Here is a 62269-nt window from a genome sequence, read left to right on the forward strand (position 1 = left end):
GACTTTGTAGATCTCACCAGCGTTTGAAGGCCTATCGGTGAGGGTACTGCCTCGACAAAACAGTAGCTGGGAGATGGGGGAAGGGTGAAGGGTGGTTGTGGTTGAAGGGGAGGTCACCGCCTAGCCTTCATCACCTCTGGAGGCGGCGATCGGTGGTGATGCGGAGGCAAAAATGCAGGGAGAGAGGAACTGGCAGCTGCTATGTCAAAATGAGAGAGGAGATGGTAAAGAAGGTTTCTTTAAATGTATTTTTTTTTTGTTAATTATATGTATCAAATTTGTATGGCAAAATTACACGTGTCATTTTTTGATTAGTCCATTTGACATGCCATTGACAAGTGCAACTCACGCATATAGTCTGTTGTACTCGGTTGTTTACTTGACCTACTTAATAACTACTTGAAATGTTAAAATGAAAAATGGATCAGTTGAAGTTTTCAATGCTTTATTTCAAACCTTTTCGTTCCATATTGTTGATCATTGGAATCATCGCAGAGTTTTTAATTAAACATGATTTTGTTTTACTCTCTTTTTTAAAAAAGTTTGATTCATATCCACATTGAGCGACAAGAACAGAGACAATTTAGGATATTTATAATATGGGTGCACCACATATTAGTGGGGATGCAAACACAATGTGGTCGACGATGGCGGACTGTATAAGAAAGGCGGTGAGAGAGGTGTTAGGGATATCTACGGGCCACAATGGTGGCCACAAAGGAGATTGGTGGTGGAATGCAGTTGTCCAAGGTAAAGTGGAAGCAAAGAAGGCGGCTTACCTGCGGTTAGTAGGGAGCACTGACGAGGAGGAGAAGAGAGAGAACAGTCAAAGGTATAAGGTAGCTAGGAAGGAGGCGAAGATGGCAGTGACGGAGGCTAAGACGACAGCTTTTGCTCGTCTGTATGAGGAACTAAGGAACAAAGGTGGGGAGAAGAAGTTATTCCGACTCGCTAAGGCGAGAGAGAGGACAACTCGGGATCTGGACCAAGTGAGGTGCATAAAAGATGATGACGGCAAAGTTTTGATGGGAGATGACCAGATTAAGAGGAGGTGGCAGACCTACTTTCATAAACTTCTAAGTGAAGAAGGGGATCAGGATATTATACTTGGGGAATCGAGGAATGCCGACAGTCACCATGAATTAAGTAATTGTAGGGACATTGAGATCGATGAAGTCATGGAGGCAATGCGTAAGATGAGAAGGGGCAGAGCTATCGGGCCAGACGAAATTCCGGTTGAACTGTAGAGGTGTGTGGGTAGAGCAGGCTTGGAATGGCTTACTGCATTGTTTAGTGTTATATTCAAGACTAATAGGATGCCTGAAGAGTGGAGGTAGAGTACAATGGTCCCGTTGTATAAGAACAAAGGTGATGTCCAGAGTTGTAACAACTATAGGGGCATCAAATTACTAAGTCATACCATGAAAGTTTGGGAGAGAGTGGTAGAAATGAGAGTGCGAAGGACGGTGTCTATTTCAGACAACCAGTTCGGGTTCATGCCGGGGTGATCTACCACAGAAGCTATCCACCTTATTAGGAGGATGGTGGAATAGTACAGGGATAGGAAGAAGGATCTCAACATGGTGTTTATTGATCTGGAGAAAGCGTACGATAGGGTTCCTAGGGAGGTCTTATGGAGCTGCTTAGAGGATAAAGGGGTCCCGGTTGACTATATTAGGGTGATTAAAGACATGTATGCTGGAGCTAAGACTCGGGTTAGGACAGTAGGAGGCGACTCTGAACACTTTCCAGTTATTACGGGGTTGCACCAAGGGTCTGCGCTCAGCCCATTCCTATTTGCCCTGGTGATGGATGCACTGACTCATCATATTCAAGGGGAGGTGCCATGGTGCATGCTATTTGCTGATGACATTATTCTAATTGACGAGACACGAGGCGGCGTCAACGAGAGGCTAGAGATTTGGAGACATGCTCTTGAGTCTAAAGGTTTCAAGTTGAGCAGGACGAAGACGGAATACCTCGAGTGCAAATTTGGAGTTGAGCCGACGGAAGCGGGAGTTGAAGTGAGGCTTGACTCTCAAGTCATTCCCAAGAGGGGTAGTTTCAAGTACCTTGGATCGGTTATTCAGGGGATCGGGGAGATTGACGAGGATGTCACACACCGTATAGGGGTGGGGTGGATGAAGTGGAGGTTAGCGTCGGGAGTCTTGTGTGACAAGAAAGTGCCACCGTTACTAAAAGGTAAGTTTTATAGAGCAGTGGTTAGGCCTGCCATGTTATATGGAACTGAATGTTGGCCGGTAAAGAACTCACACATCCAGAAGATGAAAGTAGCAGAGATGAGGATGTTGAGGTGGATGTGCGGGCATACAAGGATGGATAAGATTAGGAATGAAGATATTCGAGAGAAGGTGGGCGTGGCCCCCATGGAGGACAAGATGCGGGAAGTAAGACTCAGATGGTTCGGGCACATTCAGAGGAGGAGCACTGATGCACCGGTGAGGAGGTGTGAGCGACTGGCTGTAGTGGACACGCGGAGAGGTAGAGGGTGACCTAAGAAGTATTGGGGAGAGGTGATCAGACAAGACATGGCGCGACTTAGGATTACTGAGGACATGGCCCTTGACAGAGAATTATGGAGGTCGAGCATTAAGGTTGTAGGTTAGGGGAAACTTGTGAATATTTCTACAGCACAATAGAGTGAGACTAGCCAGTTAGGAGCTAGACTAAGAATGTCATTGGTCGTCTATTGATGCAGGGCTTTATCTGCTAGTTTTACTATACCAGCCATCTATTTCGTATTTCGTATTCTGTATTTCGTATCTCTTATATTGCTGTTATTTTATTATGCATTTTTATGGTACTAATATATCGGCTCTTGTTGCTTTTTTTTTTTAGCCGAGGGTCTCCTATAAATAGCCTCTCTACCCTTCGAGGTAGGGGTAAGGTCTGCGTACATATTACCCTCCCCAGACCCCACTTGTGGGATTATACTGGGTCGTTATTGTTGTTGTTGTTGTTGTATAATATGGGTGCACCATTAAAGAAAGGAGAAAAAAAAGTATTAAGTGGGATTTGATCCATGCTCCTCTAAGTAAATGACTTACCATTCAACCAACTGCATCATTTAGCCTCTTTGGGGCATGAGTGATAGCAGATAATATTAGACCAACACTAAAAAATATGCACATAAAATACCTGGTTTAGCGGAAAGATCATAAGTTTACATGCTCTATATATTTACCTATAAATCCGCCCCGGACATGAAGAACACGTCTTACAAGCTTGTGAAAACCGAAACACGTTGGAAGAAAAAACAAATAAGAAAAAAAAGAAATTGCTGGCATTGCGTGTAGTCTCTGAAAAATTGATCAGTTCTTCGTTCCCTTGTGAAAATAATATTAGATAAATACAGCACTTTCCACGTTAACTAGTGTTTAATAAAGAATATTAATCATGTCTAATGTTGACCTGGTAGCATATTATAAGTATTAATTAACAAAATTCCTATTGACATCTTGTTTTCCAATACAATCAGTCTATATCTATCTATTTTTTATATTGTACTAAAAGTACGAAACCTCTTAGAAAAACTGTCGTTCGACTTTTTTACCCTTTAAAAATAAATTTCACATTAGATAAAATAGTAATTAAGTTATCTTCCTAATATTTAGGACTTTAAATCAACTAAAATCCTACTAATTGAATATTTCCTTACTGATTTCTCCCTATGGTCCACTTTAAATGATTTTTTAATTGTTTTCACAAATATTATGTAACGACACGGGCCGGTCATTTCGAGAGTATTAACCCCGATCCTATTTTTATTGCTCCCTCTATTTTATTTTGTGGTTACTTGACTTGTCGGGGTGCTTGGTGTCGGGTTCGGGAGAGTTTCAGAGTGAAATAGAACACATAGTCCCTAAGTGTGAAGTTTAAATTGTAAGAGTTTACCGTAGGTTGACTTGTATGAAGACGACTCCGAAATGGAGTTTCATCGGTTCCAATAGATCCGTATGGTGATTTTGGTCTTAGGGGCATGTCTAGATGTTGATTTGGAAGTCCGTAGGTCATTTCGGCGTTGATTGGTGAAAGTTGGTAGATTTTTGGAAAGTTTCACCGGGAATGGACTTTTTGATATCGGGGTTAGATTCCGATTTCGGAAGTTGGAGTAGGTCCGTAATATCATTTAGGAGTTGTGTGCAAAATTTGAGATCAATCGGACTTGATTTGATATGTTTCGGAATCGGATGTGGAAGTTAGAAGTTTATAAGTTCATTAAGCTTAAATTAGGGTGTGATTCATAGTTTTAGTATTGTTTGATGTGATTTAAAGGTTCGACTAAGTTTGTATGATGTTGGTATAATTGATTGAGGTCCTGGGGGCCTCGGGTGTGATTCGGACCATGTTCGGCGCATTTCGGAACATTTAGATTGCTGAAAACTACTGCTTCTGGTTTCCTTCTATGCGTTCGCGAAGGTGTTCCCGCATTCGCGTAGAGGCGTCTGAGTCTTGCTGGAAGATTGCCCTCCGCGTTCGCGAATGAGGTCCCGCGTTCGCGAATCTTTGTGAGTCTCAGGTATCACGGACGCGAGAGGGTCTATGATCGTGTAGTTGCGCACGCGTTTGCGAAGTGCCAGGTCGGGTAAGCATCGCGTTCGCATCAGTTACTTCGCTTTCGCGTAGACCATTTTTGGAGGCTTTGATTATTTGTACTTTGCGATTATGATGTAGGTCTCGGGATCGCGATGCATAACGTCTGGGTAGCAATATTAATTTTCAAAAACGAGAGTTTAAACCCATTTTTCATATTTTGAGCTAAAGACCTCGGATTTGGGCGATTCATGAAGGAATTTTCAAGGAGTTGATTGGGGTAAGTGATTCTAACTCAGTTTTAATTGTATTACATGAATCCATCATTACTTTTATCATTTAATCAGTGATTGGAGTTGGAAATTTTGGGGGGAAATGGTGAAAGTTCTTAGACCAAATTCTTGGATTTTGAAAGGCCAAATATGGCCGGATTTGGTTGATTCTTGTATGGTTGAACTCGATATCGAATGGGTCTTCGAATTTTATAATTTTGGTTGGGTTCTGAAGTGCGGACTCGGGTTGACCTTTTGGGGCGATTTTCCAATTCTTGTTAAAGTCATAATTTCATTATTTAGATTAGTGTCCTATAGTTATATTTATAGTATGTAATTGTCTTTGGCTAGATTTGAGTCGTCCGGAGTCGAAAAATTGAGGGAAAGGCCTTCTTATTGACTGATTGAACGTGGTTTGAGGTAAGTGACTTGTGTAACCTTGTATGGGGAGATTTCCCTTAGGATTTGGTATTGTTACGGTAATTTGCAATACGTGAGGCCGTGTACGCGAGGTGACGAGTGCGTACTCGGGCTAAATGTTGAAAATTTGGTTGTTGCTAAGTAGTTGCCTTTTATTTCCTTGATTGAGTTACTCTAGTATGTGTAGTGATCATATTTAGCCTAATTTCACATGTCTACATGTCTTACCTCTTATTTGCAATTTGTACAACATTCTTTGTTGAATTACCTGCTTCCTTTATTTTGTGTTCATTCTTTAACTATAGGATCCTTTGCTTGTAATATTACTGTTTTATTTATTATGTGTTGGTTTTCGTGATTATTGTTGAGATAGATGTTTGGTTGTGGCACGAGGTTTCTGTTGTGCGGATTGTTATTGTGGCATGAGGTTTCTGTCGTGCGGATTATTATTGTGGCGCGAGGTTTCTGCCATGCAGATTGTTATCATGGAACGAGGTTTCTGCCGTGTGGTTGTTATTGTTTGGACGAGGTTTTTGTCGTGCCGTTGTGAGATATTTACTTTTGGGACTACGAGGCGGTACCTCGGGAGTGCCCCTGTTGATTTCATTTATTTGTCGTATTGTTATTGTTGTTCCTTAACTTGTAAAATTCTTGCTTCCTTATGTATTGTAATTGTCTTCTCTGATTCCGTGTTGTTACCTTCTGTGAATCTCTATTGTTACACTTCTCTGTCATTTCATTATATCATTATAACTCCTGCCCTGTTTCTTATTATTTTCAGTAGGGCCCCGACCTGACCTCGTCACTGCTCTTCCAAGGTTAGGCTTGGCACTTACTGGGTACCGTTGTGGTGTACTCATGCTATGCTTCTGCACATCTTTTTGTGCGGATCCGGGTAACTCCTACCAGTCGAGGCACCAGTAAGGCGAGCTCAATTTGGAGACTTCAAGGTATACCTGCTAGCGTCCGCAGGTCTCAGAGTCCCTTTCTATCTTGTTCCTTTTCTTATTTATTTTTATCTTATAGACAGTGATGTATAGGAGCGTTCCACATTGTATATATAGCTTGTGACTTGTATTTCACCGGGTTTTGGGATTTGTACATGTTGAGCGGCAGTTTTCACTTATATAGTTATTGATTTTTGCTATTTATGTTCTTATTTTAGTTATTCTGCATATTTGTTAGGCTTACTTAGTTTTAGAGAGTAAGTTGTGTCACGACACCTTACAAAGGAAATTCAGGTCGTAATAAGTTGGTATCAGAGCTCTAGGTTCATAGATGTTACGAGTCATAAGCAGATTTAGTAGAGTCTTGTGGATCGGTACGGAAACCTCTGTACATATTTTCGGGAGGCTATGGAACTTTTAGGAAAGCTTCAATTCTTTGATTCCTTATCGTGCAAAATTGTTGACTTCAGGATTCTAAACTTATGTCTTGCTATTCTCTCACAGATGGTTAGGACACGTACGGCTAGATCAGATGACCAGACACTCGCGCCCCCTCCTAAAGCCGCGAGAGGAAGGGGACGGGGTAGAGGACGTCGACGTGGTGCAGCTAGAGCACCCACATGAGCTGCTACAGAAGAGCCACCAGTAGCTCTAGTTAGAGTGTAGGCGCATGAGACGCCTGTTACTGCACGAGCTATTCAGGAGACCCTCGCCCAGTTTCTGAGCATGTTCAGTACTTAGGCTCAGGCAGGGTTGATACCACTTGCTCCTGCCATATCTCAGGCTGGGGGGAGCACAGACTCCCGTTGCCCGTACCCCAGAGCAGCAGGTCTAGGTCGACCAGATTCCAAAGGCCATACCAGTGCAGTCGGTAGCTCTAGTTCAGCCCGAGGTTAGGGCAACAATTTCTAGAGAGGAGCAGCTCAGGCTCGAGAGGTACAAGAAGTACCACCCTACTTTCAGTAGCTTGGCGTTAGAGGATGCCGAGGGGTTTTTGAGGAGTGCCACCATATCCTCCGTACTATGGGTGTTGCGGAGTCTAGTGGGGTTGCTTTCACTATGTTCCAGCTTAGTGGAGAGGCTTATCAATGGTGGCGAGCACATGAGTTGGGTAGTCTGTCCGAGGCAGCTTCACTCACTTGGACTCGGTTCTCAAATATGTTCATGAGGGAGTATGTCCCCAGAGTCTCAGATATACATGGCGCGTAGAGTTTTAGCAATTGCGCTAGGGTTCTATGACAGTGTCATAGTATGTGGTCTGGTTCAGTGATTTGTCTAGGCATGCATCAGCCTTGGTTACTACCTTTTAAGAGCGGGTTCATCGATTTATCGAGGGGCTCAACCCCAATATCAGATATAACATGGCCCGAGAGTTGGAGATGGACATTGCATACCAGTAGGTAGTAGGGATTACTAAGAGATTGGAGGGTATGCTGACTCGGGAGAGAGAGGCCAAGAGATCTTGAGAGTTCAGCGCTTATAGTGGTACTCGTGCGCAAGCTATAGCTCGTCAAGGTAGGGGCTATGTGAGTCTCCCTGTTCATTCAGCACTTCCAGCTTCCAGCAATATTCCGGCCACTCCTAGGCCTCAAGCTCCTTATTATGCATCGTTATTGTCTAGTGCACCTCCTGCACAGGGTGCTTTTAGCGGTCAGTCTAGCCGATTAGGCCCAAGTCATCCACGTGCTCCGAGAGCTTGTTTTGAGTGTGGTGACACTTGTCATATGGTGAGGGATTGCCCCAGATTTAGGAGGGGTGTACCTCCATAGATTACTCAAGCTCCACGTGCTCCACCGGGCCCTCAGGCTATGGCTACAGCACCAGCTACCATTCCACCTGCACAGCCAGCTCGAGGTGGAGGTCGGTCAGGTAGAGGTCGCCCTAGAAAAAGAGGCCAGGCAGATACTATGCTCTTCCTACTAGGACAGAGGCAGTTGCATCCGACTCTGTCATCATATGTATTGTTCTGCCCTGTCATAGAGATGCATCAGTCTTATTTGATCCAGGCTCCACTTATTCCTATGTGTCATCTTATTTTGCTCCGTATTTGGGTGTATCCCATGATTCTTTGAGTTCTCTTGTCTATGTGTCTACACATGTGGGAGATTCTATTGTTGTTGACCATGTGTATCGGTCATGTTTGGTTGTTCTTAGTGTTTTTGAGACCAAAGCCGATCTATTATTGCTCAGCATGGTAGACTTTAATGTTATTTTGGGCATGGATTAGTGGTTGCCCTATCATGCTATTCTTGATTGTTATGCCAAGACCATGACGCTTGCTATGCCAGGATTACCACGGTTAGAATGAAGAGGTATCTTAGATTATACTTCTAGCAGAGTTATTTTATTTCTAAAGGCTTCGCGAATGGCCGAGAAGGGGTGTAATGCTATCTAGAATATATGAGAGATGTCAGTGTTGATACTCATACCATTGAGTCAGTTCCGATAGTGAGGGATTATCCAGCTGTATTTCTGACAAATTTTTCGGGCATGCCGCCCGATAGGGATATCGACTTTGGTATTGATTTGTTACCGGGTACTCAGCCCATATCTATTCCTCCATATCGTATGGCTCTACCAAAGTTGAAAGGGTTAAAGGAGAAGATGCAGGAGTTGCTTGATAAGGGCTTTATTTGGCCCAGTGTGTCGCCTTGGGGTGCTCCAGTCTTGTTTGTGAAGAAGAAGAAGGATGGTTCTATGTGCATGTGTATTGATTATCGCTAGTTGAACAAGGTTACAGTGAAGAACAGGTATCCATTGCCACGTATTGATGACCTATTTGATTAGTTACAGGGTGCTAGGGTGTTCTCCAAGATTGACTTGCGTTCCTTCTATCATCAGTTGAAGATCCGGGAGCCAGATATCCCAAAGACTGCCTTCAAGACTCGGTATGGTCACTACGAGTTCCTTGTGATATCATTTGGGCTGACCAACACCCCAGCAGCATTCACACACTTGATGAATAGTGCATTCCGTCCCTATCTTGACTCATTTGTCATTGTGTTTATTGATGATATTCTGGTATACTCCCGGAGTCAGGAGGATCATGAGCAGCACCTGAGGAATGTGCTTTAGACCTTGGGATAAAAGAAGATATATGTAAAATTATCAAAGTGTGAATTCTGGATAGATTCAGTGGCATTTTTAGGTCACGTCGTATCAAGTGAGGGGATCAAGGTAGATCTAAAGAAGATTGAAGCAGTGTAGAGTTGGCCCAAACCATCCTCAGCTACAGAGATCTGGAGTTTTCTTGGTTTGGCGGGGTATTACCGTCGATTTGTGGAGGGTTTCTCATCTATTGCAGCACATATGACTAGATTGACCTAGAAGGGTGCTCCGTTCAGGTGGACAGAGGAATTTGAGGAGATCTTTCAAAAGCTCAAGACTGCTTTAAATACAGCCCCAGTATTGGTATTTCCTACAGGTTTTGGGTCTTATACTGTGTATTGTGATGCGTCGCGTATTGGTCTCAGTGCTATGTTGATGCAGGACGGTAGGGTGATTGCCTATGCGTCTAGACAGCTGAAGGTGTTTGAGAAGAACTACCTTGTCCACCATCTTGAGTTAGCAGTTATTGTTCATCCCTTCAAGATTTGGAGACACTATTTGTACGGTTTTCCTTGTGATATCTACACTGATCACCGGAGTCCGCAACATCTGTTCAAATAGAAGGATCTTAACTTGCGTCAACGGAGGTGGTTAGAGTTGCTTAAGGACTATGATATCACTATTCTATATCATCCCAGAAAGGCTAATGTGGTGGCCGATGCCTTGATTCATAAGGTAGAGAGTTTGGGCAGCTTAGCATATCTACCAACAGCGGAGAGACCATTAGCCTTCGATGTTCAGGCCTTGGCCAACCAGTTTGTTAGATTGGATATTTTTGAGTCGAGTCAAGTTTTGGCTTGTGTGGTTTCTCAGTATTTTTTTATGATCATATTAGAGAGCGTCAGTATGATGATCCCCATCTTCTTGTCTTTAAGGACACGGTTCAGCACGATGATGCCAAAGAGGTCACTATTTAGGATGACGGTGCATTGAGGATGCAGGGCAGACTTTGTGTGCCTAATGTAGATGGCTTGCGTGAGTTGATTCTCCAAGAAGCTCGTTGTTCGTGGTACTCCATTCATCAGGTGCTGCGAAGATGTATCGGGACTTAAGGCAGAATTATTGGTGGAGGAGAATGAAGAAAGACATAGTGGAGTATATAGTTCGGTGCCTAAATTGTCAGCATGTGAAGTATGAGCAAGAGCGGCCAGGTGGATTTCTTCAGAAGCTAGAGATTCCAAAATAGAAATGGGAGCGGATCACTATGGATTTTTTTGTTGGGCTCCCATGGACTCAGAGGAAGTTTGATGCAGTTTGGGTGATTGCAAATAGGTTGACCAAGTCGGCTCATTTCATTCCAATGGTTACTACTTATTCTTCTGAGCAACTGGCTTGAGTTTATATCCGCGAGATTGTCATGCTTCATGGCGTGCCGGTATCCATCATCTCTGACCGGGGTACACAGTTTACATTGCGGTTCTAGAGAGCCGTACAACATGATTTAGGTACTGGGGTTGAGTTGAGCACAATATTTCACCCTCAGACGGACAAACAGTCCGAGCGCACTATTCAGATATTGGAGGATATGCTCTGTGCATATGTGATGGAGTTTGGAGGTTCTTGGGATCAGTTCTAGCCACTTGCAGAGTTTGCCTACAACAAGAGCTACCAGTCGAGCATTCATATGGCCCCGTAAGAGGCTTTGTATGGTAGACGGTATCGGTCTCCAGTGGGTTGGTAGTAGCCGGGCGAGGCTACGCTATTAGGTACAGACTTGGTTAAGGTTGCCTTTGAAAAAGTTAATGTGATTCAGGATCAACTTCGTACAACCCAGTCTAGACAGAAGAGTTATGCGTATCGGAAGGTTCGCGACATCACATTTATGGTTGGGGAGTGGGTCTTACTCCGAATATAGCCCATGAAGGGTGTTATGAGTTTCGGGAAGAAGAGAAAGCTAAGCCCAAGGTTTATAGGCTCATTCGAGGTGTTGTAACGAGTTGGGGAAGTTGCCTATGAGCTTGCCTTACCTCCTAGTCTATCGAGAGTTCATCCAGTATTCCACGTTTCTATGCTTCAGAAGTATCACGGCAATTTGTCTCATGTGCTAGATTTCATCTCAGTCGAGTTGGACAAGGATTTGTCTTATGTTGAGGAGCCGGTGGCCATTTTGGAGAGGTAGGTTCGAAAGTTGAGGTTGAAGAACATTGCTTTAGTGAAGGTTCAGTGGAGCGGTCAGCCAGTCAAGGAGGTGACTTGAGAGACCGAGCATGATATGCGTAGCCGTTATCCTCATCATTTCACCACTTCAGGTATGTCTTTATGCTCTTTTGAGGATGAATATTTACTTTAAGAGGGTGAGGATGTAACGAACTGGCCGACCGTTTTGAGAGTATTAGCCCCGGTCCCCGATTTATTGCCCCCTCTATTTCATTTTGTGGTTACTTGACTTGTCGGGGTGCTTGGTGTCGGGTTCGGGAGAGTTTCAGAGTGAAATGGGACACATAGTCCCTAAGTGTGAAGTTTAAGCTGTAAGAGTTGACCGTAGGTTGACTTGTGTGAAGACAACTCCGAAATGGAGTTCCGTTGATTCCAATAGCTCCATATGGTGATTTTGGTCTTAGGGGCGTGTCCGGGTGTTTATTTGGAGGTCCGTAGGTCATTTCGGCGTTGATAGGCAAAAGTTAGAAAATGTTGGTAGATTTTTGGAAAGTTTGATCGGAAGTGAACTTTTTGATATCGGGGTCGGATTCCGATTTCGGAAGTTAGAGTAGGTTTGTAATGTCATTTAGGACTTGTGTGCAGAATTTGAGGTTAACCGAAGTTGATTTGATAGGTTTCAGCATTGGATGTGGAAGTTAGAAGTTTATCAGTTCATTAAGCTTGAATTGGAGTGTGATTCATGGTATTAGCATTGTTTGATGTGATTCCAAGGCTCGACTAAGTTCGTATAATGTATTAGGACTTGTTGGTATAACTGGTTGAGGTCCTAGAGTCATCGGGTGTGATTCGGACCATGTTCGGCGCATTTCGGGACATTTAGATTGGTGAAAACTGGTGCTTCTGGTTTCCTTCTACGCGTTCGTAAAGGTGTTCCCGCGTTCGCGTAGAGAAGTCTGAGTCTTGCTAGAAGATTGCCCTTCACATTTGCGAAGCTTTGTGAGTCTCCTGTCATCACGGACGCGAGAGGGTCCACGCATTTGTGTAGAGGAATGGTCAGTTGGGGCATCGGGCTTTAAGCCTACGCGATCACGTAGTTGTGCACGTGTTTGGGAAGTGCCAGGTCGCGTAAGCATCGCGTTTGCATCAGTTGCTTCACGTTCGCGTAGACCATTTTTGGAGGTTGTAATTATTTGTTCTTCGCTATTGTAACGTAGGTCCCTCGATCGCAATGCATAACGTCTGGGCAGCAGTATTAATTTTCAAAACTGAGGGTTTGAACCTATTTTTCATATTTTGTGCTAGAGACCTCGGAAATGAGGGTTTGAACCCATTTTTCATATTCTGAAAATTCGATTTTTGCTAAGTAGTTTCCTTTTGTTTCTTTCATTGAGTTACTCTAGTATGTGTAGTCATCATCTTTAGCCTAATTTAACATGTCTACATCCTCTTATTTGCAATTTGTACAACATGCTTAGTTGAATTACCCGCTTCCTTGATTCCATATTCATTCTTTAACTATAGGATCATTTGCTTGTAATATCACTGTTTCATTTTTTCTGTGTTGGTTTTTGTGATTATTTTTGAGATAGTTGTTTGGTTGTGGCACGAGGTTTCTGCCGTGCAGATTGTTATTGTGACACGAGGTTTCTGTCGTGCGGATTGCTATCATGGCACGAGGTTTCTGCCGTGCGGATTGTTGTCATGGTGTGAGATTTTTGCCGTGCGGTTGTTATTGTTTGCACGAGGTTTCTGTCGTGCTGTTGTGAGATATTTACTTTTGGGACTACGAAGCAGTACCTTGGGAGTGCCCCTGTTGATTTTCTCTATTTGTTGTATTGTTATTGTTGTTGTTGTTGTTCCTTAACTTGTAAGATTCTTGCTTTCTTATGTGTTGTAATTGTCTTCTTTGATTCTGTGTTGTTACCTTCTGTAAATTTCTACTGTTACACTTCTCTGTCATTTTATTATATCATTATAACTCCTGCCATGTTTCTTATTATTTCTAGTAGGGCCCTGACCTAACCTCGTCACTACTCTACCGAGGTTAGGCTTGGAACTTACTGGTACCGTTGTGGTGTACTCATGCTACACTTTTACACATCTTTTTATGCATAACCGGGTACCTCCTACCAGTCCAGGCACCAGCGAGGAGAGATCAGTTCGGAGACTTCAAGGTATACTTGTCGGCGTCCGTAGGCCTCAGAATCCCCTTCTATCCTGCTCCTTTTCTTATTTCTTTTTATCTTACAGACAGTGATGCGTAGGAGCGTTCCACACTGTAGCTATAGCTTGTGACTTGTATTTCATCGGGTTTTGGGATTTGTACTTATTGAGCGGTAATTTTCATTTATATAGAAGTTGATGTTTGCTATTTAAGTTATTATTTTAGTTATTCCGCATATTTGTTAGGCTTACCTAGTTTTAGAGACTAGGTTCCGTCACGACATCTTACGGAGGGAAATTTGGGTCGTGACATATTAAGAAATCCACCTTTTAGTATTAATTAACAATGAAAGTGATAGTATTAACCTTAATTTGTTTATTGAAAATATAGTTAATACTCATAAGTTATTTACTCTAAGGGCAACTTTGGAAAAAAGAAGTTAATTCCTTCTTGATATCTGAAAAATTAAATATTGTGGACCATAAATATTGTTGTTGAATATACCTTCCCTAGGATTTGACAACTATCTAAAAAAGAAGTAGCCATCAATTGATAATTATGTGGATACAGGAGTTGCTGTCATCAGGAAATTCTCTTAGAAGTTTAAGCTAGATACCCTTCAAAAGATGTACAAGACTTACATGAGACTCTTTCACAAACTGTTATTTCACTTTGTGAACTCATGTATTCTTCAAAGGTCTAAGAGGAGGCATGAGGCCACTCTACCTAACATGGTTGTGATGGAACTGTTGGATATTGAGAAGCAATAAACCTACCTAGCTTGATGATTCAACACATGCCAAGGATTGCTGACACTTGAAAACCCAAGCATGCTATACTTTATGAATTCATGTTAATTGAGTTGTTTGACAAGCTCAACATCACCTTTCATGACCTAAAGTTTGGTAATCAAAAAAATACTGTATATAGTCACACTCAGAAGTGGTTATGATGAGATAAAGGCTAAGGGTCCAATTGGTGCTACCATTTTGCCTAGGAGTAGCAAGGCTGCTAAACTCTCTAAGAGATTGGAGTTAGCTTTGGAAGAGAATCCCTAAGCTTAGGGAAGACAATAATGAGCTGAGGAAGGAATCTAAGCAGCTCAGGGAGGAGTTAAGAAAGGATAGAGAAGCTCATGTTCAGCAAATTGCAACTCTTGTGAAGGCCTTGACCTCGTCTAGTTCTCACCCCTGAACTTAGTCCTTAACTTGTCCCCTGTTAGTCATTTAAGTCTATTGTTTCTTAGTTGTGCCAGTCATCTAAGTCCAGTCCAGTCTTTTATTTTGTGTCTGCTTTCTAATTGTTATGCAAGAATATCTGAACTATCTTTGTTTTAATATTATTCTGATCAAGGACTTTTGGCTTAAATTGGCACTATCTAAAGCATCCTATGTTTTCTCCTTGTTTCTGGCTAATATCATCAGATTAATTCATTTATGTTATGATTTTCTTGTGCCTGCTATGTAGCCTTAGTGGCCATGAACCTTATATTGTGTTTGGTTGATCAGTTTATCTCACAACTTTATACATTTTTGGTGATGCCAAAAGGAAAAAGATATAGTAGGGTGGGAGGTTCATTTACCTATTCTTACCGTTTGTTAAGTGATAATAAAGGTTCCAACCTTCAGGTTCATAAGCACAGTGATTGTCATTATCAAAAGGGAAAAATTTATTGAGTTATGTGTTTTAATGATTAACAAGTGTTTGTAATGACATGTATTAATAATCAGATTCTCATAGTGGCTGCAGAAGGCTCCTTACAAAGCAGTAACTTTCTCTGCAGCCTGATATTTGTGGAAACTATCTCTGCTGCGATAAGGATGCTTGACTAAGTTCTTTGTGGATAAGAGTCACGAAACTTGAGGAGTCTTTATAGCCTCAGGACTTGTATGTTGATCAGAATTTGATTGTGTCTAGGACTCCTAAGTATCTAGGCTTTATAGTGACTTAAATACTCTGCTCAAGGACCATTCAAGATCATCCTTTTACGCACATACTTATTACAAATGAACATTGCTTTTCAACTTACAACGCAACTTGAAGTCGACTGATCCAGTCTGTTCAACTTTGAAGAGAAAACTGGTGGAGTTAGTTCATGTGCTACTTGAGTCAGTCTAGTTCATGTGTATTAGGCAATTTAGTTGTAATTATATTTTATTCAAAACAATGTTAGTTGACATACTGTCTGAGTGCACAAGTTATAGTTACTTGTTGTTTTTAGTGAAGGCAATTTGAAGCTACATGGATTTTCCCATTGGCAGAAAATTTCTGAAGTCCTTCTTCAGCAGTGACACCTCAAAATCAACCTTCTTATGTTTAATCTCATTTACCGTAGTAGCGATATGCGCTCTGGTTCCATATGATTGGTTGAAAAGCTTGTTTGATTCGGAAAGTTTGGATAAAGTGTAACATACCCTCTTAAGTACATCATGTCTATCAAAAGCTTCTTCTAAGATGCTTGCCAACCATTTGATTTAGTTTGATTTAGAGCCCGTTTGGATTAGCTTAAAAAAGTGACTTTTCAGCAAAAATAGTTTTTAAGCCAAAAAGCAATAAGTTAGGGTTGTCCAGCTTATTACATTTGGCTTGTTTTAAGCAGTTTTTAACTTATTTTAAGCAATTTATAGCTTTGTCAAACACCGAAAAAAGCTAAAAAGAGCTTAAAGCTCATTTTTAGGCTCCCGAAGTTTAGGATTATTTTCTCCTAGGATAGAATGGATTACCCTCACTGGTATAGCGATACTTCAAACCCCAGTGACAATGAACGCAAAGAACAGTAGTAAATCACACTTATTGCTTTCTTTTATGTTAAAACAATACAGAAAGAAGAAGGAGAAATTAGAATTTTCGTAAGGAAAATCTGAGGGAGAGTTCATGTATTTATAGCAAAAACGTTGGGTTATCCTGAAGAGTTACAACGCTTCATGTAAGGTTGCAACTCAAATGGCAATTTTATAAAACAACCATTTATGCAAACCGCCAAATTCAAATTATAGCGGAAAAATTAAAACGGGGGAAATTGAATTACGGATATAGAAACGGTCTAATTTGGATTAATTAATATTGCATTGATATTAACAAATAAATTTGGTCCAAAAAATTAATCAATCAATCACATTATTTGACCAAATCCAAATCCAAATTTGAAGCCGAAGCTGAAGCCGAGCCGAGCGACGACGGTGCGAGGCTTGCCTTCTTCTCAACTCTTTAAGAGCTAGAAGAAGTGCAATTGTATATATACCCATTAAAATACTTTTCCTCCTCCAATATGGGACAATGTCCCTTTGTCAAAGAGGGAAATTCAAAAAAAATTATTTTTCCTCCATTTTCCATTCACTCTATGTTGAGCTCTAAGAAGCTTAAAACTTAACAATCCCCCACATGAATGGGGAATGGCTATATCATGGAAATATGCATGAAAAACTGTGCGATATACAAGCAAATATTAATCACATCTGGATAAGTAGGTTTCCCTTTGAACTTTGCGTAGTGAACTTATGTCGGATATACTCAATCAAACGGTAAATTTGATATCTTTGAACCGTCGAACTTTAGTGTATACCTAAACAACCATAAGTCACACAACCAACCCTTAACTATCTTTGGTTCTCATTGTTGTATTCATTTCAGCCATGAACACCACCTGGTTTCATAAGTGCGTAGAGAATTGGCCTTGCAAAATTCTCCTTGAAATGGCTAACACTTCACACTTACATAGGTGATTTCTAAACGTGTCATCCTGTAGATACACTCTTTGATATACCCTGTATCAAATTTAGAAACAAAAAAAAGCTTTATTACTTTATCCTTGGTACTGAACATTGTCTCATCACGAGAATGGACCAAAACTTTTAGTTGACAATGTTGAACCGTCATTAATGACTTTATTTGATCTCCTTGAACCTAGATCTTGGAATCTCCAATCTTCTAGGTAGGCTTACCGCCACAATGACTTGTCTTCGGCCATAGTCCCATTCCCCTTGATAATCTTTCAACTATCTCTCTAGTTCGGCCTTATGTAAGTGGATCCGACATATTGTCACTACAATATTGTATACACTCCAAAAGAAAGTGGCACCTATCATGGCTAATGAATGAAAAAAAACCCATCAAAGGTGATGTTTGAGATCATATGAGGTACAGGAAATTATAGTATTCGTGGGCAAAAAGACAAGCCAAGTATTTATGCAACAAGTGATAGAACGACCAGCAAAAGTAATTGCTTACATTTAAGGACAACTGAGAAGGCACGAAAGGAAATTTATGGTGCTAGCAAGTTAAAGGAAGGTTGCGAGTAGTATAAATAGATCGGTGTAGGTCCTAAGGTAAAGTATTGTAGAGCAACAAGGTTTTAGGTAGATAGGAGTAAGGATATGAAAAGGTGAGTGAGAAGGTGACGAGAATATGTATGTCCTCGGGATTAAACCCATCAAAACAAGGGAGCTGATGATTTCCATATGTAATAAAAAGCTCGGTACAGCCTGAATGAACACAGAGGAGTCTAAGACTAGGTGCATTTAGAAGAGATGGAATGTTGCCCTGGCGGTAGAATAAGGGTGTAATTGTGATAGATAAGAGGATGATTCTTAGGCCTTTGATTGAGTAATGATTTAACGAGAAAGGGATTTCATTAATTGCACGGGATTAGAATACCCCCATAAGATGAATCGCGTTGGGATGCAATGAAATACGGTTATTGAAGTATAGTATTATCCCTAGGTGGATCAGGAAAATCACTTCATATGTTCCCCGATAAGATGTGAGCCCTAGTGACAGTGTATTACGTAAGAGGTTGCAAGTTATCAGTGATAGATTATAGATCAACATTAAGGTGAATAAACAATAGATGGGTACAAGTTCCAAAGTTCGAGATGAGATTTGTTTGTTATTCTTAGATGAATAATAATGAGGAAGCACTAAAGGACTTAGATTTATACATATAGGATAAGCAGCGAGAGAATAACCTGGAGTTGGGTAGCAAACCTCAGTAATAATAAACCGAAGTAAGTTTTATGGTATAGTATAACCTACCTAGATGTAGTAAATCCATAAGGATAGATATACAAGGCTATGAAACAAGAGATAGAAATAGTCTTAAGTTCGATAAAGTACCAAGCGAAAGACATCAGTATACCTATAGATGCCTAAAGGGACAGCTTGTCATAATTCTGTATATGTTCATAAAGTGAGGGTTAGAGATTGGCTAAATTATGGAGGAAAAAGAGAAGACAAGTTGCTAGGCGCTCATACAAGGACACAATCATACATACTGCATGACATAAGGTATCAAATGTTATTATGTTGGAAGAATTCCGACCACATGTCATGGCGTGACAAAGAGGCCTAAAAGGGGGGAATGTCCAAGCGTTTGGATTTATTCACAAAACAGTTTCTTAGATGGAAAGATGAGCATTAAAGTATTCGTAAGAGCCATAGTTTATGAAACTGATAAGCGCATCAGTCAACATTCGAGGACGAATGTTCCAAAGGGGGGAATGATGTTACACCCCAAGTTTTCATACGTGAGAGTACGTCGTAAGTCATTGATGTAAGCTCGGAAATGAGATTATATTTGGAAGAAAATAAAGTAAGTTAATCATGTTACCTTGGAGGTTACAAATATTTAAGATCATGAATAACGAGTACCAAGAGGGTTGGAAATCTTAGAAGCTAAACCAATTGAAGAAAATAAGTTTCGTCAAAAGTCGACAAGTTTGGAATGTTATAACATGTACTTTGGGGTGAGACTAGGGTTCTTAACATGATAAGGAGGTTATTCTATGAGTTATTTTAGTTGTATGATATTCATTTTCTACATTTTGAAGGCAAGCAAGTTGTGGAACAAGAGTTGGCAAAGGTCATCACAAGTTACATTCATAAATTTGCTGAAATTTAGGTCAAATGTATCTGAGAATTTATCCAAATATACTTGGAATCATGGGGTGTTCTACCTACCAAATTGTATCTACGAGTCTAGTTTCTAACGCATTAAACCGTTCGTCAATACGACATCGGAGTAGAGAGATATTCGTGTTTTCGCGAGACCGCGCAAGCAGCTCCCAATGGGACCCACTTAGGCGGTGGTTGACCTACTTTAATTTATAAACGATTTGGACGCCTATTTTTGCTCATTTTTCAACTAATATTCGTCTCCAAACTTCTCCTAACCCTCCTAAACATATACCACAAGGGTTTGAAGTGATTCCAAAGTGATTACACCATATTTCAACATCAAAACTTAGTTCTAGTGAAGAACAACACCTCTTTGAGGTTGTGTTGTCATTGAGGATTGTTGTGGGCTGTATTTGGATGAAATTCCAAGTTGTTGCTGCTGTATAAGGTGAGTATAACAGCCTACTAATTGTGCTTAAGCTTTCTTGTATGTTGGTTAAGTTGTTAGGATGATAAACTACAAGATAATACTTGGATTAGTTTAAGTCACTTCTATGATGTTGTATTGCCATTGAGGGTTGTTGTAAGCTGAATATAACTTGGATTTCGACTTGAAGTTATTGTTGGAGGTATGTGTATTTTGTTCTTGCCTGTGCTTAAGGTTGTCTTGATATTGATTAAGTTAAATGGATGGAGTAGACGTGAACTAGTGAATAAAGTTACTAATTGAAGATAGTTGGAGTTGTGGATTGTTTCCTTTGTTATAAATATATGGTATAAGGATGGAATCATTGATGAATGACTTAATTATCATGTTAATGATACTTTTAAGTTAATGTAAGAAGTCTATAAGGGGTATATGGGTTATACGATTCCAATTGGAGCTTGCCGCTCGTCGTGAAGTAGTACTGACTTGTTGTTGTTATATGGTGTCTTGTTATTGACATTTATATGTTGATGGATTTATTTGGTTGTTGTTATTGGTATATGGTATTGGTGGAGGCCCTTGTTACAAGGGAAATACTGCCCAAATTTACTTAAACGAGCTACTAGCTTAAGTTATAGACTTAGCCTTTGCTCAGCACTGATTTCGAATCTCCTTATACTATGACAGATTGAGTTGACTTGATTAAAGAGTTGCTTGGAAGGGATTAAGGACTCAACGGGTTAAAGGTATGTTAAGGCACTTTCTTCTTTCTTTTGGTATGATCTAAAATGAAATGAACATAAACGATACGCTATTTCATAATGACTCTACTCCTAGCAACTAAGGTTGTCCATGTTGTTCTTTCCTTATAAAATTATTCTAAACAAGTGTGTATGATCCTTAAATCCTACTAAGGTTTATATTGATGGTAGGGATGTCCATAATGTTCTTAAGTCACTCCAAAAGGTTTAGAATGTGATTCCATGAGTTGAGCATGCATTATATATATGTATCTATTTTACTCTACCGAGCCGCGCTATCATCGGCCGGGTATGGCACCTATTGTGCAACCACTGATCAGTTGGGTTTTACCAAGCTCTATGTGGCCGGGTACGATTCTACCGAGCCTTATGATGGCCGGGTACGTTTTTACTAAGTCCTCTTTGAGTCCGGGTATGATATGATGATGATGATGCCCACAGAGGAGAATGTTTTTAAAAGTTTATGTATATATATGTATTATGCATTTCATATCAGTAGCCCCCAGAGTCACTCAGATGTTACAGGTTGTATTTCCTCTATCTCTCTTTACATTATTGTTCTTGTTTATGCCTTCCTGCCTTACATACTCGGTACTTTATTCGTACTGATGTCCCTTTTGTCTGGGGACGGTGCGTTTCATGCCCGCAGGTCCCGATTGATCGGTTGACAGTCCTCCTAGTAGGCTATCAGCTCGTCGAAGGTGTTGGTGCACTCCACTTACTCCGGAGTTGCCTATTTGGTCAGTATGTTTTGGATATGTATTGATTGGTATGGCGGGGCCCTATCCCGACCTTTATGATTTGTATTCACTGAGTATGAAGTTGTTCTTGATATGATTGAGCTTCCATTTATTAGTTTCACCTCGACATGCTTTAATTGGAATTAATTGCTTTATGATTCATTCTTATTGCCTATTTGACTCTTATTTTGCTTAATTGAAGATTTTTACCTCTTCTATTGTCATGCTAGCTATCATAACTGCTTGTCTTTATTGGAAACCATTATTATCTCTCCTGTAATTGTTTAGTATCAATTGAGGTTATGATTATCTTCCCGCTGCTCATCCTTAATTGAAATTGTTGTATATTCTTCGCAATTTGCCTAACCTTAAAAAATGTTTAGGTATCAAACTCCCACTTTCTTCTGTATTCCCGGTACGCTGCCCCCCCCCCTCGGCTCGAGTTGTCCGCTCGGGTAAGCCAGGTCTAGAGCAAACACCCAGATTCTGAACCTAGAATAACTCAATTTCATGTCGGATCCCTAGTAGGAACGCTTATTTGCATCATGTGTATTTGACTTAGGGGACTCAACACAGGGATTGGGTCCGTCTAGGACAAGCAACCTAAAATGAAAAAGACCATCCTGATGCATCCTACTTGTTTTCTGTGCACTTATTTGTTCGGGCTTGCATGCTGACCGACTTCTGAATCTCGGGAATATCAGAAATTTGAGAAAAGAAAAAGAGAGAGGAAATAGCAGTGTAGAGAATTAATTACCTATTTTAGAATAAAACCAATGCCAAGTACTGTCGAAACTCTGCCGAAATTATGAGAAAAATAAAAAGAAAATATTTATGTTTTAATTGTTTGTTTTACTCAAAAAGCAAATATGCGTGAAAAAGAATATTTTATTTTAGTTTGTCTTGTTTTCAAAAACGGAGGAGAAAAATAGTTTGTTTGTTTGTTATAAAAGGAAAAAAAGGAAAAAGAATCTTGTTTTCAAAAAATAGCTAGTTTCTCCGCCCGAACTACGCAGGTTTGATTCTCACCGGGTGTGAGATACGTAGGCAACCCTCATCGGGTCCAACCTCCCCTTTTGCAAAAATAGCCAAAAATGTCAAATTTTAATTTTCGTCATAAATAAGTCGGGTGATGCCGCTTTTGTCAAAAATAGCCGAATGTCCCCAAAAGGGACGCCGGAAGGCCGATTTTGCATAAATAGCCACCTTTGGTCATTTTTAAGATGTCGATCGGTTAATCCACACAGCCTTAAAATCCTCGTCTCCGAAGTGCTGAAAGGTCGTGTTTGAAAAACCGGGTCCTTCATTTTAGTTTGAAAAAAAACAAAAATAGTAGTTTTGTTTTGAATCAAATAAATGTACCTTTTTCTTAATCACCTTAATAAATGTGCAGGATGAGCACAAAGGCAAATGAATCTTTCACCATACTTAATGAGGTCCCCCTCCAGCTCCACATGTGGTGGAATGATCTGGAAGAAGGTAACAAAGAAATAGTGGCTAGAATCTTGGGAGGTCTTGTCGGTCTACTAAATGTCAAGCCAAAGTCGGATGTCATCGAGGCCTTAATACCATTTTGGGACTCGACCCACAATGTGCTTCGCTTTGGGGGTTTTGAGCTTACGCCCACGCTGGAGGAAGTCACGGGTTATGCGGGTCTGAATGGAAATCTGAGGGGTCAATATTTGTTGTCACCAAGACCGGTATCTCCGCACAAATTTTTGGATTTGCTAAACATCAGCCGAAGTGTTCAGAATGATGATTTGTCGGGAGAATGTTGCACTCTTTAGTTCCTGTATCAGCGTTATGGTAATCCTCGGGGTTTCGAAGAGCCAAATCTGGGACTGACCCATGCTGGAAACAGAAGTAAGTGGGAAGCAAGACGAACCTTGGCGTTCATAACGACATTCTTGGGAATCGTGATTTTCCCACGAGAAGATAAGAAAATAGAGGCAGGCCTTGTGGGGATGGTTGATGTTGCGATTAAAAGGGCAGATAGCACTATAGTCCCCCTGATTTTGTCAGAAATTTACCGAGCATTGACTGTCCGAGCTGCAGGAGTTTCATAACTTTTATTGAAGAAAGTACTCGATATTGCTATGTTTACTTACTTAATAGTAAAGATGAATCAATAGATGCATTCAAGCAATACAAAAATGAAGTTGAAATGCAACTTAACAAGAAAATGAAATTGATAAGAAGTGATAGAGGTGGTGAATATGAATCTCCTTTTGAAGAGATATGTTTAAATTATGGAATTATTCATCAAACAACGGCCCCTTACAAGCCTCAATCCAATGGTATTGTGGAAAGAAAAAATCGTTCATTAAAGGAGATAATGAACGCATTGTTGATAAGTTCGGGTTTGCCACAGAACTTATTGGGAAAATCCATTCTTACGGCTTACCGGATACTAAATTGAGTACCACATAGCAAAACTCAATCCATTCTATATAAAAAATGGAAAGGAAGGAAGCCCAACTTGAATTATTTTAAAGTGTGGGGGTGTTTGACAAAAGTAAAAGTTCCTAAACCCAAAAGGGTAAAAATAGTACCGAAAATCGTTGATTGTGTTTTCATAGGATATGCGACCAATAATAAAGCATATCGATTTCTGGTTCATAAATCAGAAAATCCCGACATTCATAATAATACGGTTATAGAATCAAATAATGCTAATTTTTTGAAAATATATATCCGTATAAAAAGAAATATGAGTCGATTAGTGAAGGATCTAAACGACCTCAAAAAGAAACAAAAAAAGTACGTATAATCAGGAGGATCCAAGGCGTAGTAAACGTCAAAGAAAGCCTACTTCATTTGGACCAGATTTTATGACTTTCTTATTAGAAAATGAGCCCCGAAATTTAAAGAAGCTATATCTTCTTCCGAATCATTATTTTGGAAAGTGTCAATAGTGAAATAGAATCCATACTGAACAACCATACATGGGAGTTGGTTGATCTTCCTCCAGGCAATATACCATTGGATTCTAAATGGATTTTTAAGAGGAAAATGAAAGATGATGATAATATTGACAAATATAAGGCAAGACTTGTGGTCAAAGGATATAGACAACGAGAAAGTCTTGACTATTTTGATACATATTCTTCAGTTACAAGAATTACGTCCATACGAATATTAGTAGCATTAGTTGCGGTATATGGTCTTGAAATATGTCAAATGGACGTTAAAACTACCTTCTTAAATGGAGATTTGGAGGAAGAAATTTACATGGAATAACCTGAAGGGTTTGTGGTTTTAGGTAAAGAAAAGAAGGTATTTAGACTTGTTAAATTGCTATACAGACTAAAACAAGCACCCAAACAATGACATGCGAAATTTGACCAAAGAATATTGTCAAATGGTTTTAAGATAAATGAATGTGATAAATGTGTGTACATCAAAAATGTTACAAATCACATAGTCATTGTTTGCTTATATGTGAATGATATGTTGATAATGAGTAATGACATTGCCAACATAAATACGACAAAACGTATGCTAACTAGCAAGTTTGGTATGAAAGACTTAGGAGTTGCCAATTTAATTCTGGGTATTAAGATCCATAAGACTCCTCAAGGTCTGGCATTGTTACAATCTCATTACATTAAAATAGTACTTGAAAAATTCAAGTACTTAGATTTTAAAGTTGCAAAGACTCCAATTGACGTGAATCTTGCACTTGCGAAGAACAAATGCCAAAGCATATCACAATTGGATTATGCTCGTGTGCTGGGATGTTTAGAGCCCGTTTGGATGAGCTTATTTTAAGTGACTTTTAAGCCAAAATAGCTTTTAAGCCATAAGTTAGGAATTCTAACTTTTGGCATATGACTTGTTTTTGTCATTTTAACTTAAAAACAAGTGCTTAAAAGTACTTTTTTACTTTATCCAAATACTACAAAATGGCTTAAAAGTTAGTTTGGCTTTCTACCATCAGATTTTCAAAGCTGACCCTTCCCATTGTTGAGAACATAACTATTGTACCCAGATATCCTCAATTGAGTCAGCAGCTTTGGTCAGGATGTTTGCAATCTCTCTATCAAATAATATTAACCGTGCCCAATCTTCAAGAGTCACTTTCTTCTTTCAACAAGTCCATTCGATGTGGTGTTCTTTGAGCTAAATGGTTGAGTAATTCTTCTTTGAATATAACATTCATCACTTATGGCATCATTTGGTCCCTCAAATCATCATTTTATATTTTTCAAAGATTTCACAAATTTTCCAAAAAAATTTCTCTAGTTTCTCATGAATTTGATGTTAAATCTAAGATATAATCACAATATATAGTTGAAAATTTATTGGAGATACTTACCCAATGATTTGATATGAAAATTGTCTCTCAAAATCGCCCACTCTCGGAGTTAGGGTTTAAAGAATATGAAAAATGAGAAAAAACTCAAGTTACACAGCTGAAAACAAGCTGCAGCTGTTGTATTTGCCATCCAAGGTTCGCAATTGCGAACAAACAAGGGTTGGAAAAGGTTCATTTGCGATAAAAAGTTCGCAATTGCGAACTGGGCATCACAATTGCGATGGATATGTTCGCAATTGCGACCATACCAGAAGCAGGAGTTTTTCCCGACACAAAAATGAGCATAACTTCCTCATACAATGTCCAAATTCGATGATTCTTATTGCTATGTGATCGCAGCCTACTCCACACTACTAAAAAGTAGGAAGAGAGAGTCGCAATAACTTTTACCCTATTTGTGGGTCGAGATCGATTTCCACAGAGAGCTAGGAAAGGAGTCGAGTATCTATTTAGGTTGGAATTGCGTATTTTTTCCAAATATCACTTCTAATCATTTTTGGGTTTTCTTTATATTCTACTATTATCAAACTACAAATTATAATTGCTACTAGATTAACTACTAGTAAATTGCTACAAGTTGTATCTAATAGTTTAAAAGGCACTAGGGTAGTGGCATCCTCCTAGGTGGCCAATTGACGGGTAATTGAACCTAAGGCACGATTGACATGATTGGGAAATATGCTATAACCGTTGCACAATTTTACCCTCTCTCACACCTCTTGGTAGAGAGAGTGATTTTGCCCAATTGACTTTCTCAAGACCAATTGGGTAGGCAAATTTGCTCAAGCAACTGGGGTTCAAGTCGGGTATTACTCTCTCGAGGTTTAACCCTTTAATTGGGACTATCAATTCTCTTGAGTCCATCCCAATTCCTTATTGGGTCAATTTCGGTGACTTAGGCTCTCTTTCTCAAGAAGAACCCAAGTCAACTTAGCACAAACTAGTGTTTGCAACTACTAATTCATAGATTAAACCATGAAATTAACCCAAATAACAAACACCCATATTCAATCTAACTTTAAATCACAGCACCCATCAATTACTCACACTAGGGTTGAGCCACAACCCTAGCTAATGGGTCTAGCTACTCATGCTTGAAGAGAAAAACAGAGAAATAGATGAAAATAAAGACATATTAATTAATTTCTAAGGTAAATACAAAGATTCAATGATAAAAACTAAGTAAAAATGCCCAAAATGGTTAAGAAATGTCTTCTCACGAGCGCAACTAACGTCTGATAATATCTGATACCCTAAAAATGAAAAAAGGTTCTATTTATACTAAGCTGGAAAAACTGGACAAAATTGCCCCTGCGGGGTTAGTGCGGACCGCACAAAATGGTGTGCGACTGAACTAGGCTCTTGAACTTGCAATCTTGACTCTCTGAACCCAGGCTCCACGGATCGCACAAAATGGACTGCGGCCGCGGAGGCTTCTAGTGCGGTCCACACAAACGCGACCGCGGACCGCATAGGCTTGAACCTCTGAACTTGGCATCTCTCTGAACCTTGTCTCTGCGGACCGCACAGAATGGGAGTGCAGCCACAGAGGTCCACCACGGACCGCACAATATGTAGTGCAGCCGCATTGCTTCGAAGCCTAAAATGCTGAGTCTCTAAACCTCTCTAGTGCGGACCGCACAAAGTGTAGTGCAGCTGCACTAGGCCTGTTTTTCCTGAGTTTGTCTTGTCTTTGGTACTTGTGCAAGTTTCACTCCTTTTGAGTTGATCTTTGACATCTTGTCACTTTGTTGATCAAACCTACAATCAAGCATAGCTTATGAGCCTTTTGGGACTATTTTGTATGAATTTATAATCAAAGCACAAGCAAGAAGGAGCATAAAATGCGTCAAAATCCCTAGTTACCAACTCCCCCAAACTTAAACTTTTGCTTGTCCTCAAGCAAACAAAATAAGACCCACCCCTTAAGGGAAAATCCAAGAAATTTTTAGTTGTCCTAAAGCAACATCAACTAGCATCAATTGGGACTAACAATTGCCCTCAATACAAATGAATCATTAACAACATTTAACCTTTGAAAAACCATGGATCAAGTGTGACACAAGAGCATCAAGAGTTGACTCAACACATCAAAGAACTCTGTCAATTACTTTGGTCATTGTGGAACCCAAACTCACACTCTCGAGCCAGCATGCCCTCTACCCTCCTAGCAATACTCACGGTCTATTGATACGAATATCTATATCCAACTCTCGAGCCATGCTTGTCTTGATGCTAGGATGCAGTCCCTTAATATACCGGCGGACCCTCTCCCGAACTGTAGAAACCAAGGTCGGTGCATTTCTGGCCAAATCACTAAATCTGACGGTGTACTCTGATACTAACATAGCGCCCTGGCGCAACTGCTCAAAGTTCGTGCGCCATCCATCCCGAAGGGACTGAGGTACAAATTCTCTCAGGAACATCTCTGAAAACTGAACCCATGTAAATGAAACTGACTCAGTCGGGCTACCCATCTCATATGCCCACCACCACTGATAAGCCGCTCCCCTAAGCTGGAACATAGTAAAAACAACCCCACTCGACTCAACAATACCCATAGTGCAGAGAATGCGATGTCACTCCTCTAGAAAACCCTGTGCACTCTCTGAAGCCAAACCACTGAATGTAGAAGGGTCGTACTTCTTGTACCTCTGAAGCCTAAGCTGCTCTTCTTCAGATGTTGCTGCCCTGACTACGGGCTGAGCTAGAGCTGGAATGATAATAGTTCAGACACTGAGATCAATAAGCTCGCACAATAGGAATGAAAGAAGTGAGATTGTCCTAATAGTTCCGTAGCCTCTCGAAGATAAGTACAGATGTCTCTGTGCCCATCTGCAAGGCTCTACTAAACTCGCTTATGACTCGTAGCACCTACGAACCTAGAGCTCTGATACCAACTTGTCACGACCCAATTTCCCCTTCTTTGGGTTTCGTAACAACACCTAGTCTTAAGGACTAGGTAAGCCTGATATTTACAGAAGAACATCAATAATAAATAACATCTTAAAATTTTTCTGGAATGAATCCTTTATACAATGAGAATATTCCCAAAACCCGGTAGTACAAGTCATAAGCTCTATAGAGTTAGCTACCACTTCTATATAAAATGTTTGGAAAGGAGTGAAAACAGTTGAATACAAGTAAGAAGGTGACTCTGAAGCCTGCGAACGCAGCAGCAGGTTTACCTTGAGTCTCCTCAGTAATGGTCTACACAACTACTAATGATCGACACCTCGATCTGCACAACAAAAATGTACAGAAGAGTAGCATGAGCACACCACAGCGGTGCCCAGTAAGTATCAAGACTAACCTCGGTGGAGTATTGACGAGGAACAGTTAGACACCTACTGGTCTAATAAAATGTATAAATATAAGCATAGGAATAATGGAACATGATGTATACATATAAAGACTACACACTATGGCTAATAATACAACAATCACAGTAAAGGAAGAAAAACAGCAAGTAATAGCGAAAATACCATAATAATGACATAGAAGAGCGAGAGAAATCACAAACCCAAAACCTAAATAACAAATACAGTAAAGGTTAGCAATAACTCAGAACCTACGACAATGTTCACATCAAGTCTTAGCCAACAGACTCCACGAAATACCGAACCTAGGACAACTTACAGCTCACGGGTCCCAATACCTAAACCCTAACACTTGGCATCCTGTGCCCCCATCACAACTCATGGTCATGCTGATAACTCACTTCTAACTAGAGCTACTCTCACATATATGACAAGTAGTCGAGGGTGTAGATATATACTCAGCAATATCAAGAGGACTTCATATCTAATGGGAGTGTTCAACTACGTGTATACTTGTGCAAGTGCTTTAACATAGTTCCTACCAGCTAATAGGCATAAGAAAAAGAACGGACGACACGTAAGATGTTTTCTCACAACTTCCAAGAGATAAAACTCATACAATTAAGCATACCATAACACAATATCAAACAGCAAGAATGCCCCTAGGCCATCACAAATCATCACAATCAATCCCTGACATAGCCCCCACCTTGTCTCGCCATGTGTGCAATAATAACATAATAAATGCCCGCCTTCTTTCGCCACCCGAGCATCATAATGTTCCCACCTTGTCTCACCACATGCGCAACCCACATATAACCGCACGGCAGAAACCTCGTGTACTACCACAACAAGTACCATAGCAACAATGACAATATATAAAAGAACACGACTGATTTATAAGGATGTTTAACATACTTAGATTTCACACATATTTGACATTTTGATTTTGTCGCATTCAAACTTAGGCAATACATCCAAATTAATCATTTTTCGCAAGATTTTATAATTGATATATCCCAAACGTATATGCTATAAATCATTTGACTCAAGTAAGTAAGTAAGAAGCTGAAATTTTATTATTGTCAACAACCATTATATTCAGCTTAAAAAGGCCCTCAGTAAGGTAACATTTTCCTAAGTACATCTCGTTCTTACTTATTACAACTTTGTCTGAAACAAAAACACACCTAAACCCGTACTTGATGAGAAGTGAAATAAAAACTAAGTTCTTCCATATTTTAGGAACATGATAAACGTTGTTCAGAGTCACCACCTTGCTAGAGGCCATCTTCAGGAATATCTTTCCATAACCTTCAATTTTGGCCGTTGCAGAATTTCCCATAAAAAGGGTTTCGTCGGGTCCAGTAGGAGAATATGAATCAAATGTTTCTTTAATAGCACAAACATGACAGGTGGCACCAGAATCAATCCACCACTCGTTAGTATTTCCCACTAAGTTGCATTCAGACAACATAGCGCACAAGTCATCAATATCATAATTTGTTTCGATCATATTTGCTTGACCCTTTTTCGTCTCTTTCTTTGGAGCACGACATTCTGCAGCTTTATGTCCAACCTTTCCACAGTTGTGGCAGTTTCCTAAGAATTTCTTCTTACTAGGATAACTGTTTGGTCCAGAAGATTTCTTCCGCTTCTTTGGATTAGTTAGAGCAGTTTCAACAATATTTGCTCCCATAATTATTGAGTTCCCACATGTCTTCTTCTTTGCGGCTTTATTGTCCTCTTCGATCCTCAATTGAACAATGAGATCTTTGAGTTTCATCTCCTTGTGCTTGTATTTCAAGTAGTTCTTAAAGTCCCTCCATAAAGGAGGCAACTTCTCAATCATCGCTGCAACTTGAAATGCCTCGTTGATGACCAAACCTTCAATGAAAAATTCGTAATTAATAACAAAATAATACTTTCAACAAAAATATTAATTCGGATTATACCTTCAACAAAGAGATAATGAATTATAACTTGCAGCTCTTAAACTTGGGTAATGACAGGGTTGTTGTCTACCATCTTATAGTCCAAAAACTTGGCTGCAACAAACTTCTTCAAATCGGCATCCTCGATTTTATACATCTTTTCCAATGCATCCCATAGTTTTTTAGAAGTTTCTGCATTACTATAGACGTTGTAAAGATCATCCTCCAGTCCACTAAGAATGTAATTCTTGCACAAGAAATCTGAATGCTTCCATGTCTCAGTCACAATAAAACGTTCATTATCCGGAGTTGATTCCGGCATAACTGGAACATCCTCTTTGATGAACTTTTGTAGACTCAAAGTAGTCAAATAGAAGAACATCTTCTATTGCCAACATTTTAAATCAATTCCGAAAACTTTTCCGGGCTTTTCCATCGGAGCCGGTGGTGGCACAGAACGACTAGAAGTAACAACATTGCTCGTAGAACCAACCACGGGGGTTATTGTTTATGTCATTTCTGTTAACAACAAAACAGAAACAAAATTAATTAACGATGAAGTATTTAAAATCTTCAAACCAAATAACTTTAACAGAAACAGATTAAATACCATGGTGAAGATTTTATTTCTTCAAATCGAATACAAAACGAGTAGAAAATCACAAAGATTTTAATCTCGTAATGTCAAACAATGAGTAGAAAATTCGAAAATTTTAGTCTCCAAACTGAGAGTAAAAATTAAGTTTCTTAAGCTTGTTAGTAATCGGTATTCGAAAATATATTCAAAAATAAAAAATGCTATAAAAGTAGAAATGCAGAAGAATTCTATTCTTCTGAGCCCACTGAATTCACAATGTTTCCTTAAGGAACTTAATTCCCTCCTAGTACCCGAGGTTAAGGATTATTTCTTTCCAGGATAGAACGGATTACCCTCACTAGTGTAGCGGTACTTCAAGCCCCAGTGACAATGAACGCAAAGAACAATAAAACAATGCAGAAAGAAGAAGGAGAAATCAGAATTTTTGTAAGAAAAATCTGAGGGTGGGTTATCCTGAAGAGTTACAACTCTTCATGTAAGGTTGCAACTTATAGAAACAGTCTAATTTGGATTAATTAATATTTCGTTAATATTAACAAATAAATATGATCCAAAAAATTAATCAATCAATCATTTGACCAAATCCAAATTCAAATCTGAATCCAAAGCTGAAGCCGAAACCGAAGCCGAGCGAGCGACGACGATAATGACGACGTGACGCTTGCCTTCTTCTCAACTCTTTAAGAGTTAGAAGTGCAATTGTATATATACCCATCAAAACTCTTTTGCTCCTCCAATATTGGACAATGTTCCTTTGTCAAAGAGAAAAATTCAAAAAAATTCATCATCCCTCCATTTTCCATTCACTCTATTTTAAGCTCTAAGAAGCTTAAATCCCAACAGGGGGTCCTAACATGCTACTTTTTCATTAGTTTTATGACATCGGGGCTTTTGTGGACCAATAGTATAATGAATAAGTGAACCTTTTGGACAATTTCTCATAGTTAATGTGTGGGAATGGGTGTATTAGCAGCAGTACAAAGTGTCACAACCCAAAATCTAAGCATGTTGTGATGGCGCCTATCGTATTACAAGGCAAGCCTATTTTCCAAAATATTACTATTAATTTGATTATAAGAATTTAATAAAACATTTGCAATAATTTAATTCCTGGTAAACTAAACCAACTCTAAATATAAATAATATAAAATACGAAAACGAGTCCCAAAACATCGGGGTGCCACTAAGTCATGAGCGTCTAAAACTATGAACTAAGGTATATAAACTATCTAACTGTCCAAAAGAAGAAATGACAAGAGGAGTAACAAGGCCCTGCGGACGCTAGCAGCTACCTTGCAGTCTCCAAAGATAGACGGCCTGAACTCAACGATCGACGCGCTCTAACTCACCTGGATCTGCACATAAAGTGCAGGGTGTAGTATGAGTACAACCACCTCAGTAGTAACAGAAATAACTAAGTAACTGAGCAGTAGTGACGAGCTAAGTAAAATAGTCCAATTATTTATCTTCAATTTAAAAAATAAATAAACATGAATAAACAGGTAAATTCCATAACTCAGTAAATACCACAAAGAAATTTAACAGATAAATGCAGCAACAGCAAAAGTAAATGCAACTTCACAGTAATGTCACTCCATCACTCAGCACTCGCACTCAGCACTCAACACTCAATACACTCAACACTTTGCGCTCACTGGGGGTATGTACAGACTCCGGAGAGGTTCCCAAATCCCAAGCGCTAAGCACGGACAACTCACGTGCTACCATATCAATACCTGAATCCGCACGGTCAACTCACATGTTACGCGGACAACTCACGCGCTATGGTATCAATACTTGGACACGCACGGTCAACTCACGTGCTACGCGGACAACTCACCCGCTATGGTAACAATATCCTCACAACCAGGCCCTCGGCCTCACTCAATCATGTACCTCACTAGCCTCACCATCATCAACAAATAAGGGAACACAACCCACATCAAGTATCACAGCATATTATCAAATAATAGAGACTGAGGTAAACATGTACAATAATTTCTATGACTGAGTACAAATAATGTGAGCATGAATAAAGCCTAAGCATGATCTATAACATGAAGGTAGACAAGTTCAACAACAAGTAACTATGTAAACACAGATGATGGTCATGAGGCCTCACAGGACGGACCAAGTCTCCATCCCTCGAGGTATACACCCACACGCCCGTCACCTAGCGTGTTTATCACCTCCAAACAGTCACACGATATCAAATTCTCCGGGTTTATACCCTCAAAGCCAGAGTTAAAACTGTTACTTACCTCAACCGCATAAAATCCTACTCCGGGATGCCCTCATCTCTAGACTCAGTCTCTAAAACCTCTGAATCTAACCATAATCAGATTAATACCATCACCGTGTACTAAAAAATCGAATTTCACAATAAAAAAACTACAAAATATGCCAAAAATCCAAAATCGACTAAAATCCGACCCTCGGGTCCACGTCTCGGAATCAATCAAAAATGGCAGAATAATAAACCTCATTCTCTCCCAAGTCTAACCATATAAAATTCATCAAAATCGGACTCTGTTTGGTCCCTCAAATCCTCACTTAAAACTCTCCAAAACTCAAACCCTAACTCCCTCAATTTCACTTTGAAAATCATCAATCAAATTCCAAAAATGATGATGGATTCATGAAATATAACCAAAACCGAGTAGAGAACACTTACCCCAATTCATATGGTGAAATATCGCCTCCAAAATCGCCCAAATCCGAGCTCCCCAACTCAAAATATGATTGAATGAATAAACCCTTATTTTATATAATTTCTGCCAGCTATTTTGCCTCGTTTCTCATGCCAAACTATCCCAAAACTCGCTTTTTATGCCTCCAATGGATTTCTTGTGAAATTCTAGTCAAGTTAGGCTTTTGAGTCACTCAATTTGACCTTATAATGAATGAGATATGTTGGTTTCAATATTTGCAAATAGTCCAGATTTTTAAATACGCCGTCAGTGGCAATTTCGTAATTACTCTGAAAAATCTGACAACCTAATTCTTAGTAAAATGACCGTAAAATCCTCATACGATGTTCAAATTCGACGATTCTTTTTGCTACGAGTTCGTAATTACGATACGCATCTAATGCTTCAATCAAAAAAGAAATCGGAGCTCATTTATTCAATATGATATCATTTATGTTTTAAGAAACAGTGTCGAAACATAAGAAAAACGAGCGCAACACAACTCAAATCTATCCGAAACTTACCCGAGGCCCACGGGACCTCAACCAATAATTCCAACAAGTCATATATCACTACCCGAACTTAGTCGAACCTTCGTAACACCCAAAACAATACCAAACACCAAATCAACCTCGAATTCAAGCCTAAGAATTTCTAAACTACCAACTTTCGCCAATTCAAGCCTAATTCTACCACGGACCTCCAAATTATATTCCGGACACACTCTTAAGTCTAAAATCACCCAACAAAGCTAATCGAATCATAAAAATCCAAATCCGAATTCGTTTACTCATAAGTCAACTTCCGATTGACTTTTCTAACCTAGCTTTCTAACTAAGATACTAAGTGTTCATTTCACTCCAAAATTACTCCGAACACAAATCTACCAACTCGATACAACTCGATACAGCTGAACAATACATACAGAAGCATAGATGGGAAAATGGGGCTATAACTCTCAAAACGACAGATTGGATCACTACACGAAGGCTATCAAAAGTCGAACAAACGTGACAATGTCATGCCTTAAAAACTGCTATTGGGTGGAAAAAAGCTCAGTGTCAGCTAAAGAAGAAATACCATAATAACAGTTAGATTCGATTCCACCTTACCCAACCCAAAATGTTTCTTTTTTATCGAGAAATGCAGAAATTTGCTTTAATGTACTATTCCTAAATGAAGAAAAGATTTGTACTCTGCTGACACAAAACACGAATAAAAAATGGACCAGTAAATGTTGATGAATTTGATACTGAGTGAGTAATTGTTGCTAATTTTAAGTAACTTATTTATTACTTTCTTTGGTCCATTTTAATTGAATTTTTGATTATTTTTATATATATTAAGAAATTAATCTTTTAACATTAATTAACAGTAAAATTGATCATACTAATTTTAATACTCATAGGCTCTGTATTCTAAGAGCAACTTTGAGGGGAAAAAAGTTAATTCCTTCTTGATATTTAAAAAAAACCAAATTTTGTGAACTACTAAAAAAGGCTAAAATCCAGTTAAAGTAAACCGAGGGAGTATGTGTTGAGTTTAAGAACTTGACATAGAAAGATTTATATTCAATTTATGAGATTTATATTTCTTTTAAAGTGCAGTTAAAAGCCGCAAGATTAAAGAAACTAACAGTAAATGGTGTTCAAGCATTTCTTTGCAGGATAAACTCTAATTTATGACCTAAGCAATAGAAGAAGATGTCATATCCTATTCAAATTTAAGTTTAAGAAAATGACGAAGTAAAAAAAAAATATTTACACAATCATATAATTTAATTGCAAGTAATTTTAATTTTTGATAGTATTAATTGGTAAAATAAAATAATTAAATTCTAAACAACCTATTATATACACTAATGATATACGTTTTATTACGTTGTTAGTTTATATAACTTAATTTATAGTGTTAGATAATTAAGCCTAAGGTGTCCAAAGAGTTCAAAATTTTGGTATGGCACGCTACATAATGCAAAATAAATTATTCAGATTAATTGAGATGTTTCTCTTCAGCTATGCTCGAGAAAGCTAGTAAAGCCTTTGTTTCAGGCCCCCAAACTTTTGGGGCTCAAAAATTTTAATAAATTTTAGATTATTTTGGCTTAGATAATATTATCGTAGAAAAAGAATACAAAATCTTTACTAAGAATGATAGAAAGACCGTCTACTTTTTGATAGTAAAATATTTTAGAATCTAAATTAAGCTACTCAAATCATCAAATTAGTAATATTTTTAATAATAAGATCCAAGATAACGAATTGTAAACACATGGCTAACATCTTATTAACTTGGATTAACCATTCACAATATAAATTTAATATTACTATTAGATATTTTTTGTGAACTTAAAGGCTTTATATCTTATAAAAAATACTACGCTTTAAAAAAAATACATAAAATATAAAAGCCCTTTTATTTAAATTTAGCTTTAGACCACTAGTTTGCTGAACTGCAATTATTGTCATACATAATTCTTGTCCATGTTCATCAATTTTTGACAATGTAAAATAGCTGAGCAAAACATGAATCCTCTTTGAAAGACATGAACTTTATAAACAATGAACTAAATAAACAAGAAATTATAAGCATGGCCATGTAAACATATAACTTGATACTCTGAAGTGCATAAACAAGTTTCCTCTCTTATATATCAACTGTATACCAAACCCTTTTCCCCTATACTACAAAGATAAAGAATTTCTCGAAAATGAAAAAGGAAAAAAAAATAAAAGAACAAATAATTCTACTTGCACGACGACTCCCAACATTGTAACACCCACCCAAAACCTAATACACATCCTAAAAGAAAGATCATAAGCTTCAATGTCATCATCTATGGTTCTATATAGATGCAAAATAAGATCATAAAAATTCACTGGAATTGCAAAATGTACCAGAGATCTCCTTCAAATCAGCTCCATATATAACATATTTTCTTTATAGGAGAAACTTGAGATGACGAGAAGAAGATGATCCAAGGGTTTGTCTCCTTCAAAGTCGTGTTAATGTAAACTTCATTGTTCTAAATATGAGAACCCAACATACCTGTACTCCAGACTCAATAAAACAAAAACCAGTTACCTAGGAAAGATCATCAATGTGACCATCTAATCTAAAAATTTAAGCGGTTAACAAAAATACATTATTGTTTACTTAATTATGTCTTCAACACGTCTCTCTTTATATCAAATCAGATTCTTTTTCACCAGCAAAACACATGAAAAATCTTTTTGATAACAAGCTACCGTAGTGAGACTCAAGCCTAGGACCATGTCGAACAAGCAACTTTTGTCTGCTTGGATGCCATAATACAACCGCATGCCCATTATCCAAAAGAATTTTCACACTTAATCCATTTAAAAACTCAGACACACTTATGTAATTAAAGAGACATGTTGAACATTAATTAAGTAAATAAAAAAGTATTGTAAGTTGTTAGATGAGATGGTCACACAGTAGTTTAAGAGACCCTAATCAATAAAAAAGAAGGAGAAAATGCAGGAGAAAGAGGAAAAGCCAAATGCTTTAATTTGACCTAGATCAGAGCAGGGACTGAAGACTCTATATTTGAAGGATCAACATAAGTACCAGCCCAAGTAAGAGAAGGATCAGCAGAATTGATCTGTTGAATCTGATTGTTAGAAATATTCCAATCCAACCTCTTTTGGCTCTCACCTTCCATTTTCACCTCTTTCAACATTACATTTCCACCTTCACCAGTATAAGGAGACAAATCTTGGAACTTGTTATTGTTGGATTTGAAGTTTTGTTGCTGAAGACTAGAAGCTATAAGGGAGGCCAAATTTGAGTTTGAGCTGGATATTAATGAAGATCCAAAGATGGGGTAACTTGAAATATGTGAAATAGAGTTAGTAGTAGTCATAACATCTTGGATCTGACCAGAAGAAAACCCTAGTCCAAGATTTTGATCAGTGTTGGAAACCCTAAAATTGAACAATCTTGGAAATTGAGTATTAAGATCAGAAGGGTTAGTTGGTAATCCATAAAACAAAGGATTACTATGATGAGTTGAGGTGATAGGAGATAAATCATCAATTATTTGAGGCTGATGAAAATTATGGCTAAGATTTGTAGTAGTAGCATTTGGTTTCTTGATTTTCTTGTTTTTTCTACAGCCACCTCCAACTGGGACATTTCTTATGGTTCCACCTCTAGTCCAATACCTTTTACAACCTTTGCAAAAGTGTCTTGGCTGAGACAAACTATAATTATTGTAGTAACAAAACTTTGTATTTGATGAATTACAACGAGGACATTTTAGGGGTTGTTGTTGATCTTGGCTAATTGATTTCTCCATGTATCTACTCTCATTATTCTGCAAAAAAGAGAGGAAAAAAACAAGAAAAAAGAAAGAAAGTATATTAGTTAATTTGGCAACTTTTGGTTGAATAAACCAACTGTCATTGGTCGGAATTTGCGATCGACTTCGGCCGTTAACGGCCAACCTTATTCCGGCAGATTAAAGTCGATCGAAAATCGGTCGATTTTTCAAGATTTTCAACCAACGTTAGTCCGTATTCTGAACGGTTTTTGACAGTTTTCTAGTAGTGGGATGTAGAAAAACTAATGAATATTCTCTTACAAAAGCTAAGAAACAAAAATGGGGTCAAAAGAGATAAAAGGGAATGAACCTGCTGTGGCCATATTTCATTAGTAGTGGAAGAGATTTGTGCCATCTTTTCAGAGTCTATTACTAACATTTTTCTTCTTCTTCTATCAAAGAAAGGAATCCTTTGAAACAAAGAGTAAGCAGACAAAAGGCAGGTTGACGGGTTGAAGAAACACTAAAGAGAGAGAGAAAGAGATATAAAGCAAGAGAATTTGATTTATTATTATTATTTGCTATAATATTATTTCTTTTAAAGTATCTAAGTGATATATATACGGAGAAAAATTTTTATACTATCAATATAGTTTAATATATAGTAGTAAATAATTAGTGGAGTATTATTTTTATCAAGTTATATAGGAGTATCAAATATTGTTTGTCATAAAAATGTACATGTAATTATCCTAGAAGTGATTTGAATGTGTAAAAAAGAACATTTTTACATTATTAGTATATAAATCTTAAAATTATTTTTTACGCAACTGTCCGTGCATAAAAATATTTACACAATCAAATAGTTCATGATGATGTAATTTTCGGTAAAACACTAAATTATGGTAATTAATAACTTGCTAAAAATAATAAACAGCCTATTATAATAATTAGTTAAATTATGTTGATCTTGTAAAAAGAAAATATAACAATATATACAACATAAATCTTTTAGATAATGTTTGGGAAGTCATTAAAGTATGAGAGACATTCTTTTAGTCTAATTAGAAGAGGACAGAGGAATAAAGCAGCACATGACAAATGAATCTCGAGACGTCCAAGAAAAAAAGAGAGATATTTTATAGTTTAATTTAAAGCAGAACCCAACATTAGTACAGGTAAGTCGTAACTCTACATTTCTTTTTTGTTGTTTATATGTAGATGGTTACACACAATCAGACAGACAATGTAGAGGGAATCCCTAGAGCTCCATATTCGAGGCATAAAACATAATACATCAAATCCCACTTACTACTTCTTTATCACAAAATCACTACTCCTATTACTATAAAGTTAAGACTAAATGTAACTATAGTTTAAGTGCAATGTGTTAGAAATTACCGTCTATTCTAGATACTTTTAGTGTGATTCACATATAAGGTAATAAATTATTTACCTTGTCTTCCAAAGGAAATAATATATCAGATAATATTCTATAGTTATGCATATATGGTAGTTTCTTTGATGGAAAGAAATTACCATATGTTATGAGTCTCTAGGGTAATTATAATTTATGGAGAAGTCCATAGGACTAAAGTATTTGCCTAAGAGTCTCTAGCCTACCTATAAATACGCATGTGACTCCATCAGTCTGGTATCCTACGATAGGCACAGGCTAGAAGACTCCTAGGTTTTCTGTCAAAGTTTTACGAAGGTGATTCCCTACAACACTTGAACAACTATGGCTGAAGGTACGTTCCTTGATTAATTTCCGTTGCATCGACTCTGTGTTTATATTCGAATTTCAACATGTGGTATCAGAGCTTGCTTTTAGCTATGTTGTTCGGTATCTAGTTATGTTGATGGTGATTAAAAAGTAGATCGAGACAATCCATGTGACGGGTGCTTTCTTCAGTTATGATAGATCTACACGTTATAGTTCATAGTTGTATCCTTTTTTGTAATTTAACAACTGCTCAGCATAATACATGGTTTAATAGATCTTTAGAAAATTTATTATGCCAATTGAATTAGTTTATTTTCAAGTCTCTGTTTCAATTTTTGTTTTGGATTTAAGTTGAATTCTTCCATTAGATGTATCCATAGAAGCCGAAACTATCTTTGTAGTATTTGTCAATTGTCTTTATATATTCTGCAATCACCTAAAGGGATATGCAATTGTTGATTTTTCGAATGAAAACCAAAGAATTTTCCTTTTTCAAAAATCCATTTTTTGACTGAAAATCAGAACACTACTTCATTATGTTTGGATTTACGTTTTCTGCTTTGATTTAAGAGTCACCGTTTTGCAATTATTGGACTCTTATTCCCATAGTTTTTGATAATGATACCAAAAGTAGAGTTTGGATTTTTCTTGTGATTCGATTTTTAATTGGTAACTAAATCACTATATTATAGCATCTTGCTGTGTTGATTACAACTCGTTTGTCTTTTGGTTATCATGTTTTTATACATTATTAAGCCCAGAAATTTTCCTTTTCATACCTTTGCCAAATCTCTTTTGCCTTTGTTTTTAAGTTATGAGAAAGGGAATAGTTAGATATTTAAACAGAAATATGTTTTACTATTTTACTGTCATTTTGAGTTCTTATAATGTTTTTAATTATAAGAATTAGCTATTGGGGAAATGCAGCATCATGCTTATATTCAATATACCTTTTGAATCTAATCAACATTTTGCTTAAGTTGATTATTGAGGTAAATTATTCTTAGATGTCATTTTGAGTTTTTTTATGTCATGTATTTAGGAATGACCACACCATCTTAAGTGCTTAACATAAAAGAAATTAAGTTATTTAATAACATAAAGTTTAGTGATAATGACATCTATTAAGTCCAGTTATCTCATTAAATTGGTAACTCGGCCCTACAGGGAGGTAACCATTTTAGTGAGATTAATTGGAATGAGATAGTAAACCTTTAAGTTGAAAATAATCTTATGCCCACAGGTACAGATTAATTTTTGTATATCCTGGTTTACTAGTCTAATAAAGTAAAGTAAATTCTATGCATGAGTTGCAACCTTTGCCCACAGGAGGGTCTAGAATTTACTTAGAATCGGTATTTTACGCGATTCACCTTTGATGGATTGTACTTCATAGCTTATGTATGTTTATCCTTGTGTTGCAGTACTTACAGCTTTTCCAACCGCTATTTTTAATGAGAATGCTCGAATTTCAATGCTTTCTGGGGACAATTATACAGAATGGAAGGAGAAAGTCCTTCTCACTTTAGGGTGCTCGGATCTAGACCTGGCACTCCGTGTGGATGAACCACCTATTTCCACGGAATCAAGTACGCCAGCTGCTAAGGCTAATTATGAGCGGTGGGAGCGATCTAATCGCTTAAGTTTAATACTCATAAAAGCTCACATAAGCCAAAGCATTAGGGGTTCTATCCCTAATAGCGATAAGGTCAAAGCTTACATGAAGGCACTTGATGAACAATTTGTAAACTCTAACAAGGCATTGGCCAACACCCTTATGAAGAGGCTCTCAAGTATGACTTTCGACATAAGTCGTACAGTGCGTGAGCACATTATGGAGATGAGAGACATTGTTGCTAAACTCAAGTCCCTTGAGGTAGATATGTCTGAACCATTTCTTGTGCATTTCATTCTCAACTCCCTTCCTGCGGGATATGGTCCGTTCAAGATTTCTTACAACACACATAAGGATAAATGGCCAATCAATGAACTTTTGACCATGTGTGTTCAAGAAGAAGAGAGGTTGAAGCATGAGATACCTAAAAGTGTTAATATGGTGACTCATGGTAAGAGAAATGCAAAGAAGGGCAAAAGTGTTCCCATGAAGAAGAAAAGCACCTTAGACAAAGATGCTTGTCATTTCTGTAAGAAGAAGGGACACTGGAAGAAGGATTGTCTGAAATACAAGAAATGGCTTGAGAAGAAAGGTAATTTTACCTTTGTATATTATGAATCTAATTTTACTGAAGTTTCTGATAATACATGGTGGATTGATTCTGGTGTTACAATTCACATTGCCAAAATCATGCAGAGCTTTCTAACTCAGAGGAAGCCGATAGGAAGTGAACAATATGTTTATTCTGGCAATAGGACGCGTTCACGTGTGGAAGGCGTGGGGACTTATAGGCTCATTTTGAAAGATGGTTTTTACTTAGATTTAGAAAATACTTTTTATGTTCCAGAATATTCTAGAAATTTGATTTCTCTTTCAAGACTATCGATTAGTGGATATGATTTGAATTTTCATTATCCTTCTGTGAAACTTTTGAAAGATAATAAAGTTATTGGTTTTGGAAATTTGAATGAAAATTTATATAAACTTGTGCTGGGCCTCACATTTGAATGAAATGTTTTAACTTTGCATGATAAAGAAATTGGCACTTAGCGATGTATCATCAATGAGAACTCATCTAATCTTTGGCACAAAAGATTGGGACACATATCTATTGATAGAGTCAAAATGTTAGTTAATGATGGAGTTCTAAAAACTCTTGATTTTTCTGACTTTGGAACTTGTGTGGACTGCATAAAGGGTAAGCGGACCAACAAATCAACTAAAGGTGTCAAAAGGAGTTCTCAATTACTTGAGATCATACATACAGACACATGTGGACCTTTTTTTACCCCTTGCTTGAATGGTGAGAGATATTTTATCTCGTTTATTGATGACTATTCAAGATATATGTATCTCTATTTTCTGTTTAACAAATCAGAAGCACTTGATGCTTTTAAAGTTTACAAAACAGAAGTAGAGAAACAAACTGGTGCTCAGATCAAAATTGTAAGATTTGATAGGGGTGGAAAATATTATGGTAGGTACACAGATAAGGGACAAGTTAAGGGTCCATTTGCTGAGTTCCTTGAAAGTGAAGGTATAATTACTCAATATACCATGCCAGGAACACCACAACAAAATGGTGTAGCAGAAAGAAGGAACCAAACATTAATGGACATGGTAAGAAGCATGGTTAGCAGATTAAGTTTACCTGTATCCTTATGAAGTGAAGCCTTAAAAACCGCTGTGTATATTTTAAATAGGATTCCATCCAAGGCTGTCCCCAAGATACCTTTTGAGTTATGGAAAGGATGAAAACCTAGTTTGAATCAATTACACGTTTGAGAATGTCCAACTGAAGTGAGGGTTTATAACCCACAACTAAAGAAGTTGGATGAAAGAACAATAAGCGGTTATTTATAGGCTATGCGGTTAACTCTAAGGGATTTAGGTTTTATTGTCCTTCTCATTCTCCTAAAATTGTTGAAGCTAGAAACGCTAAATTTCTTGAGGAGCATGAAAAGAGTGGGAGTGGTTTGACTCAAAGGGTGGAATTGGAAGAAATAAGGGAATCACCTGTGGTACCTTTATATATTGGGAGCTTGAATGTTGCTCAGAAAAATTCTCATGAATTATCTGAATAACAACAAGTTCAAGATCCACCACCACTTGATGAGCCATATGAAGATCAACCCGTTTTACCTGAACCTACTGAAGAAGTGACTGAACCAGTGGGAGTGAGAAAATCCTCAAGAATTCGAAAATCAGCAATTTCTAGCGACTATGTTGTATATCTCCAAGAGTCTGATTATGATATTGGACTAAAAGATGATCCATGCTCGTTTTCACAAGCCATGAGTGGAGAAAACTCCACACTTTGGTATGATGCCATGAAAGAAGAGTTAGAATCTATGGCTAAAAATAAAGTCTGGGATCTCGTCGAATTACCAAAGGGATCCTCTACCATTGGTTCCAAGTGGGTCTTTAAAACTAAAAGAGACTCATCGGGTAATATCAAACGATATAAATCCAGACTTGTAGCCAAGGGTTTTACTCAAAGGGAAAGCATTGATTACCACGAAACCTTCTCTCCAATATCAAAGAAGGATTCATTGAGAATAATCATGGCATTAGTAGCTCATTTTGATTTAGAGTTACATCATATGGATATGAAAACAGCTTTCCTGAATGGAGATCTTGAAGAGGAAGTATACATGAGTTAGCCTGAAGGATTTTGTGATAAAGACAAAAGTCACCTTGTTTGCAAGTTGAATAAATCTATTTATGTGCTAAAGCAAGCTTCCCACCAATGGTATATTAAATTTCATAATGTTATTTCCATTTGGATTTACGGAGAACGTCATTGATCAGTGTATATACCTTAAGATAAGTGGGAGCAAATATATTTTTCTAGTCCTATATGTGGATGATATTTTGCTTGCAAGTAGTGATTTGGGATTGTTGAACGAGACTAAACAGTTCCTTATCCAGAATTTTGAGATGAAGGATATGGGTGAAGCCTCTTATGTCATTGGCATAGAGATTCACAGAGACAGATCCCAAAAATTACTTGGACTGTCTCAAAAGGCTTACATTGAAAGAATTCTGGAAAGATTCGGGATGAAGAACTGTTCACCCATAGCAGCACCCATAATTAAAGCTGACAAATTCTCATTGAATCAATATCCACAAAATACATTAGAAAAGGAGCAAATGAAAGACATTCCATATGCTTCCCTTGTTGGGAGTCTTATGTATGCACAGGTCTGTACTAGACCTGATATTGCTTTTGCGGTAGGAATGCTTGGCAGATATCAAAGTAACCCTGGTCTTGACCATTGGAAAGCTGGTAAAAGGGTCTTGAGATATTTGCAAGGAACCAAGGATTTTAAGCTCACATACAAATGCTCTGACTCATTGGAGGTGATTGGATGTTGAGACTCTGATCTGGGTGGATGCAAAGACACTACTTCAGGATACATTTTCCTTCTTGCTGGAGGTGTTGTGTCTTGGAGAAGTATCAAGCAAACCATTGTTGCAGCATCCACAATAGAAGATATATTTATAGCATGTTATGAATCTACATCACAGGCGTTATGGTTGAAAAACTTTATTTCCGGCCTTAGGATTGTCGATTCCATTTCAAGGCCATTGAGAAATTTTTGTGACAATTCAGCTGTAGTTTTATTTTCTCAGAATAATAAAAGTGGCAGCTGAAGCAAGCACATCGACATAAAGTACTTGATGGTTAGAGACTATGTGAAGAAGCAAGATGTGAATTTTGAGCATGATAGTACTACTTTGATGATTGTTGATCTCATGACTAAAGGTCTGCCAGCTAATATTTTCAAGAATCATGTAATCCATATGGGGCTTAGTAGCTCAAATTAGTCTTGCTTTGCTCTCTAACAGTTTGTCTAGACATTATGTTTTATTTTGATATACATGACAGTGCACACTTTTGGTTTTTCATGTATTATTTGTGATCATTGGATCAATAAAGTTGGACTCTGAATGACTTATATCAAGTTCCTTCATAAAGTTGTTAGACACTTTATTAGAATATATTGTGCATTGTAATACATGGAAGGAAGTGTTTGTTTAAAAGCATGACCGCCATGATTCGCGTAATAATATATTCTAGTTAAAGTGATTGTCGCATAACTTTTAGTTGAGTGATAAAGTTTATGGTCATATTATATGTTTATCTCTCATAAAGGATTATCTGATTTTAATATGTGGGTCAAGCGGGAGAATGTTAAAAATTACTGTCTCTTCTAGAGACTTCTAGTGTGGCCCACGTATAAGGCAATAAATTATTTACCTTGTCTCCCAAAGAAAATAATATATCAGATAATATTATGTAGTTATGCATATATGGTAGTTTCTTTGATGGAAAGAAATTACCATATGTTAGGAGTCTCTAGGGTAATTATAATTTATGGAGAAGTCCCTAAGGCTAAAGTATTTGCCTAAGAGTCCCTAGCCTACCGATAAATACGCATGTGACTCAATCAGTCTGGCATCCTACGATAGGCACAGGCTAGAAGGTTCCTAGGTTTTCTGTCAAAGTTTTACGAAGGTGATTCCCTACAACACTTGAACAACTATGGCTGAAGGTACGTTCCTTGATTAATTTCCGTTGCATCGGCTCTGTGTTTATATTCGAATTTCAACACAATACAGTAACAAAATGTAATGTAATAAGATAAGTGTGACCTAGTGTACTTATATAAGATAGTTTAATTAGGCAGGAATAAGTAGATGTGCTTTACTTGCGTCGTCGAGCCTCATACAGGATAATGAGTCAAGAAAAATGACGATTTAATTAGCTAATTACTTGTTTAATTAGAATCATAATTAGCAATAAGATAACAAATAAATAAGCTTAGCAAAAGAGATATGCAGGCCCATGTGGTGGCAGCAAGGCTGCAAGGGCGAATATTTAAGGAAAAAGCAACCAGGCAAATTGTTAAAGGGGAACAAATGGATTTTATAGTTTCCCAAGGGATTTTCTCATTCTTCACACATCCCACGAGAATCTACTTTTTTTTCTGGCCCGGTATTTAGTACATTTGATTGGTGCTTGATTATACTCGAAATCATGCTAGAAAATCTTATATCACAGATAAAACACTTTCAAATAAGGGCGACTTTATATTTAGGACTTGAATATGAGACCACTAATTAATAATAGGAAAAGTATTAGCTTTGTTCATTTATAAGTTGCTTATAACAAAAATTGGTATTCATAAAATATTACTAATATTAGCCAAATAGCTATTTATAGTCAAAAAAAGATCAAATTTTACTTTCTTTTAAGTGAGTGTTATTAGAATAGATTGGGTGCATCTTAAGGAGCTTGAATTTTAGTTTTGGGATGATTTGGTAGAGTTTTGAGGTGGTTTGAATTGAAAATTCGAAATAGAAGATGAACATGAAAAAAATGATAGATGTATCACACTGTGTATCACTTGTGTATCACATATGTGTCATATTTGTATCAAATGTGTATCATATGTATACTCATGTATCTCTGCGTGTGAGATACATGCGTGATACATGTTTGATACATGTGTCGCGGAAGAATTTTTTGAACTCGATTTTAACTACGAATTTTGATACCAAATCAGTCCAAATCACCTCCAATCTCCCTCAAATTTTGTATATTGACTCATCTATATGTTTTCAATGAATCTCAACCATACCCATTGAAAAAAGTTTTTTTTATCAACTTTATGAATCTTATATATATAATTTTTTGTATTTTATCACCTTATTTGTTACCTCATCCATGAAATTTTCCTTCCATCTTATATTTAGTGTGGCTAATCACGCTTAAAAATATGGAAGGAGATCTTTGTGTAATTCTTGGAGAAAGAACCTTATTTCTTTGGATTTTTAATTTTTATATGTGCTTGGCTAGTTTTGATAAGTCTATGATTAATGGCTAGAGGTTTGTAAGTTAGGACTTTTTTGGGATATTTCTGTAAGAATCCCTTAATAATAAAGGAGTAATTACCCCTCCACCACAATCATTATTGGTCCATAAGATTCTTCTTTGCAACTCACTCTCTTCTCTTCACTAGATTTAGATCTGATTTTCATTATTTAATTACTGGATGCCAAAAGATTTCTTATCCATTGTTTGGTTTATTAACCAGTTATTTATAATACAACAATTTATATAGGGTAAAATATATATATATATTAAATGATCGCATGAGAAAGTGACACATGGAGCCAAAGACAGAAGGTAGTTGAATTCTGAGGAAACGATCTCGTCTGTTACCAGAGAAAATAATATTCATAAAAATAAAATAAATGCTTGTCATCACGTAGCATTAAATGAGGAATATTCAACAACATTAAGTACACGGTCCGTTATAAGGAATTTGGAATTCACTGCCTGTCGTTACACATTCTTCAATGGCCCTCATAATTGTCATTAAAGAGGGGCTTGATCCTAGGACCTTGTTCCCTAAGTGCGGCTATAAATAGGGAGCTTTATTATCATTGTGAAGGACACGAATTCTCTGACAAACATACAATATATTCCATTAAAGATCAATAACATTTTACTTTTTTGCTTATTTATACTGTTCTTATTGCCGTTGGAAGCTCCGCGCCCGGGATCAAGATATGTACTGTATCATTTCAATTTCAAGGCTAAGTCTTTTTTGTCTAATTCATATATTATTTTAGGATTAAATTAATTCACTTGTTTATAAACCATGTATAAATTAACTGTACTGTTTTATGGGTAAACAGTTTGGCGCCCAATGTGGAGCTTAGACAGTTGTGTAATTAAGTTGGTCCTTGCCTCTTTTACTAACGCATTTGATTATTTGTTCTTAGCAAAAATCATAAAAAATGGCAGATAATGGTGTCAACAATAGACACAACATTGAGGCCCAAGGAAATCAGATTCAGCACGAGGATTCAATCAATGATACCCGCAATGAGGGGAACGAGGCCATGTCGGTTCACGACAGATGATACCCGCGACATGTTCGAGAGATGACTCATAATGATGCTGAAGAAGATCATGTTGTCGATGCGGTAAGGGTCTTGCAGGCGAAACAAGAGGGCATTTTAGGCCATCTCACATGGCAGGATAAGGTTATGACAGAGCCGAAGCAGGCATTATCGGGTGCTTCCAATAACACGAATGGACGAGTTCCAGTTCTTCCCGGTGTTCCCACAAATCAAACAACACAGAGGGTCAACAACAACACCCAGAGGGGCGAGTTCGGCTTCTATGGGGCTGGGGGGACGGATCCGAGCACAACAACAACAGCGATCCCTTCAAAATCAAACTCATGCGATTTATGAGAAAAGTGAACGCCCGAAGTGTTTTAAAATGCCAGACGTACCGAAATATGACGGGGCTTCGTATCTTCAGGAGAATATCACCACCTATATAACGGCGGTGAAGGGGAACGATTTAGCTCCCCATGAGATTGAGTCAGTTTTGCTGAAGAAATTCAGGGAGGCTCTCACAAAGGGAGCCTTGACGTGGTATTCGCTTTTTCTCGAGCATTCCGTAGACTCCTTCGAGATGTTCTTGGATTCTTTCATTAAAGCCCATGGCGGGGCCAGAAAGGTACAGGCCTAAAAGGCCGATATATTCAGGATTGCATAAGGAGATTCTGAGTTGTTGTTGGAGTTTGTAACCAGGTTCCAGAAGGAAAGGATGTTGCCACCGGCCGTTTCGGGTAGATGAATGGGCGGTTGAAGCATTCACCAAGGGCCTGAATTCGAGAAGTTCTGATGCTTCCTGGAAGTTGAAAGAAAGTCTGCTCGAGTTACAGGCGACAACTTGGGCGGATGTTCACAACTGGTACGAGTCAAAGATAAGGATTGAGGATGATCAACTCGGTTTCCCAGCGTCGGTTAAGGGTAGGGGCTAGGAGAAGAATAAAGAGAAATCAAAAGACAATATCGATAGAGATCGACGGTCTTTAAGGAGTCGATTATTGCCCTATGAATGGGCCAAAAGATGTGGCAGAGGTTTCTGGTCGGCAGATAGGTTCGTTACCGATAGGAGAACTGATCGAAACCGGAACAACAGGTCGTTACAGGACAAGGAAACGTGAGGTTCTCAAGATTCTTCCTACCCACACTTTTAAAATATAACTTTAACACCAATGTAATGGAGTTGGTATCGGCTATGAGGAACATTAAAAAAAAGCACAATTCCCAAAGCCAATGAGATCAGATCCCATAGGGACCCTAATTTGTGGTGCGAATATCGCAGGAGAAATGGTCACCGGACTGGGGACTATCGGCATCTGCGCGAAGAGGTGGCGACACTGCTAAAAAATGGCCATCTCAGGGAATTTTTAAGTGACCGGGCTAAAAATAATTACAGCCGCAATCATGATAACGTAGAGCCCTTAAAAGCAGAGAAAGATCCCCGCGCCTAACGATCAACATGATTTTTTGGGGGGAACGAGATTAATGGGGTTACATTCTCGGCGGCAAAAAAATCAAAAGTGTCAGTAACCCACAGCAAGAGGCTCTGGGAAGTCGCTGAAGACAACATCAATTACACGGAGGAAGATGCTGATGGATTGTTTCTACCGCATAATGATGCATTGGTAATCTCTTTAAATGTATTAGATTTTAAAATTAAGCGTGTTCTGGTAGATCTAGAAAGTTCGGCCAATATTATACAATGGAGGGTGTTGGAGCAAGCTAAGCTCACAGGAAGCATCATTCCAGCCACAAAACTCTTCTCTGGGTTTAACCTAGAAAACATGACAACCCGATGAGAGATCCTTCTGCCCACGAATCCCGAAGGGGTGATGAAGATGACCCTTTTCGAGGTGGTGGATGGTGATATGGGCTACAATATTATCTTGCGCAGACCATGGTTGCACGAGATGAAGGTTGTGCCATCGACATATCACCAATTGCTGAAATTCCCAAATCTCAAGGGAATTAAATAAATAAGAGGTGACCAGCAGGTGCCAATGGAGATGAATGCAATGTCGGAGTCCAGTAGCAAAGGGAAGGAGCATGTAGTATAACAATTACAGGAACCAGCGCATGCTCCCAAGTCATGCAAAATCAACTAGGAGGAAGAGGCGTCGGAATCTCATCAGGTGCCAAGGTATTTTCAGGTACCAGAAGAGACGGGCATAACAAAATCCATAGCAGAAGAGCTTGATCAATTCGTATTGTTCGAAAAGTTCTTGGAGAGGAAATTTCACTTGGGGACAAGGCTGCACCCCAAACTCAAGTCTGCATTAATTGAATTTCTTATATTTAACATCGATTGTTTTGCGTGGTCACATGCGGATATGACAGGTATCCCGCTGGAAGTGGTCATGCATAAGCTAAGCTTGGATCTCAGCATTCCTTCGGTAAGACAGAAAAAATATCCTATGGCCTAGGCCAGAAATAAATTTGTTAAAGAAAAGGTAACTCGCCTATTTGATATCGGTTCAATCCGAGAGGTAAAGTATCTAGACTGGCTAGCTAACGTAATAGTAGTTCCAAAGAAGAATAATAAATTTTGCATGTGCATAGACTATAAGGACTTGAATAAGGCGTGTCTAAAGGAATTGTTCCCATTGACGAACATTGATCAAATGATTGATGCAACGGCCGAGCATGAGTTAATGAGCTTCCTCGATGCTTACTCTGGGTACAACCAAATTAAGATGAACTCGTAGAATTAGGAAAAAACTTCGTTCATAATGAATTTCGGCACATATTACTATAATGTGATGACCTTCAGGCCAAAGAATGTCGGAGCCACTTATCAGTGGCTCGTGAACAAAATGTTTGAAAAGCAAATAGGGATAATCATAGAAGTTTACATAGACGATATGCTTGTTAAATATTTGAATGCAGGTGATCATCCTAAACACTTGCAAGAAACTTTTGACATCTTAAGGAAGCATAACATGAAGCTTAACCCCAAGAAGTGTGTGTTTGGGGTCAGCTCTGGCAAATTCATGAGATTCCTGGTGTCATAAAGGAGGATTGAGGTTAACCACGATAAAATCAAAGCTATCGAAGACATCCCGGACCAACTATCAAGCATAAAAGAGGTTCAAAGGCTCACGGGGCGATTGGTCGCTTTGAGCACATTAATTTCCCGGTCTTCAGAGAAATGCCATTATTTCTTCTCGCTACTCAAAAAAAGAACAACTTTGAATGGAACTCGAAATTTCAGTAGGCTTTGAGGGATTTGAAAAGGTATTTGTCAAGTCCTTCATTACTATCGAAGCTGGAGGAAGGTGAAAAATTATTAATCTACCTAGCAGTCTCGAAGGTAGCCGTAAGCATTGTTTTAGCCGTAAGGATGAAGGTACGCAATCTCCCATTTATTACATTAGTAGAATTTTGAGGGGAGCGGAAACTCGCTACCCATATCTAGAGAAGTTGGCCTTAGCCCTCGTAGTCGTTGCTCGGAAGTTAAGGCCTTACTTCTAATATCACCTGATAGCTGTGGTGACCTCCTTTCCCCTGCAGAATATCCTTCATAAAACTGAACTTTCAGGTAGGCTGGCCAAGTGGACCGTCGAAATGAGAGAATGACATAGAATATAAACCTAGGACTACGATTAAGTCATAAGATTTGGCTGACTTTGTGGCCGATTTCAGTCCGGGATTATTACCTTTGGCAGCTAAAGAAGCAGTGATGGTGTCAGAATCGACATCAGGAGTTTGGACCCTATTCACGGATGGATCTTCCAACATAAAAGGGATAGGGTTCGGAATAGTATTAATCACGCCTTCGGGAGATATCCTAAGGTAGGCCATAAGAACGATTCCTCAAACTAACAATGAAGTGAAGTATGAATCTTTGATTGCAGGGCTCGAATAGGCCTGGGGACTAGATTCTGAGTTCATAGAAATCAAATGTGACTCCCAGTTAATGGTAAATCAGGTATACGGGATCTTCGAGTCCAAAGAGGAATGCATGTAGTAATACGTAGTAAAGGTTCAGGCTCTGCTTGCTCGGTTCCAGGAGTGGTCAATTATGCATATCCCGGGGGAAGAAAATGCAGAAGCGAATGCACTAGCTAACCTTGGCTCGTCTACGAAAATGAAGGGATCATACTCCAGTATGATCGTACAGCTTATGCACTAGGTTCTGGACGAGATAGCTACTACGAGGTAGACGCGACTAATTGGGTCTAGGACTGGAGGAATAAGATCATTAATTACCTCGATCACGGAAAGTTGCCTGAGGATCCCAAGGCATCTCGGGCGTTACGTGCTAAGGCAGCGCGATATAGTTTCAAAAGAGGTCAATTGTACAAGAAATCTTTCCTAGTGCCGCTAGCCCGATGTTTGGGAGCCTCTGAAGCTAATTATGTTATATGAAAAGTCCACGAAGGTATCTGCGGAAATCCCTCGGGTGTAGATTCCTTAGTACCAAAATTAGTAAGGGCATGATATTATTGGCCTCGGATGGAACAAGACGCCAAAGCTTATGTTCAAAAATGTGATAAATGTCAATGTTATGCATCATTGGTACATCAACCAGAAGAACCATTGCACTTAGTTTTATCTTCACGGCCGTTCATGAAGTGGGAGATGGATATTGTCGGACCACTACCGCCGGCCCCTAGTAAAGTATGGTTTCTTTTGATTTTAACTGACTATTTTTCTAAGTGAGTTAAAGTAGGTCCTTATCAAAAGATCGGTGAACGTGAAGTAGTGAATTTCTTGTGGGAGAACATAATTTGCAGACTTGAAATACCAAAAGAGATATCCTGCGACAACGAGCCACAATTTATAGGTGCAAAGGTCACAAAGTTCCTTGAAGACTTGAAAATCAAAAGGATCACATCTTCACCCTATCATCCGAGCGCAAATGGTCAAGTGGAATCAACGAACAAAGTGATTATACAAAATCTCAAAAAGATATTGGAAGCAGCTAAAGGTAAATGGCTTGAGGAATTACCTGGAGTATTATGGGCATACCGAAAAACTGCCAAATCAAGCACAGAAGAGTCATCTTTGTCCCTTGTGTATGGATCAGAAGCCCTGATCCCGATGGAAGTAGGGGAGCCTACCCTCAGATACTTTCGGGCGAATGAAGAAACAAAAAATAAAGTAATGTTGGTCAATTTGGAGATGCTTGATGAACATATGGGACTTGGCACATATAAGGATGACAGCCCAAAAGTAGAGAATAGAAAGATATTACAATCGAAGAACCAACCTCCGTTATTTCAAAATGGGAGACTTGGTTTTAAGGAACGTGACTCATAACACCTGGGAGCTCAATGCAGGGAAGCTAGGTCCAACAAGGGAGGGCCCCTACTTGGTTTCAACTGTCACCAGGAAAGGATCATAAGAATTGGAGAATCAAGATGGAGAAAAGTTGCATAGTAACTGGAACGTGGCACACCTCAAAAGATACTATTGTTGACGAACATCACTTGTACTAAAAGTATGTGCTGCACTCTTTTTTCTTTCGTCTAGTTTTTGTCCCAATTAGAATTTTCTGGCAAGGTTTTTAATGAGGCAGCAGTATAAAGCATACTACGAAGGAAGTTTCAACAGCAGCAATAAGACCTTTTAATGACAAGACACACAAGCGAAGGATCACTCCTGAGCGGTTAAATAGTCTTTTGCCAGATAGCGAAGTTCCTACCGGGAAGTTAAGTTTGCTATCGAACAAAGATTACCGATCGTTCACAAGTGCAAGCCACTGGGTAATTGTTAGATAATCTTTGGCTCGATAGCACAAATTCCTAAGGGGAAGTGAAGTTTGTTACCAAACTGAAGATTATCTAGCAATTCACTAGTGGAATCCTCAAAGGTGCAAAACTTCTAGTATTCAAATATGCATTCTTCACATTCAAACACTAGAGGGAATGATATGAGGATACGGCAACAACGACTGCCGCTTCGATCGAAATACGAAACCCAGAAGCATAGTTGTATCATCGGGACCAGGGATTGTGCGGCTAGCCCCGTAGAAACAAGTTGTACAAGTTAGCCACAAGAAATGGCAATTTCTTTTTAGCACAACCAATGCTTATGTATTTTTGAAAATGGAAGGAATAAAGTAAAGTCTTTTATTTCTACTTTGTTTCTTATCTAAACGATGAATTGATTTTGTCAATTGAAAGTTAAACAAGTACTTCAAATGCTAGTGCCATAATGAACAGGAGAAGTCCTCTTCAAGAGCACCGTAAATATAAGAGGGCCCTCTCTTATGAAAACTCTCACGTTAAAGGGTTGGTTTCGGATGAACTTATGTCCGGAATCCAAATGCCACAGCGAAAAAATGCACCCGAGGCCTTGCATGATCAGACACAAATAGTAAAACTTGTGTAAACACCTAAAAAAAGGATGCAAAAATCAAACTTGCACAAATATAAATACGCAGAAAGGAGAACTCACCCAATACTTGAGCGAAAAAGTGTTTTATTTACAATGGATGTGCCAAACGGCATAAGTACAAAAGTTGGAAAAGGAAATCAAAAACTAAGTTGTTGCATCTCCGAAACCTAGAGGAAGAGAAGCATACGCGCCCCCAGGAGAAGTGGGTAGATCCGCCGCTGGTTCGATATCTTAGCCTTCGTCATTTTGACCTTCAGTATCATCATCTTCCGGTTCCTCTTCAGTTCCCGAGAATTCAAAATCGGAACCTGAAGAATCGATAGCATCAGGCTTGGCTGGAAGACCCCATTTAGCAATTGACTCCAGCTCACGGGCTTTAGTAATTTCGGCATCTAAGTTAGTGACACCCGCTTTAGTCTCTTCCAAGGTTTTTCTTTTCATATTGTACATAGCATATATTTTTGTAACAACGAGGGAAAGCCACTCGGAGCTTGAGTTCTTCTTTAAGTTGGTCAACTCGGCAGAAAGATTTTTTCGCCCGGATCTAACGGACCGGAGGCTGACAGCAAGATCACAGACACTAGAGCTGAAAAGTCTGTTAAGCTCAATGGACTTCTTACATTTCTCCTCCAATTGGGCATACTTCACCCCGGTGGCAGCAAGCTCTTTAGTTTTGGAGTTCAAGGCCGCCTCCAAATTATTTAATTTTTCAGCGGAGGCAGTCTCATGATCGGATGCAGTGAGAATGGCACTATGGACTTCAGCCCATTTTCCCTTAGCTTCTTCAAATTGAGCCCTCAACGGGGCAATTTCTTGGTTAAGGGTCTCTACTTCTTGCTCAATTTGCTGCAAATGAGCCTCCAACACAATGGCCTCAACAGCTTTAGCTTCCAGTTCTGAGATGCAAGCAGCAATTTGGTCCCGCTCGGCTAAAAGTTGATCGCGCTCGGAGGTATGTTCTTCCTTATATCGAATCAGCTTTTGGAGGCCCTTGAAAGCAAGAAAGTTGGCCTGCGAAATGAAAAGTGCAAACTCATAATACTATTATATCAAAGATAGAAGAGATACAAAAGGAAACAAAGAATATACCATTGAGGCGTTGTGCATAACATTGTTCAACAAACACTAACCCGAGAGAGCTCTTATCTTTTCCCTATCTTTTTCTGAAGCCAGAGGCTTCAGATAATTAGCAAGTTCCACCGACTGGGACAGCAGGTTGCACCGGTAGAGATCGAGAGAGTAACGCTACTCCTCCTTTCGGATCTTGTGAGAGGGTGGCATAATTTTATCCCAAGATCCCATGAACTGGGACTAGGAGAAAGGTACATCCTCTTCTCAGACATTTGCGGCCGGTGGAGATGATATAGCAGTTATTGGTGGTGAAGGAAGAGTTGGTAAAGAAGGAGATGAAGCTGATAGCGTTGAAGGATGAGAAGTGGCAGCAGCAAGAGCAGTGCTGGTTGTTGGTTCCTCGTCAATTGAAGACAGTAGGGACCCAGTACTCAGCCTCACGGTACCGGGCACGGCAACTAGGACCCGAAAACAGGAGTTAGCATTTTTTACATTCTCAAACTCCCCCCAAAGCACCGAGGTATCATCCTTGGTTGGTGTAACTAACTCAACAGATTGAGTAGTCTGATGAGTTGAGGAATGTCGTTATCTTCTATGTAGAGAAGGCTCTTCCTCGCTAGCTTCTCTATTGTCGTCAATCATCATGGTGTCTATGGCCGGACCGGGGGCTCACGGTGTCTATGGCTTCTCCATTAGAAGTGGCTGCGGCAAGCGCAGTGCTGGTTGTTGGTTGCTCGTCAACCAAAGATGGTAGGGACCCGATACTCATCCTCACAATATCGGATGACAAGCGCAAAACACAACACAAAATTATTGCTCGCTAGTCAAAAATAGTATAGTAAAATATCCTCTCCATAAGGATTGGATTTAACTAATACTCTAGTAATTTTTGGTTTAATGCTATTTAGGACGATCAACACTTGAGTTAAATGATTGTGAACTAAGTTTAACTATAAAATAATGCAATTGACAATTGACAGCAAGGAATGGGAGATTCACAGAGTGGTTTCTTATCAATGTGAGGAATAAGAGTTTGATAGGATAGGTTCAAGATAGCTATTTCGGATTTAACTCTAGTTTAATTCACTCTAATATTCTAATGATTCTTACCAATTCACTCGATGATTAGTTCAAACGTGTAGTCAAGACGCCTCTTTCGATTAAATCTTAACTCTACGAGGTGAACTAATATAAGCACTGTGAAGTATGCAAGCATGCGTTAATCGATTGGTCCTTAGGAAAACGTCTCTCGAATGTTCTCCTAACTTGATTCAATCAACACTTCAACAAGTTTTTTTGATTACTTAAGAGAATAAGTGAATTAAATCAAACAAAATAATGCAAAGATAATCACGAATATATTCCTCTTCCGATTAAATAACTGATGAATGAAGTTGCAGCAATTCAAAACTCCATAAACGAATTCAAGTAAAGAACTAGAGTTAAAATCCACAAATATTTATCAAAATACCATATCCGTCAAACCCTATGGTAAACTACTCCATAATCATGGAGGAGGTCATCACAAATATAATTAAAGAATAAGAAAACATCAATCTAACATTACAATCCAAACTCCCGTATTAAATTAATGAAAAGATGATAAAATCCTGTGTCTTGTAGCCTCCAATGCTCTCCCAAAGCTTCTAAGGTCAAAGTCCTCTAAAATCGTATTTTTGGTATATTTATACCATGTAGGAACGGGCTCGGATGAAACTACCTTTCCAAGCCGAAGTGGGACACATGGACCGCGAAAATACATTGGTGCAGTGCCTCATGCGCCACATTAGTGAGGATCTTCAGAGAGTTGATTTTTTCACTTTGGAGGAATTTTACACTAGCGCGGAGAAATGTCTTCTTTTTGGTTGTTTGTTCTCCGGTCGGAGACTCCAAGAAGAAGCATAGCAGGCCCGGAGATACTTGTCTGTGTAAAAGCCCCCTGCAGCAGCCTCGCAGCATCAGCAGGATTAGCCAAAACATCCTCCTCAGGGACAAAATTTGAGCCCTGGGGTAGACCTGAATTCAACATGAAAGAAAGGTCAAACAACTTCTTTATATGAAAAGGTAAAAACAAGATGACTTTGGCCTACCCGTATTTAAGGGACAGATCTTTCCAGGTGCGGGTCTCGGACATAGTAACATCCAAAAAATTTCTGGAACTATTGGTCCAAGCCTTCAATCCTAGGTGGAACCCACTGAATCGCTGAAATAAGTGAAAGAAGAAGGGTCAATAACGATGTGGGATGATCTTAAACGCAAGAAATAACAAATAGTAAACTTACGAGTGCGGTTCCATAATTCTGGAAAGGTTAAAGTCGTGGCCAGAATGATGTCACTGGTGGCGACTGAAACGAGCCATCTTATCCACCCACGGTCGTTGTCATCATCCATGCTAGATAGCAGAGCATGGTGGCCGCACTTGCTGAAATTTATCATTCCACAACGGAAGATCTTAGGGAGGTAGAGGTTCATCATTCAATCTAGGGTTAGCTCTTCTCCCGTCTCCTGGCACAGGCGCCGAAGGAAAGCGACTGTCTTTCACATGGAAGAACTCCATTATACGGAGTTAAGATCTCCATTCAAAGAGAACAGTCCCAAAGTGAAGGGATACGTGTAAAAATACGTGAAATCCTTCTTGGGTAAGGTTATCTGCTCCGCTAGGTCGGGAGCGATAATGTACAAATTTTGACAACGACAATCTTCACAATAGGGATACTAGAAGGACATACGAAAGAAGGGTATACGCTAACGTATGAGGGTGAGCAGAAGGGTGCTTCTTTTCAAAGTCTTTGGTAGTAACTAGACTCTTTGGGATGAAGGAGCTCACCGTAGGAGGAGCATCATCATCAGATTTACCTTTTTTCTTTGAAGAACTAGGGTTTATGGAAGAAGAGGCCATTTTTTATCAGAAAGAAAGGAAGGTTTTCTCTCAAAGAAGAAAGTTAAAAAAAGGTTAAAGACAAAGTATGAGTTGAGTAAAGAAAGTTTGAGAAAATTTAAAGAATTATGAAGTGTAAATGAAGGAGGTTGATGCGTATAAGTAAAGGTATAAACGGCTAAAATCGTGGCCACAATTACCTCGATAATGGGCAAAAGTGATGCTAAATCATGGGTGTCACACCTCCTTTTTACGCACCCGCGAGGGCGCAAGGGAGTTTTTCCAATTAAAGGACAATCGAAACGGGATTGGTTTATTTATTTCAGAGTCGCCACTTGGGAGATTTAGGGTGTCCCAAGTCACCAATTTTAATCCCGAATCGAGGAAAAGAATGACTCCATATTACAGTCTGCGTACCAGAAATCCGGATAAGGAATTCTGTTAACCCGGGAGAAGGTGTTAGGCATTCCCGAGTTCCGTGGTTCTAGCACGGTCGCTCAATTGTCATATTTGGCTTATTTATCTGATTTTAATACAATTATGAACCGATGTGCCAATTTTAACTTTTAACCGCTTTATTATTATTGTTTTTACAAGAATGTGAACATCGCTTAAAACACGTCTTTGGACTGCGTCACATGAAATGCACCCACAATCCGGAACGCATTTTATTTGATGTTTTGAGATTTGGATTTGGGTCGCATGAAATGCACACCCAAGCTTAAGAAAGTAAATTATTGAACACGCGCCTAAAGAGACTATCGCGTTGTTATTTTGGGGAGGCCGTGAAATTCGCTTAATGACCCTCCTGAGTTCTAAGTAATTTTAAATAAGTATTTACTGAGGGCCCCGCAATTTGTATTTTTATTCGGCGAGGCTCATCTCATTCTTATTTTTTAAAAGGAATTTGCAACGTCATGGAAATGCATCTCATACCACGTCACAGTCAATGTACCCGTGATTAGAGACACATTTCGATTTCGTTGAGATTTGGATTTGGGTCACATAAATGTGCACCCGAGTTTAGGGAGATAACATTATTAAAGGCGCGCCTAAAGCAACTAGCGCATTATTATTTTTTGGTAGGGCCGTGAAATTTGCTAAATGGCCCGTCCCAGAATCTAAGTATTTTAATATATACATTTTTGTGAAGGCTCCGCAATATGTACATTTTTATTTTTGCGAAGCTTGCCTCGTTTTTTTTTATTATTATTATTTTTATTTTAAAAGGATGTCATTTTTACGCCTTTAACAATACTAAACCTTACGGCTTCTTTACAACTAAAATCTCATAACTTGTCAAGATTTAATAAAATGAGTCTAGTGAATGGGTGTTTCGGAAGTGGTAACAACAAGTACTAATGCTAATTTTGTCCGAACGAACTAAGCAAAGGACCATGAACAAATTAACGTTAAACTTGTGTCATAGAACAACTAGCCCAACTTAATTAAATGACATCGAATAAACAAAAATAACATAACGCAAAATGAACAAAATGCATACGGTGAAAACATAAACAGAGAATTATCATACGAATTTCTATATTACATCTTCGAATATTTAACGTAACGTTTCTTTATCTAATACATTGTGGCTTACTAACCTGAACAAACTGAAACGGATAGAGCCATAGACCAACCCTCAATATCGACCTCAACGGATAACCTCGAACGGGAACCCATGGAAACAATCACCAAAGCTCAGACGGAATAGCTCGCGCCGGAAACTCGAACACGAACGGACTGAAAATGAGTCACGACTGCTACTGGTTTTTCTAGGTGGTCATTTGGACGCTCGTCACCTTTAAAGGCTGGGTTCGACGGGGTGTAACGGGTGAAGCATGAGGTTGTCGGGTTGGTATGCTGGTGGTTTTGGACGTGGGGGAGCAGCAGCTGTGGGGGGGGTCGTTTGAGCAGTTGACGGAGTGGTGCGACTGGGTTTATCGTCGAAAGTTGGTGGTTATGGCGTTTGGGTTTTCTGGTTTTGTTTGGTGGTCATGAGGCAGCTGGTGGGTGGTTTAGTTGACGAGGAGGGTGAGGCTAGTTATGGCGATGCAGCAGCACGTCGGTTAGTGAGGGAGGAAGCAACAGTGTTCGTCGGTTTTGATGGAGGAAGAAGGCGATGGGGAAGGTGAGGGAGTTGGTGTCGCGACTGGCTTTATGGAGCTAGTAAGGGTCTGTTGGGTGGTGGTGTTGAGGCGATGGTCGTTTGGTCGTTGGTTGGACAGTGACGACGAGGGGGGGAGCTGGAGGTTGACGGTGGTTTTGGGGTTGTTGGTTATGGCGTTTGGACGGTGGCGACGAGCAGCGGTCGACGAGCCTGTTTGGTTGTTTAACGGAGGTGGCGAGACGGAGAGGGACTGGTTGGTCGCTACGAGGAAGATGAAGCAGGAAAGGGTCGTTTGGATACGAGGGAGTGGTGGTTTTAGTTGCTAGGGTTTTTTACAGTAGGTTTTTCGTTTCTTCCTTCAGGAGGAAGGAGATGAATAGTCTCCTTTTCCTTTTCAAAAATTTCCAAATCCTCGTTGGTTTTTGGTTCTTCTTCCTAAAAGGAAGAAGATGAACAGTCGTTTGTTCAAAAAAATTTCCCCCCTGTTCGTTGGTTCTCTTCTTCTTTTGAAGAAGAAAGATGAACAGTGCATGTGGGTTTTTTTTCCAAAATTTTTTCAAAGTCCCGTCCCCTTTGCCTTGTGTTTGCCCGTGCATTTGTAGCACTTGCCAAGGAAAATGAGCCCCACGCGTGGTGGGGTTCGAGACTTGTGTCCCCCACGCGTGGTGGGGTTCCCCGTGCGTTGTGTTTCGTCCGTGTTCCCCACGCGTGGTGGACTCGGATTATTATGGGCTAGGTCCGAAAACTAGGCCTAAAAGCGGGTAATTTGAACCCGAATATTATTCTTTTGCCCGGACCCGAGATTAAGAACACGACGTTGCTCGACTAATTATGTGAGCAAAATAGCTACTAAAATAAGACTAATTATTTAAAACAAAACTATATTATTAATTAATTTTTAATATTTTTCCGACATTAAAATTGCTACAAAACATTAATAAAACTATTTTTGTAATTTTCGTTTTTTATATAAAGATAAAATATAGAGTAATATTTTTTGTATTTTTTTCAAAATGACTACAAAACATTAATAGAACTATATTTTTTGGTAATTTTCGAAATTATGTAAAGTACAAAAT

At 38.8% G+C, this 62269-nt stretch overlaps 1 protein-coding gene across 1 annotated transcript; it reads right to left on the minus strand.

Moving 5' to 3' along the window:
- Positions 1–36870: 36870 nt before the first annotated feature.
- Positions 36871–39061, minus strand: LOC104219021 (dof zinc finger protein DOF1.4-like). The gene is made up of 2 exons (XM_009769653.2): positions 38901–39061; positions 36871–38584 (listed from the first exon to the last, which is right to left on the minus strand). The coding sequence occupies exons 1-2, from the start codon at positions 38967–38969 to the stop codon at positions 37784–37786; spliced, it is 870 nt and encodes a 289-aa protein (XP_009767955.1). The 5' UTR covers positions 38970–39061; the 3' UTR covers positions 36871–37783.
- Positions 39062–62269: the final 23208 nt, after the last annotated feature.

The sequence above is a fragment of the Nicotiana sylvestris genome, chromosome 9, assembly GCF_000393655.2.
Source record: "Nicotiana sylvestris chromosome 9, ASM39365v2, whole genome shotgun sequence".
Classification (NCBI taxonomy): domain Eukaryota; kingdom Viridiplantae; phylum Streptophyta; class Magnoliopsida; order Solanales; family Solanaceae; genus Nicotiana; species Nicotiana sylvestris.

What these genes read in the sequence shown, in the direction of transcription:
- LOC104219021 (XM_009769653.2), bottom strand. Translation starts at nt 38,969, where the DNA reads ATGTTAGTAATAGACTCTGAAAAGATGGCACAAATCTCTTCCACTACT. An exon ending in ATGAAATATGGCCACAGCAG is followed by an intron (nt 38,585 to 38,900) that starts GTTCATTCCCTT and finishes TCTTTTTTGCAG; the next exon opens with AATAATGAGAGTAGATACAT.